This window comes from Canis lupus, unplaced genomic scaffold (genome assembly GCF_011100685.1).
Source record: "Canis lupus familiaris isolate Mischka breed German Shepherd unplaced genomic scaffold, alternate assembly UU_Cfam_GSD_1.0 chrUn_S1622H1813, whole genome shotgun sequence".
Taxonomy (NCBI): Eukaryota; Metazoa; Chordata; class Mammalia; order Carnivora; family Canidae; genus Canis; species Canis lupus.
In genome coordinates this window covers 21,116-93,204 of record NW_023330464.1, presented here as the reverse complement: position 1 = coordinate 93,204, position 72,089 = coordinate 21,116, and the positions used below count along the sequence as shown (strand labels likewise).

The 72,089-nt window shown below is 44.6% G+C and overlaps 3 gene segments (V, D, J or C); all 3 read left to right on the top strand.

Annotated features, from left to right (window-relative positions):
* The first annotated feature begins 2,515 nt into the window (after window positions 1–2,515).
* LOC119878437 lies at window positions 2,516–3,053 on the top strand. The segment is given in 2 exon segments: window positions 2,516–2,617; window positions 2,719–3,053. Coding segments are annotated over 2 exon segments (381 nt in total).
* A 23,136-nt stretch (window positions 3,054–26,189) lies between these two features.
* On the top strand, window positions 26,190–26,819 carry LOC119869101. The segment is given in 2 exon segments: window positions 26,190–26,321; window positions 26,434–26,819. Coding segments are annotated over 2 exon segments (417 nt in total).
* Window positions 26,820–60,248: 33,429 nt separating this feature from the next.
* Window positions 60,249–60,609, top strand: LOC119869103. The segment is given in 2 exons: window positions 60,249–60,408; window positions 60,508–60,609.
* Window positions 60,610–72,089: the final 11,480 nt, after the last annotated feature.

Sequence of the window (72,089 nt, the reverse complement as noted above, 5' to 3'; positions counted from 1 at the left end):
AGAAGCAGGCTCCATGCACCGGGAGCCCGATGTGGGATTCGATCCCGGGTCTCCAGGATCGCGCCCTGGGCCAAAGGCAGGCGCCAAACCGCTGCGCCACCCAGGGATCCCTGTTTTATAAGTTGTTTGTTTTTAACTCTTTGAGGAACCTCCACACAATTTTCCAGAGTGGCTGCACCAGTTCACATTCCCACCAACAGTGTAACAACATTTGTTGTTTCCAACATTTGTGGTTTCCTGTCTTGTTAATGTTTCCCATTCTGACTGGTGTGAGGTGGTATCTCATTGTGGTTTTGATTTGTATTTCCCTGATGGCAAGTGATGCAGAGCATTTTCTCATGTGCATGTTGGCCATGTCTATGTCTTCCTCTGTGAGATTTCTCTTCATGTCTTTTGCCCATTTCATGATTGGATTGTTTGTTTCTTTGGTGTTGAGTTTAAGAAGTTCTTTATAGATCTTGGAAACTAGCCCTTTATCTGATACGTCATTTGCAAAAAACTTCTCCCATTCTGTAGGTTGTCTTTGAGTTTTGTTGACTGTATCCTTTGCTGTGCAAAAGCTTCTTATCTTGATGAAGTCCCAATAGTTCATTTTTGCTTTTGTTTCTTTTGCCTTCGTGGATGTATCTTGCAAGAAGTTACTGTGGCTGAGTTCAAAAAGGGTGTTTCCTGCGTTCTCTTCTAGGACTTTGATGGAATCTTGGGGACAGGGTTTCTGCCTGCATCTTCCAACTTTGGGAGGGGCTCCTGGGCCCTGGGATCTCCACACCCAGTTTCCAAACCTTGTGCTCACCAGCGGCTCCAGACCTTCCCAGTAGGAAAGGATTCCTCTGACCTGGGTAGCCTTAGGGATGCCTGAGACAGGTTGTAGTGGTGGCTCAGGGCTCCCTTCAAGGTGAGGGAGGCTGGCTGATTACTGTGACTCCCCAGTTAATTCAAGATGAACTATATTTCATGCCCTGTGGGAGAGAACAGTGATGTGACAGGATGCACCACAGGGGACACTGTGATCTCTAGAGCACCCCGTTCAGCCTGCATCAGTATGTCCTCTCAGAGGTACCAGACTGCCCAGAGGAAGCTCCTGCCTGACTCATGTAGAATCACACAGGACCAACAGGGGGCCCTGCTCTATCACCTTCCTGCCTAAGAAGACTCCTGGGGACTTGGGTGATTCTGTATCCAGTCTATCAATCCCTCCATTCTGCTGTGGCTACAGATCACCCCCCCCCCAGATCTGCCCCACAGGAAGGTCAAAAGGACCCTGGGGAAGGCCTGGAGCAATGTGTCCAGGTGGCCACCGTCAGGGTCCCTTGCTCGAACTATGACTTTCAGTTGTGCTCTTGATGAAGTAGGCAGTAAGTGCCTGAGTACTTTGTCTGCTATCATTTCAGTTCTTATTTCTTATTGGACTTTCTCATTTATGTCACTACTTTATAATTATCTATGGAAATAGATACTGTTTGTGTTTTTAGCTTTCCCCATTCCTTCTTTTTTCTTTGTATGAATATCATTCCTCATCTCAAAATTTGATAGATGTGAAATTACCTACTGTTTTTTAAAGTGTCAGGGATGTCTTAGTTTAACTGGAAGAACATGAATATGATTGTTTTTCTCTGATATGAGTTTAGGATCTCAAACATGAAGAGAAAGGAAAAAAGAACATGCATGGTTTATCAAACCAACAATTTACAAGTAGTTGCAAAATGAATGGCAGGCGTTTTGGTATCTAACACTTGGGCAAACATGAGCCCTGAGCCTCATCTTCCCCTGTTCCTGGAGACTCCTTTTGCTCTGCAAGTCCTCCTTCTCCAGGTTCCTTCCCCAGCCTTCCAGGACCTTCTGATCCTCAGCAGAACACAATGGGAAATTGAGTTCAAAATGGTCCATGAGACTCACTAGTTCGCAGAGTGTTGGGTTGATTTCTGATAAAGAGACATCCTTGGTCAGCTCGCCCTGGACTACTGCATACATGGTCCCTGATTAACGAAGAGGAGAGCACCATCGTTACATCTGTCACATGGACTCTGAGATTCCCAGTGTCCTCATGGCTGGAGGAGTGACTGCTAAGATCTCCAAAGAGACAAGGAGCAATGTCCCTGGGGAGGGAAGAAAATGTCCCAGAGAGGGATTAGAGTTGAGGTGATTTACGTCTGCCTGTCGTCTGTCTGCCTGTCGCCGAAACACAACGTGTCAGCAGAGTTGAGGTGATTTAGAGGCTGGTCCAGGAGTTGGAGAATGTATCCATCTCCTCATACAGCTGTCAGGATTCTCAGCGAGGAACTTTGGGATGGACATCACCAGAGTCATAGGTCATTGATTTGGAGAAAGATGCCTTCCTGCCAGTCTGTGTCCCAGGTCACCCTGCAGACATTTGTGTGTGTGAAGTCCCAGCATGGGTCCCTTTCAAGATCTCCCAGGTGACTTTTAGGTGACTGTGGGGCAGGAAGAGAGGAAGCTGATTTGCATAAAACACTTGCTTATTCTCATAGGTCTGGAGTCATGAAAAGGTCCTGGAACACCCTTCGCCAGCCAAAGAGCCTGTGGAGCCCACCTCTAGTGAGGATCCCAACCATGGCCTGGACGGTGTTTCTTCTCGGGCTCCTTACTTATGGCTCAGGTCACGGAAATGGACTCTGCATCTGTTCGGGGCACAGAGAAGCAGGGATTCATGTGATCCTTGTCTCCCAAAATAGCACCTTTCTCTCTTTTTGGTTTTAGGAGCTGATTCTCAGATTGTGGTGACCCAGGAATCATCACTGTCAGTGTCTCCAGGAGGGACACTCACACTCACTTGTGGCCTCAGCTCTGGGTCAGTCACTACAAGTAACTACCCCAGCTGGTACCAGCAGACCCCAGGCCAGGCTCCTAGCACAGTTATCTACAACACAAACAGCCGCCCCTCTGGTGTCCCTGATCGCTTCTCTGGATCCGTCTCTGGGAACAAAGCCGTCCTCATCATCACAGGAGCCCAGCCTGAGGACGAGGCTGACGACTACTCTGTTGCAGAACATGTCAGTGGGAGCAGCTTCACTTACCCACAACATCTCAGATAAGGAGGAAGTGAGACAAAAACCCCTGGGTCCTTTTATCTGGTCCTCTTCATTGAGAAGCTTCTGTGGAGCTTACAGTCAGGTGTATGACAGTGATGCTAAGCACAGTGACAGAGACAGATGAGGGGGTGGGCCACAGTCCTGGGGCCATAGCTCCCAAGCAGGGACACAGGCCCTAAGGTAGTGAATCCCTTTACTGGTGACCTCAGTAGAGCATAATCCTCGGGGATGCTGGCCTGAAATGGTGCCTCCCTGTAACTCTTTCCTTTCTTAAAGGCAATATCCATGGACCCTCTAAACTGTTAGATAAAATGTTTATTAATACTAAAATCTTAACACCACTAATACTTTCTTGCTCATAAAATGTGTAGAATAGATGAAATCCATACAGACGATAGCACACACCAGCATACTATGTTTTAGGAAATATTACACTTATATTTATATTTTCTTTTTTCTAAGATTTTAGTTTTCAGGAACCTCTACATCCAGCATCGGGCTCAGTCCTACAACCAAGATCAAGAATCCCACCCTCCAGTGAATGAGCTAGCAAGGAGCCCTTATAGATGCATATTAATTTTTTCAAAAATTTTTATGTATTCATTCATGAGTGCTACACAGAGAGAGGCAGAGACATAGGCAGAGGGTGAAGCAAACCCCCTGTAGGGAGCCTGATGTGGGACTCCATCTTGGGACTCTAGGATCATGCCCTGAGCCAAAGGCAGACGGCAAACTATGAACCACCTAGGCATCCCTAAATGTGTACTTTCAACACAGAAAATATTTTATGTATTTATCTGAAAGAGAGAGATGGCATGAGATAAGGGGGAGCTGAGGGAGAGGGACAAAGGATTCCTTGCCCAGCATGTAGCCCTATGCTGGAATGGATATCAGGACCCCAGCATCATGTCTTGAGCTGAAAGCAGGTTATTAACCACCTGAGCCACCCAGGCATAATAATTTTTTTTAAAAAATTATTTCTTTAAACAAAATTTGTCAACATATAACACCAGTGCCCATCCCATCAATGCCCTCCTTAGTGCCTCTCACCCAGTCACCCTGTCCCCTACTCTCCTCCCCTTCTGAAACCCTTTCTTTGTTTCCCAGAGTCAGGACTCTCTTATGGTTTGTCTTCCTCCCAAACTTCCCACCACCCAGTTTTGCTCCTTTCCCTTATAGTCCTTTTCACTCTTTCTTATATTCCACATATGAGTGTAACCATTTGATGATAGTCTTTCTCCAATTGACTTATTTCACTCAACAAAATACCTTCCAGTTCCATCAGGTCAACAGAAATTGTAGGTAATTCATCCTTTATGATGGCAGAGTAATATTGCATTGTATATATCCCCTTTGTCCATTCATCTGTCAAAGGATATGGTGGCTCCTTCCACAGTTTGGCTATTGTGGACATTGCTGCTATGAACACTGGGGTGCAGGCGTCCCATCATTCCACTACATCTGGATCTCTGGGGCAAATACCCAGTAGTGTAATTACTGGGACTAGGGTAGCTCTGTTTTTACCTTCTTGAGAATCCTCTGGACTGTTTCCCAGAGTGGCTGTAACAGCTTGAATTCCCACCAACAGTGCAAGAGAGTTCTCCTTTCTCCAATTCTTTCCAACATTTATTGCTTCCTGTCTTGTTAATGTTAGCCATTCTCACTGGTGTAAAGTGGTATCTCATTGTGATTTGGATTTGTGTTTCCTTGACGACAAGTGACTTGCAGCATTTTCTCATGTTCTTTTTGTGCCACATGCAGGTCTTTGGAAAAAAGTTTGTTTATGGCTTCTGTCCATTTCATGATGGATTATTTTTTCTTCGGTGTTGACTTTAAGTTCTTTAAAGATCTTGGATATTAGCCCTTTATCTTATATGTCATTGGCAAATATCTTTCCACATTCTGTAGGCTGTCTTTTAGTTTTGTTGACTGTTAATGTTGCTGCACTGAAGCTTTTTATCTTGATGAAGTCCCAATAATTCATTTTTTATTTTGTTTCCCTTGCTTTCTTATATGTATCTTGCAAGAAGTTGCTGTGGCCGCGTTCAGAAAGGGTGTTGCCTGTGCTCGCCTCTAGGATTTTGATGGAATCTTGTCTCACTTTTAGATCTTTCATCCATTTTGAGTTTATCTTTGTGTGTGGTGCAAGAGAGTGGTCTAGTTTCATTCTTCTGCATGTGGATGTCCAATTTTCCCAGCACCATTTATTGAAGAGACTGTTTTTGTTCCAGTGAATAGTCTTTCCTGCTTTGTCAAATATTAGTTGACCATAGAGTTGAGGGGCCATTTCTGGATTCTCTATTCTTTTCCATTGATCTATGTGTCTGTTTTTGTGCCAGTACAAAACTGTCTTGATGACCACAGCCTTGAATTACCACCTGAAATCTGGCATTGTGATGCCCCCAGCTATGGTTTTCTTTTTTAAAATTCCCCTGGCTATTTGGGGTCTTTTCTGATTCCACAAAAATCTTAAGATTTTTTTTTCCAACTCTCTGAAGAGAATGACTCCTTAATTTCTCTTTCTACAGTCTCATTGTTAGTGTATAGAAATGCCACTGATTTCTGGGCATTGATTTTGTATCCTGCCACCTTGCCAAATTGCTGTATGAGTTTCACAACCTTGGGGTGGAATCATTTGGGTTTATACGTACAGTATTATGTCATCTGCAAAGAGGGAGTGCTTGACATAGTCTTTGTCAATTTGAGTGCGTTTTATTTCTTTTTGTTGCCTGATTGCTGAGGCTAGGACTTCTAGTACTATCTTACAGAACAGTGGTGAGAGCGGACATCCCTGTCTTGTTCCTGACCTTAGGGGAAATGCTCTCAGTATTTCCCCATTGAGAATGATATTTGCTGTGGGCTTTTCGTAGATGGCTTTCAAGATGTTGGGGAATGTTCCCTCCATCCCTACACTATGAAGAGTTTGGATCAGGAATGGATGCTGTATTTTGTCAAATGCTTTCTCTGCATCTAATGAGAGGATCATATGATACTTGTTTTTTCTCTTGTTGATGTGATGTATCACGTTTATTGTTGTATGATTGTTGAACCAACCTTGAATTCCCCGATTAAATCCCACTTGGTCATGGTGAATAATCTTAATGTACTATTGGATCCTATTGGCTAATATCTTGTTGAGAATTTTTGCATCTGTGTTCATCAGGGATATTGATGTATACTTCTCCTTTTTAGTGGGGTTTGTTTGGTTTTGGGATTAAGGTGATGCTGGCCTAATAGAATGAGTTTGGCAGTATCCCATCCCTCTCTATTCTTTGGAACATTTTTAGTAGAAACGGCATTATTTCTTCTTTAAACGTTTGATAGATTCCCTTGGGTAGCCATCTGGCTCTGGACTCTTGTGTCTTGGAAGGTTTTTGATGACTGCTTCAATTCCCCTCCTGGATATTGGCCTGTTCAGGTTTTCTGTTTCTTCCTATTATAGTTGTGAATTTTTATAGTAAAATATTTGCATTTTTCCAGAAATGTGTCCATTTCTTCTAGATTGCCTAATTTATTGGTGTATAGCTTCTCATAATATGTTTTCAAAATCATTTGTATTTCCTTGTGTTGGTTGTGATCTCTCATTTTTCATTTATGATTTTATTAATTCGAGTCATTTCTCTCTTCTTTTAAATAAGGATGTCTAGTGGTTTATGTTTCTTATTACTTCTTTCAAAGAACCAACACCTTGTTTTGTTGATCTCTTCTACAGTTCTTCTGGGTCTACTTCATTGAGTTTTGCTTTCTTCTGCTTGGTGTATGTTTTATTTGCTGTTCTTCTCCAGTTTCTTTAGGTGTGAGGTTATCTTGTGTATTAGGGTTTTTTCAGAAATTTTGAGGGATGTTTCTATTGCAATGTATTTCCCTCTTAGGGAAATAGGGAAAAACTGCTATGCCATTTCCCAAAGATTTAGAATGGTTGTATCTTTATTTTAGTTAGTTTCTCTTTGGAAGCTCCCTGTATCTTATGTCTTTTGAGGAAAAGTTCCTAATAACATTGTGTAATTTTTCTAAGGAAATTGGTTTATTTAAGCATTTTTGGACTTTTTTCTTCTTCTTAATAAAGTGTACCTGTTATTTATTATTAACCCATAATTATCATTCTTTATTTTTGTCCACATTTCATTACTTATTTCCATATTTGCATATGATACATTTTCATTTAAAAGTTTTCAAGAGGTTTATCTTATTCTGAAATTGAAAAACCTGACTATGAAGCAGTATTTTGATTTAAATACAGGTCATGATTGTGTGGACACCAGGAAGCTCTGGGCCATTGCGACTGGCAAGTTAGAAGGACTGATGCCCACTTTCTTGACACATGAGAAGGGCCTGAACCTGCTTCAGTGGGACTTGGAGCAGGACTCCACCCATTTGAGGCTCTCCTCTGCTGTGACTCTGTAACCCCCTGGTGAAACTGGATGGTGGCATTTCTCAACCCTCATGGAAACCTACATCATCTCTTCCTTCTTCCTGTGACTAAAGGCATCACCAGTCCAGAATCATGTAGGGAACAGTCATGGGGAATGTGACCCCATATGTCATGAGTGACTCCATTCCCAAGAGCAAAAGGAAAGAAGGAGTAAGACTCTGTCCGCAGATCTCATCGTTGTGCCCAGGAGGCTGCACTGTCATTTCCTTCATGGTTCAATCCCCCATTGTGACCTACAATGCACATGAGAACACCGTCTGCTACCCCAGTGTAGCTCAGAGAGCAGATCCTGCCTTCACTTACAGGACGTGGTGCTCACCATGCCACCCCTCCACGGTGTGGGATTCCAGAATACCCACCTGTTTCTAGTCTGCACACATGAGCTCCAGGAACTACAAAGTCAGCATGATTAAGGTCCTTGTTCAGGTGACCAAATGTCAGAGAGGGCAACTGAGGATAGGACCCTTGTGATGGGAAGAATAACTGGGGGGTGTCCTGAGAGGAGTGTGGGGGAGTTCCCTCAAACTGGAAGATTAAGGTGAGTGGCAGATGACAAGTTGTTAACTTCACAGGGGCTTCTCTGACCTGACAGGAGCCTAAGCTTTGAAAGGATCAATCTTCTCCCAGGTTTTTTGTATCTATCTATCTTCCTCATGCCCTCATCCATTCACTCTAACACATTCCACAGGTTCCTCAGATAGCTCTCCTTTGGAGGGGCAGGGGCCCTATGCTGGAGAACCCGCAATGATCTAGGCAGAGGAGGTCCATTTCCTTTGCCTTAGATAGTCCTCTCTCACCCTGCACTTTTTCTTAACTTTCTCTCCTCTCCTGGACATCTTGTAACTTTTGACTTCCTATCCCTCTGTTATTGATTTTGTTCTTCAAATATGAATCATCTCCATTTTCAGAGTACATGGTTAAAATCTCCCCTTCATCTGGGATTCCTTGAAAAACGCCTCTCTCATTCTTCAACAGGCCCAGAGAGGGCCTTTCCCTGAACCAAAATTTTCTATGACAGAGTTTCATAATTCTGTCTCTGATTTCTTCTTCTTACACTTGCCTTTGTCTAAGACCAGAAGCAGAGACGGGCAAATATGTGGAGTAGATGTATGGGGATAGGCCCCTACCTTATATAGAGAAGATGCATCTTTGCAAGGGAACATTAATTTTGTTGAAGGTCCATGAATCTTTCCTAGAATCCTCATTCAGATCCTTCCTCACTTGGAGAGTTCAGAGGTGGGGCAGACCCACACATCTCAGGGGAGGACTGCTGGTCTTTGACAACCTCCTCCCCTAAGGACTCACTTAGATGGTCCCCGTCCTCCTCAACACAAATTACCCTTATTTTCAAAATCTGACCTTTTTGTTATTCATATGTCATATCCCATCTATATCTATGTATTTTAGATATTTATATACATTTCAGATATTACAGCGTATTTTAAATTTATGTACTTTATGAATATCTGGGTCTTAGAGATTCAATACTGAATAACTTCTATAACTTCTTTATTTGTAACTGAAGAAGTCTCAGTAGTGGAACATATGAATCAATTAAACAAGGTACCATTATATGGGAAATAATTTATTACCAGAAACTTATAGTTACTCACTGCATGATTCCAGCATGAATAGACAATAAGGATGTCTAATTGGAATGAAATATACTTTTTAAAAAATCAACCTTCAAATAATCCAGCAGTTGTAGGTGTGTGTCAAAACTTGAGGGTTATTCCCTAGATATCATTGTTCTCAGAGAAGGGGAATTACGGTCCAGTGGGGAGATGGGGGAAATGTTAGAGCTTTGAGGAGGGAGTGGAAGCTGGGGAACCAGCAGAGAATGGCTCCTTGTAGGGAGGAGGGTGTCCTCTACCAGGGGCCACATCCTGAGGAAGCAAAGAGCTGGAAGCATAACTCTCCTCTCCCTCCTGCCAAAATCACTGTGTCAGGAACAAAGAGGGAAGCTCCTTCCTCACCCCATCTCTTACTCCTTTGACTGCATCAACTGGAGAATTCTTGGTCCTTGTGAAATACATGTTTCACAAATTATTACATAGGTTCTAGAAAACATAAATCAGATGTATGTCAAACTGGAAAAGAAGAAAAAGCTTTAGAGTTTTCTATTTTCCCCATAAGGGGTCGAGGCAACAGCCATTTTATTTAGTCATCTACTTTTTCCTGTGCATACAATCATGTTAGATTGCTTATTTTAAGGTCACAGTTGCAGAGCTTCCTGTTTCATTACTTGTTCCTACTCTTCCAAAATAGGGAACAAACTCTATCATCAATCCTCAATGAGATCTATCTAGTATCTCCCACAGGAGTTCAAGTGGTAATGCCCTATCCCAACCAGGTAGTGTTGTCTATATTCAAAATGAGGAAGCCCAAAAAAGATACTAATAAACAATTCTATTTAGGATAGCATCAAAAAGAATAAAACATTTAGGAGGTAATATAACGAGTAGGAAAAAAATGTAAACTGAAAACTACAAAAGATTGCCAAAAATTAAGCAGATTTCAGTAAGTGAGAAGACACGGTGGCAATGGATTGGATGACTTAATATAGTGAAGCTTCAACCACCGTCATCCAAATACATCTACACACTTGGTGTCATCCTGCCATTTGGACACTCTCCTGGTTCAATCCTTCACTGTCTACTGTTCATCCCCTCTGGCTCCCTATTAGGCAAGATGTTAGACAATAGCTGTTTATTGGACTCAGATCTTAGACACACAACTCCAGTTTCTTCCATGGAACTCTGAACAATATTTCTAGGTTAGAGTCCAATGTAATTAGAGTGCAGGACCATGATGGTGTCAGTGCAGGGGAGGTTGAAGAACACCTCAGAAGTGAGGAGAGGTTCATTTATAGTAAGGTTCACTTAATAGGAATCATCATGCTGAGTAAATAACAGAATGAGCCTAGAAATACAAAGTATATCAGAGGGACAAGCAAATTAGAATTTCTGGCTAACATTCAAGGGAAAAATTGATCTCAGACAAATCAGTGGAGTGGAAGACACATTTCCCCTGATGGCATTATATTGTCATAGCAAATATAGGCTGAAAAGCCTTAGCAGTGAGGGATGCAGACTTGACAGGAAATCTACATGGTAACAAGAAAACAACAACAACGTTCAAATGAAAGAAGAATTCACATAGAATTATTACAAGGTGTGAGCCACCTTGGTACCCTGAGAACCTTATGACCTTTACTTCTTTCAAGAGGATGATAGAGTGGTATGGACCTGAGGCACCTGGAAGAAGCAAACTCAATGACAGGTAATTCTGAAATATCTGGTAATATGAGCACAATTCAATTTATCATGTATTTAACTGTCTGGAGACCATTAGTTTTTTTAAAATAAGTGTCAGGGCCAAAGTTGACAAGGGCAACTCCTCATTCTCCTTTCCTGGGCAGTGACATAAAATGATCCAATTACGCAGTCTGGACACCATTCCAGGAGTGTTGGGTGGAGTCAGAGGAGATGGTGGGCTAAGCATGTTAGCACAACAGGGGGCTCTGTCGCATGGGTCCTGTGAGACCAGACTTCTGGGCCAGGTGTCTAAGAAAATACACAAATTCCTGCAAACTGAGCAGGCAGTGTCCTCAGTGAAGTTTTGTGCTGTACAGGAGTCCCTGGAGTCTCATGAGTTCTCAGTTCTGACTCAATTTCTCCAGGCACATTTCATCCTCAATCCCCATGGAGTCATTTTCAGAGCTGATGTTCAGGCAGAGGGGACAATCCCATACCTGGTCAAATTTGCATTTTAAAAAATCATCAGTATTGCTACCTGTGTCTAAGGTGAGAGACCTTTGATGAGGGGAAAATGGGAATGCCACCAGTGAGTCCTCAGGGATCAGAGTGGTGGGGCTTCTCTGTCCTGTCCTGATTCTTCCCTTTACCTCCTCCCTCATCAACAAGGGGTTCCTTTCAGTGATGAGGGAAAAGATGCATAGGGCGGTCATTTGTAGTCCATTGCTCTCATTATTTGCACAGGATGGTCATCTCCCCAGTCATCCAGTTGCCTTATGGTTCAAGCTCTTCTTCAGGGGGCTAAACTGGAATATGCTATGCTGTCGTCTGTGGTAACAGATAATTTTTTCTCTTAGAAAAAAAATTCATATTTGCATCTAATTTCTAATCTCTCTATATATACATAATATATACTTGAAATATATTGCATAAATATGTAAGCATTAAACATATGATAAATATATAATGTATTATATTTCAAGACTATTATTCGAATGAGAGAGAGAGAATGTGTGGGGAAGGGCAGAGGGGAGGAGTGAGAAATTTTAGCAATTCCATTGTAGAGGTGACAAGCAGATGTGGGGAATTGAGACCAGGCGAACCTCCTGAGTTCTGTCCTCAATCCATTGGGCCTGAACAAAATGGCTTGTTGTTTGGAAGCTCATTTGTAGCATGTATGGATTCAGACTGTGTGTTCTCTAGGCCTTGAGATGGGATCTTCATAAGGACTTTTACTACCATCCCTGGTGTCACCCCATACCATAGTTATTTCCTCTTCACCAAGTCATTAGAAACGCTGGCACATTTGGCCAACCTCTTAGGCAAAGATTATAGCAGCAGAACAAAGACACTTGGGGTTTCAGAAATACGGAAGCCGATGGAGAGCAGCTGGTGCCCTGACTGGTATGGTTCCACTTCTAGTATGATCTGGATGACTGGAAAATGTGATGTGAAATGTCTCTTAGAGAAGATGTGTCCCATTTCCCCTGAAAAATGACAAAAATAAAACCTAACAGACAAAATCAATAAACCAGAGACAGAATGTATTTCAGATAAATTGCCAAACTTCTGGAGAGTTGAGCAGTCATAAATATACAGATACAAATATATATAAGAAGGAAAGAAAGAAAGGATATAAAGACAGAGAAAGAGGGATCCCTGGGTGGCGCAGCGGTTTGGCGCCTGCCTTTGGCCCAGGGCGCGATCCTGGTGACCCGGGATCGAATCCCACATCGGGCTCCTGGTGTGTGGAGCCTGCTTCTCCCTCTGCCTGTGTCTCTGCCTCTCTCTCTTTCTCTCTGTGTGACTATCATAAATAAATAAAAATTAAAAAAAAAAGACAGAGAAAGAAAGAAAAAGGAAGATAGAAAAAAGAAGGAAGGAAGGAAGGAAAAACGCTATACAATGTATTTCTCAAACAAAGCACAAGAAAAAAGTGGCTAAAAAGTAAGTTAAAGACATTACCAGATATTTCACAGAAGGAGATAGGGAGATTTCATATAAACATGTGATATTCTATTCCATACTATATATCATTAGGGAAAAGCAAAAGCAAATATGAATGAGCTACCATTGCACAATTATCAGAATGGCCAAAATCCAGTAGACTGACATAAGATAGATTATGAACAGAAAAAGAATCATTTAAAATAGCACCAAATGGGGCATCTCTGGTGGTTCAGCCGTTTAGCAGTGCCTTCAGTCCCGGGTGTGATCCTGGCGACCAAGGATGGAGTCCCGTGTCAGGCACCCTGCATGGAGCCTGCTTCTCCCTCATCCTGTGTCTCTGCCTCTCTCTCTTTCTCTGTCCCTCTCTCTGTGTGTCTCTCATGAATAAAAATAAAATCTTCAAAAAAATAAATAAAATAAATAAATAAAATAAAATAGCACCGAATATGTATTGTCGCCACCCATACTCTCAATGATATGTCATGTTAGTATGACACATCTTCCCAATGATGCACTAAGAACATCAATTCACTTCTGTGCTATTTCTCCCCAAATCCATAAAATTAATGTAATCATGAGAAAAAAATCAGATAAACCCATGTTCTGGGACATTCTACAATATACCACACCAGCTGTCTCCAAATTCACAAAATCAAGAACAGAGAAAGCCTGAAACTCATACATTGGAGGATTTTAGTATGTCCTTATGAATAAATGCAATGTTATCACTTGGATTGATTTTAGGCAAAGCAGTGTTAAAATAAGTAAATAAATAAATAAATAAACAAACAAACAAATTTAGAAATCCAGATTGAGTCTGCAATTTTTTCAGGATTATCACACCACTGGTAAATACTTATTTTTATAAACATATCATAACAACACAAAATGTTACCATTAGAAAAAGCTGGGTGAAACATAGAGATCTCTACCCCATATTTGTATTTATTTCCATAAATGTAAACTTATTACAGAATAAAATTTCTATACACAAACAAATAAAAGAAAAAAGGAATAAAAATTTCTTCTCTCCACTCCTCTGCATTTAAGAACTGAAAGACAGATATTTGTGCTCTACTGGTTTCCAGCCGGCCTGTGAAACTTTTCACATTGAGTTCTTGGTTATGGAATGTATTTGTTTTTCTTCACACTGTAAAGAGTAATGTAAAAATAACAATCAGGTTCTTTGTCTTTTATTTACACAGCTTGAGAGTCAAGACAAATCTCCTCCCTTCCAGCAGTTCAGCAGGTTCCCCACCATTCTAGCCCTGGAAGAAAGAATTCAGAATGGGCACCATGAGATTCCCCAGCACTGGACAGCAGGAAGTGCTCCCATTCATGCAGGTCTTCTCTCTTACAACTGAAATGTCCTGACACACTACAACAAACAAGTATAGGAAGACTTTTGAAGGTAAAAAGAGGAAGAAGGAAGACTTCAAACAAATTGAGGAAAATGCCAAAGTGCGTACCCTGGTTCCTTTTCTTGTGTTAGGTCCCCTACATGTAAGACAAGATCCTGTAGGTTCCTCCAACCAAGAAACATTCAAAGACTGAGATTCAGAAAATCAAACCAGAAAACACTAAATCTCAAAAAAAAGAAAAGAAAAGAAAGAAAACACTAAATCTCCAAAAGCAGCAACTCCTTTGGTCAGAGGATATGTAGATAAGTTGGCCTGAGTGGAGGAAATATTTGGACAAACCTGCCCATGACTTGCACACACTAATGAATCCCCAAAGGGTATCCTCATGCAGGGTTCAATTATTGCTCAGCAGAGACATGGTGTCCATATCCTCCTGGCAGAAGCAGGCAGTGTCCCAATACCCATCCGCCATGGTGTCAGGTACTGAGGAGATAGCTGAGCCTCCATCGCATGGGAACATCATCAATTCTGGGCAAGGCAGGCCTAGTGGACTAGTTTGCACCCCAGGTTTTCTCACCCATGATTTTGGCAGATACTGGGGAGATCATATGAACTCCCTCGCTCAGCAGGGAGAATGAATGCAGCGGTACATGGCAAAGCTGGTTTGTTGCCATAACCCATTGCTAGTGGCGGTCTGAACACTGGGTAACTGAGCCTGGGCTCTCCCTGGGCCTCAAAACACTGAAGTATGATGCAGGAGACAAGGGAGCTGGACCTGCATTTGATCCTCCACTCCCTGGTGTCAGTGAGGGCAAGGAATGCAGTGGGGAGCAGAGGATCCATTCCCTGAAGGAAAGCAGCTCCATTCAGTCCTGTGCATCCCACCATGGTGTTGACAGGGCCCAGGAACGAGCTTGTCCCTCACCCCCACCTGATAAGAGCTGGGAAGTGGCAATCACTGCCCCACCTTCTCCAGCAGAGAGTAAGCAGCAGAGTGGTAAACATTTTCATTTGAGCCACCTGGAAGCTGACATGAACACCCTTCCCCTTGCTGCTGCACCTCAGCGGGAGGATCGCTTGTTTGAAGAAAAATAACTGAGGATCAAGCATATCATTATATAATAGCCATAATACCCAGGATCCAATAAAAAAGTATGACATGTCAAGTACCAGGAAGATAAAATCCTGAATAAGAAAGGAGAATCTACTGACACCAACACTGAGATCACTCACATGCTGTAATTATTGGACAGGTAGTTTTAGGCAACTCTCATAAAACCCATGTGGTATAAAATTACAAGCACTCTACAACAAATGGAAAAAATAGAAATGCAGAAATTAAAGAGAAACCATCAAAACAAACCAAATGGAAATTTTAGAACTGAAAAAGATAACAGAAGTCATTGACAGAAAGGAAACTCTCCAGAGGGACTGAAGAGTAGGTAACACTTCTTTTTTTTAACACTTCTTATTTGTTTGTTTTCTTGCTTATTTGTTGAAACTAATAATGGGTTCCATTTCTCCTGCACAGTTCCCTCCTCCTTGACTGATCTGCTGAGGCTGTCACCAGGGGGCTCTGTGCACCTGCTCAGAGCTGGCCAGGCCTGACCCACTGAAAAGGTTCCACCTGCCTGGGCCCTGCACTGGTGCTCACTGCCAGAGGGAGAGATGACAACAGCTGTCTCCTCCCAGGGGACAAACCCATAGCTCTCACCCACCCCAGAAATCGACCTTGGATGGAAGCCACTAGCTGAGCTAAGGGTCCAGAATCAGATAGAATTGTGGGCTCCTATTTACACAACAAACCCCCAAGCGCACCCTTCATCCCTGGAGCTGAGGAGGAGATAAACAAAACATCCCAAAAGAAATAAAAGTTAAACTGAGATATGACTTCACACCAGTCATAACAGCTAATAGACACAACATAGGAAACAGCAGGTGTGGGCAATGATGTGGAGAAAGGGGAAACGTCTTGCACTATTGATGGGTGTGCAAATTTATGTAGATCCTTTGGAACACAATTTGAAGGATATTCAAAGTGTTAAAAATAGAAATACTCTGTGATTCAGCAATTACCGTCCTGGTATTTACCCAAAGAATACAAAAATAATAGCTCAAAGGGATATATGCTCCCTGATGTTCATAGTGGCATTTTGAGCAATACCAGAGTGAGCCCCACTGATAAATGGTTAAAGAAGTTATATATATACATATATATGATGGGATATTACTGAACCATAAAAAGAATCACATTTTATCATTTGCAAAGATGTGGATGGAGCTAGGGAGTATAATGCTAAGTGAAGTAAGTCAATCAGAGAAAGACAAATACTATATAATTTCACTCATGAAGAATTTAAGAAATGAAACAATGCATCATAGGGGAAAAGGAGAGGAAAACAAGAACGAACCCTTAACTCTAGAGAACTAACTAATGCTTACTAAATGGAAGGTGGGTGGAGGGATGGGTTACAAAGGTGGTGCAGGGGTTTAGGAGTGCACTTGTGATGAGCACAGACTCATTTATTTAAGTCTTGAACTACTAAATTGTACTCCTATTACACATTGTGTTAATAATTGAAATGTAAAGAAAAACTTGAATAAAAAAGAGACATCCCAGAGACCAGAGCCAGTTTTAAGGCCAGGGAATCTGTGGAAATTCCACAGCATGATCTTGACTCCTCTCCTTCTTCTCCCCTTCCTCAGCCACTTCCCATGTTCATGGGGATCTCAGAGGCATCCTTAGGAGGGATCCATCCGCCTTTCTTCTTCATTCCTAACATGTGCCTATTTTCATTTCAGGGACCAATTCTTAGATCGTGGTGACTCAGGAGATTTCATGGCAGTGTCCCCAGGAGGGACAGTCGCTTTCAGGAATGCCTCCAGCACAGGACTCTATCCATACTGGATCTAGGAAAAGATTGGCCAAGTCTGGAGCATTTATTTATAATAAAAACAATAAATAGTGATTTCTCAGGCTCCCTTCTTGGGAACAAATCTGACTTGACCAACTACTAGTGCCCAGCCTGAGGACAAGGATGAGTACCCCTGGGGGCTACATTTTAGTGGTGCTGGGCCCAGTGAGAAACCAAGATGAGGAAGGGGCACATACACTTTGTTTCATCAAGTGTGGATACAAATATCATGTGATTACTGACATCTCATGGCCAAATACATGAGCCCAGAGCACTATAAATGCAGACTGGTCATGGGGAGATTGGCCTTGGGAAGGGTCTGGACTGATTTCCATCCCTGGGTGAATGCTAACATTGAAAAGTATATGAGTGACTCAGGAGGCATTAGTTCACAAAAACCCAAAATCAGATATTTCGTATTACAAAATGTCTGTTGGATCAGGACTATAGATTGAGGCTAAATACATTTCCTTTACAGAAAAAAATGAAAAATCGAGAAGCGTTCATTTAGTATTTTCTTGATGCTTACTTTATTCGGTTGCATTTCAGGGCAATGAAACTGTGTTGCATACTAAAAAAAAATAATAGCAATTTTTTTTAAAGGGAGGCCTGCTTAGTTCAGGGGTTGAACTCCTGCCTTCAGCCCTGGCCTTGATCCTGGAGTACTGGATTTGAGTCCCATTTTGGGCTCCATGCATGGAGCCTGTTACTCCCTCTGCCTGTGTCCCTGACTCTCTGTGTGTGTGTCTTTCTTGAATGAAGAAACAAAAACTTTAAAATAAATAAATAAATAAATAAATAAATATATATATATATATATATATATATATATATATATATATATATATAAATAAATAAAATAGTGATACTTATAAACCTTTTGGGAAAGGATTCTTCTTTCCTAACATTCTCATTTAAATTCTATCCTACCAAAGAACATATGTTGAAATTGTAGAGCTCAGGACTTAGAATGTGACATTATATGGAAAACGGGTACTGCAGATTTAATTAGTACAGATGCAGTGATTAAGGGGATGGGGTGGCCTCCTAATTCTTTTTTTTTTTAAATTTATGATAGGCACACAGTGAGAGAGAGAGAGGCAGAGACACAGGCAGAGGGAGAAGCAGGCTCCATGCACTGGGAGCCCGACATGGGATTCGATCCCGGGTCGCCAGGATCGCGCCCTGGGCCAAAGGCAGGCGCTAAACCGCTGCGCCACCCAGGGATCCCAATGGCCTCCTATTCAATTGATTCCTGTGCTTGTAGCATGACAGTCAGATGGAGACAAGCAGGGATCCGTGGGAAGGTGGAGACGAAGAATGTGGTTCTGCAGCTGCAGAGAGGGAACCCTAAAATTTGTCCTCAAATTTCTTACAGTTATGGAGAGGCAAGAAGGACTCCTCTGCAGGTTTCAGACAGATCATGGCCACTCCCTACAAAGCGGGGAGGTTTGTATGAAAAGCAGAAATGCATAGACATGGCCAACAAGCACATGAGGAAATGCTCCACGTCACTTGCCATCAGGGAAATGCAAATCAAAAATAATAGTGAAAGGGAATAGAAGGGAAGGGAGAAGAAATGGGTAGGAAATATCAGAAAGGGAGACAGAACATAAAGACTCCTAACTCTGGGAAATGAACTAGGGGTGGTGGAAGGGGAGGAGAGTGGGGGGTGGGGGTGAATGGGTGATGGGCCCTGAGGGGGGCACTTGAAGGGATGAGCACTGGATGTTACTCTGTATGTTGGCAAATTGAACACCAATAAAAAAATAAATTTATTATAAAAAAAACACAATGAGATACCACCTCACACCAGTGAGAATGAGGAAAACTAACAAGACAGGAAACAACAAATGTTGGAGAGGATGTGGAGAAATGGGAACCCTCTTGCACTGTTGGTGGGAATGTGAACTGGTGCAGCCACTCTGGAAAACTGTGTGGAGATTCCTCAAAGAGTTAAAAATAGATCTGCTCTATGACCCAGCAATTGCACTGCAGGGGATTTACCCCAAAGATACAGATGCAGTGAAACGCGGAGACAACTGTACCCCGATAATTATAGCAGCAATGTCCACAGTAGCCAAACTGTGGAAGGAGCCTTGGTGTCCATCGACAGATGAATGGATAAAGAAGATGTGGTCTATGTATACAATGGAATATTCCTCAGCCATTAGAAACGACAGATACCGACCATTTGCTTCAACGTGGATGGAACTGGAAGGTATTATGCTGAGTGAAATAAGTCAATCAGAGAAGGACAAACATTAAATGGTCTCATTCATTTGGGGAATATAAATAATAGTGTAAGGTAATAAAGGAAAAGGAGAGAAAATGTGTGAAAATATCAGTGAGGGTGACACGACATGAGAGACACCCAACTCTGGGAAATGAAGAAGAGGTAGTGGAAGGGAGGTGGGCAGGGGGTGTGGGTGAATGGGTGATGGGCACTGAGGGGGGCATTTGGTGGGATGAGCACTGGGTGTTATGCTATATGTTGGCAAATTGAACTCCAATTAAAAATTTAAAAATTTTCAAAAATATAGTAATAGATGCTTTTGAACACTAACTTTCATAAATATATCTCGGAATACTTGTTAAATATTGATCTATGAATGTGTGCTGTGCACCTACCAGCCCTTTAAACCAGCTCCACTGTCCTCTGATCAGTGATGCTTGACATGACACACCCTTAACTTTCACCTTTTGTCGTAACTTCTCTGGTGACACATTAATTGGCTATTTGTGCACATGGTTGTTCTTTAGATAGGGAAGCATCACTTCACAGAATGAGACCAGAGTAATCGTGTGCTGTGTATACAAATCATGGTATCTAAAGATAAGACATGGGGGTGTGGACAGGGCCCTGGTGAGCTGGTGAAAGCCCCTGGGCTCCCAGGGCTTTGATCCCAGATGGGGTGGATGCGTGACCAACAGGGGGAGCTGTGGACCTGTAGGTGTGGACCTTACATAACTGTTCAGGGAGGAACCTTCACTCAAGGAAGCCTGGGTCTGTGTGCTGAGCCCTCTGCTCACTGATGGGGACTCAAGAGCTGCGTCCTCTCAGGCCTGGAAGAGTCCCCTGAGCAGGGACTGCGTGTGGTCTCAGCAGGTTCTTCCTCCAGGGCTCTCCCCAGGGGGGAAGCCAACTCCCAACCTCCACAATGGGGTGTGAGCTGAGCTCCAGCACCAGGGCTCAGGGAGGGGCTGGGAAATCACTAGATGGACTTCATTTGCATGGACACCCTCTGGTAGAAAATAATGGGGGTAAAAGGAGGCATCTGCAGAAGCCCACCTGGTGTGGGGACCGTCACCATGTCCTGGACTCCTGTCTCCTGATGTACTTCTCTCACTGCACAGGTACAGACAGGCCTCACATACCAGGTCCCAGTTCTTAGGCTCCATCAGCCCCTCTGGCTTAGCTACTGGGAAGTTTTCTCTGGTCTTTGCTCCATTACCCATCAGTGTCTGTGTTTGCAGGTCCCTGTCCCAACCTTTGCGGACCCAGCGCACTCCCTCTGCATCTCCTGGAACAACAGTTAGACTCATCTGCACCCAGAGCAGTGGCCCCAGTGTTGGCAGCTACTACAAACACTGGTTCCAGCAGAAGCCACGGAGCCCTCCCCGGTACTTCCTGTACTACTTCTCAGACTCAGATGAGCACCAGGGCTCTGGGGACCGCAGCCACTTCTCCTGATCCAAGGATGACTCAGGAAAGGCAGGGCTCCCTCATCTCTGGGCTACAGCCTGAGGACTAGACTGACCTTCACTGTCTAATCAGAAACAATAATGCTTCTCACAGTGACAGTGGCAAATCAGGACATGGGACAAAATCTTTCATCTCTTCAGATTCTTCTACCATGAAAATTTATACTTGTAAAATAAGTTGTATATATATACTGCGTACTTACAAGTGCCACCTCGTTCATAATGGGTTTATTCTCAATTATCTCATCAGTGTCTCTATGTCCTTAGAAAAAACATAAAACAAAAATAAAACAAAACACTTATATGTTGTAATATTCATGTTACCTGGGTTTCCAAATGTCATAAAACCGGATTCTCTGCTGGTAAGTGTTTTTCTCCTGAAATGAGGACAAAGAGCCTTTCTTTGACTTTATCCCCCTCAGAGGTCTTAGACTATCTAAGCAGAGAGTGCCGTCCTCCCCAGCATGGATTCAGCACCTCCAGGGCTCAGAGCAGAGCCTTCCCTTCCCTCCCAGGCTCCAGTGCTCAGAAGTGGTCAAGGTTCACTGTGTCTTAGGCCTGAGCACTAGGATCTGGGATGTTGTGTGAGGACACAGGCCCTGGGAAATTCCATTCTCAGAGCTGGATGGGATCATTTGCTCAGCACCTGAGGCTTCCATTGTGCAATTGAAGAGAAGGGTTCAGTCAAAGAGGGAATTTGGGACCATGAACCATTTTATGGAATATGAGATTTGGGGGATGTTGCACCATTACTGGGAAAATGCTCAGCGTGCATCAGTGAATTTGGGTGATGTGGGTGCGTGAATGAGCATCTGCTATAGCTGCCAACAGGTTAATGAAGACTCCTGTGAGTGGGTGTCCTAAGCCCAAAAGTACTGACTCTGTCTCCCTCTTTCCTTAGTCCCATTGTAGCTTTTCCATAACCCAGGGATGTGAGGGCTGTGGACGTCAAGATTAAGAACTCTCCCATGTGTACATGTGTCCCTCCCTTAGGGAACCTCTTGATGAGCCCATATCCACGGTCCCCTTGTCTTGCACAAGAACAGTAGAAACACAGGGGTTACCTTGGCATAGGTAACACAGATCCCAGGCAGAGATCCTACATTGTGCCAGAACAGCATTGAATGACCAGCCAGGGGTGCAAGTCTGATTTTCCAGGTATGGGTGTGTTGACAAAAACACCTTCGACCACGTTGGGCTGCTGCCTGAGGAGAGATTGGTCATCATTGCTGTTGAGCAGCATACTACCATTATCACACAGAGAACTTCTGTTTCCTGGGGACGTGTGTTAACATCTATCCTCCACGTCTTATTCCATCACTACCCTGTCCCTGCCTGTGACCAACAGAGACTCAGAATCGGGCTACAAATAAATGCTTTGTATCTTGCAAGAAAGAGAATGATTGATAGTTCAGACTTTTTTAAGTGTAAAATGTTAATGAAAATACCTCCTTTTGAACATATTCATCTCCCAATGAAAAAATAGTTATGTGGATTTCAGAACCGATATGACCCCACTGTTGCTGGGCTACAATGAGAAGAAGGCCAGTTGTGTGACGCAGAAGAACCATGTGGCCTCTGCCCAGGCCCTGCCTATCCCCTGGTGCATTCCTAAGAATTTAGTGGAATTCCCTGAGTCCTGGAATCTTGGTGATACTGATTTTCTCTCTTTCTTTTTTTTTATTTTTTTTTTATTTTTTTTTTTTTATTTTTTTTTAATTTATTTTTTATTGGTGTTCAATTTACTAACATACAGAATAACACCCAGTGCCCGTCACCCATTCACTCCCACCCCCCGCCCTCCTCCCCTTCTACCACCCCTAGTTCGTTTCCCAGAGTTAGCAGTCTTTACGTTCTGTCTCCCTTTCTGATATTCCCCACATATTTCTTCTCCCTTCCCTTCTATTCCCTTTCACTATTATTTATATTCCCCAAATGAATGAGAACATATAATGTTTGTCCTTCTCCGACTGACTTACTTCACTCAGCATAATACCCTCCAGTTCCATCCACGTTGAAGCAAATGGTGGGTATTTGTCATTTCTAATAGCTGAGTAATATTCCATTGTATACATAAACCACATCTTCTTTTCATATTGGAGCTTTGCAAGCTCCAGAATTCATGGGTGCTGGGTCATGTTTTCCCAGTGAGCAGATGCAAAAAGACCCCTTACAAAAATGTACACAGAGAACTACTGCACATGTGTAAAGATTTCCCACATGATGTTTCACTGGAGGATTACACACTGAAGCAGTGAGGTAGCACCAGACTCCCATCAGCATGACGAAAATTCAATGCAACATCAACATCAGATGGTGCCCACGATGTGGGGCAGCAGGAACTCTCCTTCACTGCTGGGGGCAGATACCAAATGCCCCAGCCACTTTGGAACATGCCTGGGCAGTTTCTTGCAGAGCTAAACAAAATCTTAGAGATATAATACACAATCCATGCTCTTAAGTAATTCTATAAATGAATTACTTGTGTTCACCCAAAATATGTCCCTAAATATTTATTCCTATTTTATTGATGATTGCCAAGCCCAGAAAACAACAAATATGTCCTGCAAATGGTGAATGGGTAAAGATATTCTAGTATGTCCATACGTGGAATGTGATTCAACAATTCAAAGACATAAATTTTCAGGGCAGAGGAAGACATTGGGGAGATTTCCATGTATATTTCTAAATAAAAGAAGCCAATCTGAAGAGACTAGATCAGTGAGCATGGAGGAATGGGGGACAGGACCCCTGGACACCAGATCAGCCCAAGGTCCACATGTCTCTTGCAACCACCAGAGAGCAGTGGTGCTCCCTTGTACATCCCCTGGGAGTGTTTGTCTCTGGGCATTTTGCAGGTGCTCCTGTGTCACTCCTGGGTGAAGCCCTACCCCCGACTCCTATATTCTCTTATGCTAAGCTGGAGCCCTGACTAAAGTCAAAGGAGGAGCTTGTATAACCTTAGGAAAGAGGAAAGTTTGCATGAGAAACCTCCCCCAAAATGTGAGTATCAGGAGAGCACAGAGAATGGGTTGGTAGGCCCAGGCTTGGACGGGAGGCTCAGGATCAAGGTCTGTGTGTCTCTGCCCTGTTCCTCACACTCCCCCCTCACTACATAGGTAATTTCCAGATACCCTGGGCGACAATATAAAACCATCTGGAGATCCACTGGGTCAAATAACAAAGTCTCCGTTTCTAGGATTTTGCTCTAAGTCCTTCTTATGGGATTCACTGGATCGAGGATAGATGAGATAAACAGACAGATTTATGTCACCCAGCAAAACCTGGACTTTGGATTGTTACAAGGTCTCCTCTCAAGTGATTCCTCTCCACCAGAAACAAATCCCCCTCCAGGAAACGATCTTTCAGACACATGCCTTTTATTTCTGGAATCAGCTCCAGGGAGAACCATCCATCAGAAGTAACAAGTAGAAAAGGGGGCAAAGTGTCCTCCTCTCTCTCTTCTCCGTACAATATCCTTGGCTCTGCACTTTCTGGATTTCTCTGTGCTTCCAGAATTCAGACTAAGCCTGTGCTCACCCACCTTCCTCAAGGTCACAATCTCCGGAATGCAGATTCCCAGTCACTAGGAAACACCAGCAACATCCTGTATAACTGGGGTCCTGTCAGCGGGGCAGCCAGGACGTGCCCTGAAAGCCTGATCTCCTGGGACAAGGCTGATTCTCAGGAATCCCAAAGGCATCTCTTTCCCTATGGGCAGATCATCCCTGACCATCCCTGGGCTCCAGGGAGCACCTGAGGCTGATCAGTACATTGATTCTGGGAGCCCAGCGTCAGTACTATTCTCATGGTTCTCAAAGGTCATGGTGACGTGGAACACACCCTCCCAGTACTCTCAGGGCTGGACTGTCACACCCTGATTCACCCCCCTGACACCTCCAAAGAGGCTGGACCTCTGTGGAGAAAACTTCTTTCCCAACTCTGGACCACATGGTCTCATCTCCATGTGTCCACCACTCACATATGGGACCTTTGACAGAAACTTCAGGTGCAGCTGGCCTTGGGTATTAGAAATCCCTTGTTGTAGTCACGGGTGACTGAATGAGCAAGAAATCTGTCCAGAACATGCTGGGTACCAGGCAGAGGGACTACAGCTGTGTCCACCCCAGAGTCAAGTCTGACCTCAGATTGCTCTGCCCTGGAAACTCTGTGTGTGTTTGGTGATTCCATGGCTGACAGGGCTCTGAACTTTGTAGGCATAAGCTATCCTTGAGTTTCATTAGCCATCACTTTGGACTTTCCTGCTTATAGAATAAAACCCACAATACTAAACTTGTGACCAAAAACAGAAAGTCGATTTCATAAAGTTTGTAGACTCCGTTTCAACCAAGAACAGAAGGCCGTTTTACAGTTGCTTTTGCATCCAATTCCTTAGCCAGAGTTTCTATCCATATTCCCTCTCACTATGCACAGATCTGGGACAGGTGTATAGTGTTTCCACCTGCAGCCTCACAATGACTTTGTCACTGAGTTTAAATAAAGCTTACTGAGAGGAATGTTGTGTAAATAGGACACATCCATTTTAAATGCACAGTTGACTAAGTGGTGACTCACACATCACTCTGTCCCTTGGTCTCTGTCAGAGCAACTTCAGCAGTCACTCCTGTCTTACAAGAACTTCCAGCATCTTTGCCCCCTGTGCTCTGATGTCAGCGACACTCACAACCTCATGAGGCTGGGGTCCTGCAGTCTTGTGACCATGTGCTAGGAAGAGAGTCCCTAGGAGGGAGTCCCTGCCCACAGTGTGTGGGAAACTATTGTGACAACCGAGTGTAAGTAGGGACAGGTGACAAAGATTCTCAGAATATTATCTACTAGGAATGAATTCAAGGGCTTCTACCCAAAACGTGGACAGCTTTCTCTCTACCTCTTCATTGATGTACAAACCTCTGAGGAAGGAATCCTGTAGAACTCAGGGAGGAGTCACACAACAGGAGAGAACACAGCATCTCACTCTGAAGGTTCCAAATGTCTATAGAGACCCGTCACTGCTCTGGACTTGATCCTGATCCAAGAAGAGTTTGTATAGAGACACCACCTCAATTATGAGTGAAAACACCCAAGAAACTATGGACACATTTACCCATGAGAAGTCTAAGTAAAGCAGAAAGTTTGTCCTCTGGAAATGGGAGGTTACAAAGAGGAGTCCTGACCTGGCCCTAATGCAGTGGACAGAGCAGTGGGGAGGCACCCATTGTTTTAGATGGGCTCTGATCACCAAGTCACACAACAGTGTATCTGGGATTGGACACCAGGGGGTGATGGGGTCCATTTCTGAAGACTCAGGGGTGATAATAGCTGGGACCTGCCACCAGGCACTGCCTGTACCCTCTGCTCAGGGCTCACAGATGGGACCTCCCTTCCTCAGGTATCTACACAGCCCCTTCCCTCCCCTGCCCACACCCTTCACATCTCCAGGCAGAAGGACTTGACCCAGGGCCACTGTGGGACAAGACAACTGGGGTCTCATTTGCATGGGAGGGCCCCGCCCTCTCTCAGAGGATGAAGAGGGGAAGCGAGAGATGAGGGGAGGCTCTGCTCAGCTGTGGGACCACAGAAAGCAGGATCAGTGAAGACCTCCACCATGGCCTGGTCCCCTTTCCTCCTCACCCTCCTCGCTCACTTCACAGGTGAATGGATGTGGAGACCGTGAAGGGGGCCTGGGAGAATGTGTGCTGTCCTGCATCCTTCTCTTTTCTCTAGACCCCAGCATCACCCTCTCTGTGTCTCTCTCCCTTGCAGGGTCTTGGGCCCAGTCTGCGCTGACTCAAACGGCCTCCATGTCTGGGTCTCTGGGCCAGAGGGTCACCGTCTCCTGCACTGGAAGCAGTTCCAACGTTGGTTATAGAAGTTATGTGGGCTGGTACCAGCAGCTCCCAGGAACAGGCCCCAGAACCATCATCTATAATACCAATACTCGACCCTCTGGGGTTCCTGATCGATTCTCTGGCTCCATATCAGGCAGCACAGCCACCCTGACTATTGCTGGACTCCAGGCTGAGGACGAGGCTGATTATTACTGCTCATCCTATGACAGCAGTCTCAAAGCTCCCACGGTGCTCCAGGCCTATGGGGAAGTGAGACAAAAACCTACTTATCCGTCTGCAAAGTGAGTGAGCGCCCCAGCAGCTGCCTGCTTAGGCTTCCCCTGGGTTTCTGCTTATTCTTCAGTTGACGCTCAGGTCCACGTGCATCTTGGGGTGCCTCCTGGGAATGGAGTCTCCTTCATCGTCTCTAACCTCAGAGTCACTCAGATTAGCCCCATCTGTACACAACAAGTATTAAACAATACCAAAAATTTTGTCCTCATGAGATGGGACAGTTTCTTCTAGGCTAGTGAACATTCACTTATCATCTACTGCTGTTTCAGTAAATGAAACACTAATAAGTCACGAAGCTATCATGGTCCTTCAGCCCTGTCCCTGCTGCTGATGCACGTGTCAGCGCTCTGTGCAGCTGGAATCATTATTCCCTTAGCTTCAACCAGATGACTAGTTCTCATTATTTGATGTTGTATTGAACACATAAATCAATGCCATAGTGAAAATTATATAAAGTAAAGAAATCTTTCTAGAGAAAAATCCTGATGTGCTTGTTTATGGAAATTCTTTTTCATATTCACCTCAGGTGAAAGCAATAAAAATCTGTACACTAATTTTTAGACCAGCTTTTTATAAAATGATCAGACTTGAGGTAAGAAATACATCCTCCATCATTATGAATATTTATAAAGGGTTATATTAATCAACATTTAAAGGAAATAAGTTTTGAAGTTCAAAAATATGCATGAGTATTAACTGCACATTTGTTTATTTTTTTTATTCATGAGAGATAGAGAGAGAGAGAGAGACAGACAGAGAGAAATGCAGAGACACAGGCAGAGGGAGAAGCAGGCTCTGTGCAGGGAGCTCAACATGGGACTCGATCTTGGAACTCCAGGATCATGCCCTGGGCTGAAGGCAGATGCTAAACCGCTGAGCTACCTGGGGATCCCCTAACGGCACATTTCATAGGGAAGAAGAACATATAACAGGCTACATTCCACAGAACTGGAATTTCATCGTATTTTGGAAGAGGTGGGAATCTAGAGGTGGTAAAGAGGCCAGGGATTGACGGCAGCAGAGAAAGGAGGATGGGGAGTGTGTGAGGTAACTGTATTCCTGGTGATGTCACTCTCCTCCACGGCCCTGTGACAGCGGCTGCACCACACTGCTGTGCTGTCACAGCTCAGTAAACTGTACCCCAGAGCAACAGCACCTTCGTGCAGGCAGAGAGTGTCATCTAGGTTTCTGGGGGCTGTGATGGGGCACAGGGTGACATCATCCCATCTACTGCTCCAAGGAGGTGTGACCCTGTGTCTCTGAATGGGGAGGTCAGGAAGGAGGGGACCTGAGGAAGATCAAACAGACAGTTTGAAAAGAGAGCAAAGATACTGCACATGAGCCCCATAGTCCAGATGACAGTGTGTGACCCCTGGGCTGAGGGTCAGTCATTGTGATGTGTTGGAGACTTTCCTGGGATCGAACCACGACCTCCATGGTCACAGATGGTGGGAGCCAGCGTTGTCCCTTCAGGAACAGAAGGTCCTGTGTTGTGAGGGTCTCAGCCTCTCCAAAACCAACATCAAGGTCGCACCTGCCCTTGTGGTTCTGGTGACTATTGCAGGAGGTCCTTCAGCTACAACACAGGAAACTTGTAAAAGTAAGGGTCGACTAATTATAAACCTGCAAATTACAGAACACACTTGGGGCAACAAACAGAGGTCATCATAGAGACAGAGCGAGTCTGTGGCCTCCCCACCAGGAGTGTGGACAGAGGCTCAGCTGACAGAGGAAGGGGCTGGGGTCAGAGACAGAGACAGAGAGAGACGGAGAGAGACCAGGCTTTGGTGACAGACACCGGAGGCCATGGGGGCAGCATCGTTGATGTCTTGGTCCATCAGCTTCCTGCCCTGGGGACGGATGGGCTGGCCTCACTCTAATTCTAGAGAAGAAGAGGGGCAGTGGAGACACATGGAGACACTACCTAGGGAGGAGCCGTAGTAGGGGTTTCTGAACCATTTGGGGCCATGAGGTGCAGCCTTAGGAAGGCTGGGTGTGAACTACGTGTGGCCTGTCCTCCATGCCCAATGGGTAGGGGACCCACAGCACTGGAGTCCATAGAGCTCTGCTCTGGGGTCCTGTCAACTCATCTCATTTAGAGCAAACAGGGCTGGGGCAGCAGGAGACTGGGTGTCTGTCCCTGGGGCCCATGGCATGCTTGCAGCTGGGAAGGCAGCCCCTGCATGTGTCTGGGTCCAGGGCCCACCCGCTGTCAGCCCAAGGCTCCCAGACCTTAGAGGAGTCCACCGAGGCCCTTCAATGACATCAGGAGGAGGAAGTGAGAGTGGGGAGAAGTGACCAGAATGCAGTGCTCCTCCCCCAGGGGGATGAAGGGATGAGAGAGACCGCCAACTCTGCCTCCCTGTGGCTGGGGTCCTGGGGGTGTGCAGGTGGGTGCAAAGGTTGGGGTTCGTCTCCATCCCCACTTCTTCATGACACCTGATGTCCAGGCACTGCAGCCTGACCTTGGACATTCAGCTCGTGCTCCTCCGTGACTCCTCCTCCCCCCTGGGGTTTGAAGGTCTGCAAACATCCCTCCCAAAACACACTCACTGTCCTCAATCCTCCCTGAACATTCCCTTGAGGGAGATGAAGAGGCGCAGTTCTCACCTCATCGGAGACACGGCTCACCCCTGAGGACTTGCAGCAGACAGGAGGACTCACTACCCCACATGCTCCAGGGATGCTTCAGGGAAAACTCCAGGAGCCAGCCTGGTTTAAGGGATCAGGCCTGCAGGACTCCTGTCCCCTATATTGCACTGGGGAAGGACATCCAGGGACCCGGCTCAGGTTCCTGCCCCCCTACACGACCACACCCACCCCGAGGTCTGCTCACCAGGCCTGCTCACCCTGTCTATGTCTCTCCTTGTAGGGTCCTGGGCCCAGTCTGTGCTGACTCAGCCACTGTTAGGGCCTGGGTTCCTGGCCAGAGGGTCACCCTCTCCTGCCCTGGAAGAGTCTCAGTTTTGGTGATTATGGTGTGAAACGGTACAGGAAGCTTGCATGGACAGACCCCAGACTCCTCATCTATGGCAATAGCAATTGATTCTCGGGTCCCCAGTCTATTTTCTGGCTCTGGTTTTGGCATCACTGGCTCCTTGACCACCTCCGGGCTCCAGACTGAAAAATAGGCTGATTTCTAGTGCTTCTCCAGTGATCCAGGCCTTTTGGGCTGTTAGAGAAAAACCTGTTATTCTCAAGCACTGGAGCTCCTTATGCTGCCCAGACTTCCTGGCCAGTCAGCTGTTTCCTTTCTCTTTGGCTGAAATCCAGATCTGAGGCTCACTGCAGAGAATTTTGCATACAGTTCTGTCCCCATTGGCTTAAAATCTATCTCCCAACCCTGTCCTTGGCAGCAACATACGGGGAATTTTATCAGAATGAATTGAAATTCCTGGTGCCAGGGACTGTCTAGACAGTGGGCAGAGTCCAGGTTGTAAAGGAAGAACCACGGGCACAGAATTAAGCTGCATCTGAGTCAAGACATGTCAGGAATGTCTAATATGTGTCCTGAGACCGAAAGCTCCCATGAATAGGCCCCCAAATTCTTATCTACTATGATAGACCCTTGGAGCACCTGGTCAACAGCAACTCTGGTCCTCTGGCCATCTGTGGGCTGAGGACAGAGGATGAAGGGCCCCCCACTATAGCTACTGTGCCAGCATCTCAGGGCTCATGCAGATCCCCTGGCTTGTCAGAACTGAGATCAGAACCCTTTTCTCATTTGTCAGAATGGGTCTCCAGGTGTTGCTGAGGCTCAGCCTGTGGCTTCTGCTTCTGATGCTCTTGCTACTGCCACCATCGGCCCACGTCTCTCCAAGGACACCACGTGGGAATGAGGGCTCCTCCTTCCCTCCCTTCCCCCAGAACTCGTAGCAGCCCCTTCCTAGAAAAGGGGTCTCAGAAGACACAGAAGGGCTATGTCTCCCATCTTGTTGGGACACAGAATCTCTTTGACCTCAATTCAGAGATAAGGGAGTGGTAAGCCCACTGTGTTCATCTCTCACCTGACATCTGAGGAATCTGGGGTTCCTATTCTTGGTCATTTACCTATTTGTTCAAGTTTCAATGCTATGCTATCCTCCCATTAGTCTTCAGGGGAATGCCTATTTTTTTGTATTTCTGCTTCTTATGCTCCTGTTGCTGATGCCATGGACCAAGGTCCATCCAGGGGAACCACATGCATATGAGGTTCCTCCTGTCCCTTCTGTCTCAAAGCTACTCAGAGCAGCCCATTTGTAGACAAAGAGGCTTCATGAAAACAAAAATTTCTTGTCTTCATCAGCTGGGGACCAATTACTTCTATGCCAATTTATATTCATTCTTTTCTTTGTGATTTGAATTAAATGAAATAAATTATTTTGCACTTGAAAATATCATGGGACCTCAGTGGTACCCATGAAGTGCTTGAAGACTAAGTCAGCCCTTATTTTAATCTGATATTATTATCTACATGAGTATAACTGGCACCAGTTTCTAATCTTGGCGTGTTTTCTAAATAGATGCCAGTGTAAAATTAAATAAATACATCCAAAACATTTGCCATAGGGAAACCTCCATGTGAATAATTACAGCAGATTCATTCGCAATCACTAAAAACTGCAAGTGCCTAGAGATCCACATGTGGATATTAATTCCAAGTTTATATCTTATTACCCAAAGCTGGGACTAAGATGTTACCCAGGAAGAGGCCCACGTATAAAACATGATATGTTGATAGTAGGATCACAGAGTAATCAAATTTTAGAAGCGGCAAATCTTTCAAGAGAAGGCAGACATCTGCCGTCCCTGGGGTCTACGGAGGAAAAGGGGTTGAACGTGTGGACAGTCATCTTCTTATGGCAGGCCCGTCAGACCACTACATTTATCCTTCTGCGATTTTTTAATTTTCAAGCATAAGCACAGATGCTGAGTCTTCTTTTGTAAGAATGGTGTCACCCACAGTGACAATGATATTTTAGCGGAATTCATATGTTTTCCCCTCCCTCTGAGTCCCAGGCCAGTTCATAACATCCCCTCACCTACCACAGCTGACTTTCCTGACTGGTATTTTTCCAAACCAAATCCATGGGTCTCCCTGCATTGGAAACTGAGACTAGCAGCTCTGAAGAGGGCAGGACTGTGTGCAGAAAGCAGCCCTGGGCTCTGGCTAAAAGGCAGGAGCCCTTCCAGGTCGAGTGGACACATTTCCTGCCATCAGGGGGCAGTGTGGGTTTGGGAGGCTCAAGGTCCTGAGGGATGCTGGTAATGTCCCCACAGGCCTGTGAGGGTCAGGACCCTGCTCAGATCTGTCAGGTGTGTGATCTGATGACATCTGTGATCAGTTATGTCTGCTGCCCTGGCTGGAGCACAGGGACAGTGTGTAGGAACCACTGCCCTGACTGCAGGGTGTCCACAGTCACACCTGCCACCTGTGGGGTTCCACATCAGGGCCTGTCTTGAGAGGCACAGAGAAGGGGGTCTCCTGTGACCAGAAGTGTGTCCTCTCCCTGAGGAGGGCAACTCTCCACATGAATAGCTAGTTGTATGGAGTGAGTCTTGGGAAGAACTGAGCCTTCATGGGGCAGAACTGGGTCTTCTGTTTCCCTTCTCACCCCAGAGCCAAGGATGGGGACTGGACCAAGGGAGGCACATCGTAGGTGTCTGTTGAGTCCAAGCTGAAGGACTCTTTCATGGAAGATGAGATCTGGGACGGGGTGTTGGGCAGACTCCGCGGTAGTGGATTCAGGGGCTTCATTCCATGGTGGGACAGAGGGGCAGGAGTCCTGGGGGGACATCTGAGAAATCAGAAGTGGGGCCTGAGGACTTTCAAGCACTTGCAGGTGAGCTCCATAAACAGGCTTTGGTGCAGGCACCTGGGGAGGCCGTGTCTGCGTGTGAGAGATAAAGTCCATGTGCAGCCATGAGGGAGAAACACAGGCTGCGAATCTGAGGACTGATTTCTCAGTCTGCACCTCCACTCTTGTTATTTTTTTAAAGATTTATTCATTTATTTATCATAGACAGAGAGAGAGAGAGAGGCAGAGACACAGGAGGAGGGAGAAGCAAGCTCCATGCCGGGAGCCTGATGTGGGATTCGATCCCTCCAAAGGCAGGCTCTAAACTGCTGAGCCACCCAGGGATCCCTTCCACTCTTGTTAAATACCAACCTTGGAGGAAGCAGATGGGTAAGAAGGTGCCAGCCGATCTCAACACTGTGCGAAGGGTATAAGACCTGGGATCCAAGGCTCGGGTGGGGCCTGAAGGACCAAGAGCTGATATCTCCACCATGGACTGGATCCTGTCTCCCTCCTCCATGTAGTCACAGGTGAAGTGAGGAGAGTGGTCACTGCCTCCCAAGAACCAGCATCTTCCAGTCCTTACCCCTGTACCATCCCTTCTAGCAGTTTATCACCTGCCTCTTAACTGGAGCCCTAATAAGAAATTATTTCCTTTTTTTAAAAATTATTTCCTTTTAAGATATTGTTTATTTATTTGTGAAAGAGAAGATGAAGAGAAGGGAGGTGGCATAGCAGAATCCTTGCTCAGTGGGGAGCCAAACACAGGACTCCATCCCAGTACATCAGGGTCATGACTTGAGCTGAAAGATGATTAACCAACTGAGCCACCCAGGCACCCCCTAATTATAAATTCCTAAATACAGATTTAAAAATGAGAAAATTGGGGATCCCTGGGTGGCTCAGTAGTTTAGCGCCTGCCTTTGGCCCAGGGCGAGATCATGGATTCCTGGGATCAAGTCCCGCATCAGGCTCCTTACATGGAGCCTGCTTCTCCCTCTGCCTGCGTTTCTGTGTGTGTGTGTGTGTGTGTGTGTGTGTGTTTGCGCGCGTGTGTCTCATGAATAAATAAATAACATCTTTAATTAATAAATTAAAAATAAATAAATAAAATGAGAATTTGGTGGACAGGACACAGGACGAACTCTGCATTGCCAGTTGCTGGGGAATATTGTAAAAATTTGTAATCACAGACTGATCCAGAAGCTGGACTCAGGCACTCTGAGGTTATTCAACTCTGTCCTTGTCTGTGGATGGTGGGTTCTGCTTGACTTAGCTGCTCCCAGAGTGTGCTCCAAGAATGTATCCTTGACATAGTGATGTGGCGTTGATGTGCTGCACACAGGCCTCAAAATAGTAAAGGCCTCTTCATAAACATAAGACTTAGTGGATGTGTGTGAGGATATTTGTCTTGCTGCTGACCAACACAAACCTTGTATGCAGTCCTCCTTTGCTTATTAGTCATCTACTGACCTGGAGTAGCCTTCCTCTTTCTCCTGTCTCTGTTCCCTGTGAGGACAGGAGCCCATTTCTGCTCATACCTGGGAAGCTCCCTAGAGCGTTGGAAACCCACACCAGGTGAGCAGGGCTGGACACCTGCACTCAGGCACCTGGAATGGAGCAGGAACGTGTGAAAGCCGAGGGCAAGCTGCAGAGAGAGCATGAAGGAGGTCATTGTTGATGTTCTGTAGGAGGTGAGGGGTTCTAAGCAGTCAGAGAGCTCCAGATACCCAGGATGATCACTGGTCGGGTAATACCAACCACGTGGAGACGTTTCTCTGTGACTGTCTTTGCTGTGTGTCCCACATTTGAATTTTTTCCTTCTGTGTATATGTGTTATTACTGTATCCACAAAGCTCAAAACCTAGCCTGACACCAAGGACGAATTCAACACCAGTTTCTTGAATGAATGTGTGAATTCACCGGAATAGGATTCCCATGAAAAGGAATAGATCACTTGATGGGATGAGCACTGGGTGTTATACTATATGTTGGCAAATTGAACTTCAATTTAAAAAAAAAGAGGAATAGATCTAAGGCAAAGACAGTGACTTCTGCTTGTGGAACATTTCATATTTGGAGGGCTGAATTGATCAAAGAGGAGTTGGGAACTAAGCACTTGATATTAGGACCGAACAAGAGAAAAACACAGACTTCATTCTTGGTGAAGGTGATAGTCCCATGGACTGGATTCAGTGGGTTCCTGCAGGGAAGAAGAAAGGACATGATTAGCCTCCAGTTACTGGTTGAAGAAACCAGAGGGAGCAGCTGGATCATAGAACATTTTCTGAGCACAGAAGACAATATCCTTGAGCAAATGAACTACAACATACAGGTCAGGTGTATGACCATCTGCTAACAATTCACCAAACCAAGTACCAAGAAAATTGTCATTTGCCTACATAAGCATGGACTTGGTAAAAACACACCATAGGATCAAGAAATTGTAATATTTACCTCCTCATCCAAAATTCCTTGGAAAGCCCCCATGGTGGCAAATCTATCGAATAATGTTGGTGCAGGAGTTCAGTGTTCACAGAAAAGAAGTTTCTTCACATGGGGGAGGCAAAGATAGAGGCCCAGATATAAATGTCTGAGAATTGATCCCTCTACTTCTCTCTATTTTTTGACAGTGTGGAATGCTGTAGACGTAGAATCTGCAAAATGACATACATCATGCTTCTGTCATGGTAGCTATTAGATCAGTCTTTCTTTAAGATTTTATTTATTCATGAGAGACACAGTGAGAGGGACAGAGACATAGGGAGAGAGAGAAGCAGGCTCCCTGTGGGGAGGCCCATGTTGGACTCGATCCCAGGACCCCAGGATCACCCCCTGAGCCAAAGACAGACGCTCAACTGCTGAACTACCCAGGCGTCCCAGGCAATCTTTCTCTTATGACAACATGAAGTAGTGCAACACAACACAATTTATGGCACAGTAGGTAAAAACTCTTATCTGGAAGCAAAACTGATGGAAAACTAACAATGAACGTTTAACCAAAATCACAGACCAATGAAGTGGTTGAAAGTGTGTAGGGTCTTCTCTAGGGTGAAAATAGTTGCCATTGATGTACATTCCTGAAACTCCTGAGATTGGAACACCTCTCGAGAGTGAGATACAAAAGAATCAGGTACAATATACTGGAATCGCCGTCTCTAGAAATCAGATGAGAGATGTGAGAACAGACAGGGACCTGGCAAGTTGTAGAAACCAGCTGGACTGGGGTCTTCGGGCCAGGGTGAGTGTGTGCTCTGCAACCAGCAGGGGGCGCGGTGGGACTGCCCTGTGGTCCCTACTCCACTGCTTACTGAGGACCATTGACACTAAGGAGCCTGGTCCTGGGGGCTGGGCCGTGTGCTCCCTGCTGGGGACTCAGGCCTGGCAGAGATTTCTGAGGGATGTCCAGTGTATAATCCTCTACAATGCACACGACCGCTTCTACCCAGAGATTGGGAAGAGTGCTCCCTGGTCCTCAGTGCTGAGGGAACTTCTGGGAGAGGAGAACTCTCCAAACAGAGAGGAATCAGGTAAGAGGAAAGAAATCAGCCTCCTGCACAGAACTGGCCATCTGTCAATGTGGACTCATCCCTGCTCTGGACGTGATCCTCATCTATGTGGTTCTACAAGAGACATCACCTCAGTCCTGTCCCATGAACAGCCCAGGGATCTGTGGACAGACTCACTATGTGGAGCATGAATAGAGTAAAAATGTGTCCTGTGGGGATGGGAGGCCACATAAGAAGATACCAGGCCTGGCCGTAAGGAAGATGACATGGACAGTGTAGTGAGGAGGCAGGAGTTCTGTCTAATGGACTTGTGTCACCATGTCGTATAATACTGCGCCTAGGCCTGGACCCAGGGAGCACCTTTCACATGTTTTGAGGGATAGTTGATCAGAGCAGAAAACTTGCTACCCGCTACTGCCTGTGTCAGGGCTCTTAGCCGGGACCTCTGCAACCCTGTCCCATGCAGCTCCTCCCAGCCCTACCCCCTTAGGATCCTCAGACAGGGATCCCTGGGTGGCGCAGCGGTTTGGCGCCTGCCTTTGGCCTAGGGCGCGATCCTGGAGACCCGGGATCGAATCCCACGTCGGGCTCCCGGTGCATGGAGCCTGCTTCTCCCTCTGCCTATGTCTCTGCCTCTCTCTCTCTCTCTCTCTCTCTGTGACTATCATAAATAAATAAGAATTAAAAAAATAAAATCTTTAAAAAAAAAGGATCCTCAGACAGAGGGGCTAGTGTCTTATTTGCATGGAAGGCCCCTCCCTCTCTCAGAGGATGAATAGGACAAGGGAGAGATTAGAGGAGGTCTGCTCAGCTGTGGGTCCCCAGAAGGCAGGATCAATTTGTGATGTCCTCTGACATGGCCTGGTACCCTCTCCTCCTTACCCTCCTCACTCACTGCACAGGTGACTGGATATGGGGAAAGGGGAAGGGATCCTGGGAGGGCACATGGGCTCTGATTTTTCCCCTTTTCTGTAGAAAAGAGCATCACCCTCTCTGACTCTCCACCTTGCAGCGTCCTGGGCCCAATCTGTGCTGATCCAGCCGGCCTCAGTGTCGGGATCCCTGGGCCAGAGAGTCACCATCTCCTGCTCTGGAAGGACAAACAACATCGGTAGGTTTGGTGCGAGCTGGTACCAACAGCTCCCAGGAAAGGCCCCTAAACTCCTCGTGGACAGTGATGGGGATTGACCGTCAGGGGTCCCTGACCGGTTTTCCGGCTCCAGGTCTGGCAGCTCAGCCACCCTGACCATCACTGGGGTCCAGGCTGAGGATGAGGCTGATTATTACTGCCAGTCCTTTGATCCCACGCTTGGTGCTCACACAGTGCTCCGGGCCTGGGGGGAAGTGAGGCACAAACTTGACATCCCTACTGTGATGGGGCTGACGGTGCAATCCTGAAAGTTTGGCCAAGTCAGTGCTTCTTTGTTTGTTTGATATAAACAGGCGTCTGAGACTCCCCTCAAGGAATTTATCTATAATTCTTTCCACACTCTCTTAAACTTCTCCTTGAAGCCTGTCCTTGAGATAAAGATATTGTGATTTTCTTACATTGAACACAGATTCTTGGGTGCCAAGGTCAGCTGCCCTGAGGACAGAGTCCTTGACAGGTCAAGGCAGAATCAGAGACCCTGAATTCAGCTCTGTCTGAGTCAGAACACATCAGGAGTGTCCAATATGTGTCCTGCTACCAACAGATCCATGAATGGGCAGCCAAATCCTCATGTATTATGATGGCTAGACCCTCTGTGGACCCTGGTCCATTTTCTGGCTCCATGTCTGGCAGCTCTGGCTCTCTGGCCGTTGCTGGGCTGAGCCAGGAGAATGAGGTCATGCTTCACTGCCCCTCCTGTGACAGCATTTCAAGGCTCACATAGAATATCAGGTCTTTGAGAACGGAGACCACTACCCCTTTGTCATCTGTTGGGAGGGGGAAGCCCCAGCAGCTGCTCAGGCTCAGTGTGTGGCTCCTGTGTCTGCTATTCCTGTTGCCAACATGGGTCCAGGTCCATGCAGGGCCACCACCTGGGTCTCAGTGCTACTCCTTCCCTTGTGACCCCAAAGACACTCACTGTAGCATCTTCCTAGAAAAAGGGCCTCAAAGAAAAAAAAAAGGCCTCAAAGGACACAGAAACGTCATCTCCCCCATCAGGTTGTGATACAGGGTCTCTTTCTACTGAAATACATGGACTGGGGGTGGCAGGACCAGGGTGCTCACCTCCCACCTGACCTCTGAGGAATCCAGGATCTCCATCCTTGGTCATTTAGCTATTTCTGGAAATTTCCAGAACCGTGGAATCCTCTGATTCATCTTCAATATGAATGCCTGTTCTTTTTGCTCATTGGGTGATTACTTCTGTCACTGATGCACCAATTCCAGAGTATCTATATCTGAATCATAGATTTGGATCTTCTGACATAACTCCCTTTCCTTTCCCATCAATGCTGAAGTCTAACCAGGAATTTTTCCTTGTTCACTTGCATTGTCTGATAATTGAAGAAAGATGATGAGTTTATTTATTTATTTATTTATTATTTAAAGATTTTATTGATTTATTCATGAGAGACACAGAAAGAGATAGAAGCAGAGACAAAGGCAGAGGGAGAAGCAGGTTCCATGCATGGAGCTCAATGTGGGACTCTATCCCGGGATTTCAGGATCATGCCCTGGGCCCAAGGCAGGTGCTAAACTGCCGAGACACCCAGGGTTCCCCAATATGTTGAGTTTAATGGTATTTAGGTCACATTTGCACATTCCTGAAATGGTAGAAATGTCTTCCCACCACCCCCCCATTAGCTACTTTCCTCGGTGTGAGACTGAGTTCTATGTCTGTGTAAGAAAGCGAGTCGTCATTGTAAAATTTCTCTGTTTCTATTCATGTGGTTTTTATGAGGACTTTGCTTTCACATTAGTCAAAATTTCTTTCAAGGTCTAGTGAGATCATGTAATTTTACTCTGTTTATTATTATGACTGTTCTAAGAGCAGTTATCTTTATGAAAACCCACTCTATATAATAATCCACAATGGTTATAGGGTCTTAATATATTAGTCTGATAACACAATCTCACTGCTCATAATTTATTTAGAACATTTGAATCAGTATTTCTTTTTTTCAGTTCACAATATTCCGCAATCTTTCTTTTTCTGTATTTTATGTGTCATTTGTATGTATCCCTATTGTCTTTATTTCCATAAGTTTAAAATTTCCATTGTTTTCAAAGTTTAAAATATATATATGTGTGTGTATATGTGTGTGTATATATATATACATATATATATGACTTATTTATTTTTAAAGAGACAGGGAAAGGGAGAGAATGAATTGGGGAGCGGCAGGGGGAGAGGGAGTGAGGGAATCTCTAGCAGACTCCCCCCCTGAGTGCTGAATCTAACATGGTGGGACTCGATCCCATGACACTGAGGTCATGACCTGAGATAAAATCAAGAATCACACACTCAAGATCTTTCCTGGCTGGAACCATGGAGGGTGCAGAACAGAAGAAAAAGAGGGTTCCTCCTCTGCCAGAAACACTTAAGAAAAAGCGAAGGAATTTTGCAGAGTTGAAGATCAAGTGTCTGAGAAAAAAGTTTGCCTCAAAGATGCTTTGAAAGGCAAGGAGGAAGCTTATCTATGAAAAGGCTAAACATTACCGCAAGGACTCCAGGCAGATGTACAGAACTGAGATTCGAATGGCGAGGATGGTGAGAAAACCTGGCACCTGCTCTTCTTTTTAATAAAGTGTACCTGTTATTTATTATTAACCCAAATTTTTCATTCTTTATTTTTGTCCACATTTCATTACTTATTTCCATATTTGAGTATCATACATTTTCATTTAAAAGTTTTCAAGAAGTTATCTTATTCTGTCACTGAAAAACCTGACTGTGAAGCACCTTTTTGATAAATACAGGTCACGATTGTTGGGACACCAGGGGGCTCTGGGCAGCTGACAAGAAAGAAGGACTGATGCTAAACTTCTCCACATGTGAGAGGGGCCTGAGCCTGCTCCAGTGGGACTGGGACCAATGACTCCACCCATTTGAGGCTCTCTTGTGCTGTGACTCTATAACCCTCTGGTTATAGAAACTAGATGGTGGCTTTCCCTCAACCCATATGGAAACTTACATCATCTCTTCCTTCTTCCTGTGACAAAGCCATTACCAGTCCAGAATGATGTACAGAAGAGTCATGGGGAATAAGACCCCATATGTCATGAGTGACTCCACTCCCAAGAGCAAAAGGAAAGAAGGAGCAAGACTGTCCCCAGGTGTCATGGTGGTGCCCAAGATGCTGTGCTGTCATATTTCTTTCATTGTTCATTGCCTAATTGCGACCTAAAATGCACATGAGAACACCACCTGCTACCGCATTGTAGCTCAGAGAGCAGATCCTGCCCTTACAGGAGTAGTGCCCACCATGCCTCCCGCCCCCCCACCATGTGGGATTCCAGAACTCCCACCTGTTTCTACTCTGCACACATGAGCACCAAGAGTACAAAATCAGCATGATTAAGGTCCCTGTACAAGTGACCAAATATCAGAGAGGACAACTGAGGACAGGACCCTTGTGATGGGAAGAAGAACTGGGGCCTCCTGAGAGAAGTGAGGAGGAGCTCCCTCAAATTGGAAGACTACGGTGATTTGCAGATGACAAGTTGTTAAGTTCACAGTTGATTCTCTGACCTGACAGTAGCCTGAGTTGTGAAAGGATCAATCTTCTCCCAGGTTCTCTGTATCCATCCAGCTTCCTCATGCCCTTAGCCATTCACTCCATCACATTCTGCAGGTTTCTCAGACAGCTCTCCTGTGGGGGGGGCGGGGACTCTGTGCCCGGGAACCTGCAATAATCCAGGCATAGGAGGTCCATTCCCTTTGCCTTCAACGGTCCTCCCTCACCCTGCACTTTTTGCTTAATCTCCTCTCCTCTCTTGGGCATCTTCAAACTTATGAGCTCCTGTCCCTCTGTTATTGACTTGGTTCCTCAAACACTAATCACCTCCATTTTCAGAGGACAGGGTGGAGATCTCCCCTTCATCTAGGATTCCATGAAGAACTCCTCTCTTACTCCTTAACAGGCCCAAAGAGATCCTTCCCCTGCACCACGTTTTTTCTTTTTTTTTAATTTATTTTTTATTGGTGTTCAATTTACTAACGTTTTTCTATGACAGAATTTCATAATTCTGTCTCCAACCTCTCCTTCTTATGCTTGCCTTTGTCTAAGACCAGAAGCAGAGATGGACAAACATGTGGAGTCGATGTATGGGAATAGGCCACTACCTCATATGGATAAGATGCATCTTCTCAAGGGAACCTTAGTTTTGTTGAAGGTCCATATACATTCCCCAGAATCCTCATTCAAATCCTTCCTCACTTGGAGAGTTCAGAGGCGGGACAGACCCACACATCTCAGGGGAGGACTGCTGGTCTTTGACAACCTCCTTCCCTAAGGACTCACTTAGATGGTCCCCATCCTCCTCAACATGAATTACCCTTATTTTCACAATCTGACCTTTTGTTATTCAAATATCATATCCCACCAATACCTATGTGGTTTAGATATTTATATACAGTACGGATACTACCACATATTTGAAAATTATGTACTTTATGAATATATGGCTCTTGCTTTAGAGACACAATACTGAATAATTTCTGTAACTTCTTGATTTGTAATGGAAAAAGTTTCAGCAGAGGAACATATGAATCAATAAAATAAGGTATAATTATCTGGGATATAATTTATAACCAGAAACTTGTCGGTTACTAACTGCACGATTCCAGCGTAAATAGAAAAAAAGATGCTTCACTGGAGTCAAATATGCTTTCTTCCCCTCCACCTTCAAATAATCCAACAGTCCTAGGTGTGTGTCAAATCCTGAGGGGTATTCCATAGATATTATTGTTCTCAGAGAAGGGGAATCATGGTCCATTGAGGAAATGGGGGAGATGTTAGAGGCTGGAGGAGGAAGTTGGAGCTGGGGAGCCAGCAGAGAAAGGCTGCTTGTAGCGAGGTTGGTGTCCTCTCCGAGGGACCAGATCTTGAGGAACCAAAGTGCTAGAAGCATATCTCTCCTCTCCGTCCTGCCAAAATCACTAGATGAGGAACAAAGAGTGAAGCTCCTTCCTCACCCGACCTATTTCTCCTTCATCTGCATCAGAGAACTATTGGTCCTTGTGAAACACATGTTTCACAAATGATTACATAGGTTCTGGAAAACATATATCAGGTGTTTCTCAACCTGGAAAAGAAGTGCTTTAGAGTTTTCTATTTTCCCTGTAAGAGGTGGAGGCAGCACCCATTCTATTTTGTTATCTACTTTCTCCTGTGCATACCATCAATCATGTGAGATTGCTTATTTTAAGGTCACAGATGCAAAGCTTCCTACGCATATTCTTTCCTGTTTCACTTCTTGTTCCCACTCTTCCAAAATAGGGAACAAATTCTATCATCAACCCTCAATGGGACCTATCTAACATCTTCTACAGGAGTTCAAGTGGTAATGCCCAATAACAATCAGGTAGTTCTGTCTATATCAAAAATGAAGAAGCCCAAAAAACATACTAGTAAACTATTCTATTTAGGATAACATCAAAAAGAATAAAACATTTAGGAGGGAATATAACTAGTAGGAAAAATAAAACGTGTGAACTGAAAACTACAAAGATTGCCAAAAAATAAACAGTTTTAAATAAGTTTGAGAACACGGTGGGAATGGATTGGATGACTTAAATATAGTGAAGCTACAACCATCACCATCCAAATACATCTCCAAACTCGGTGCCATCCTGCCATTTGGTCACTGCCCCCGGTTTAACTCCTCAATGTCTACTGTTCATCCCCTCTTGATAGGAATCATCATGCTGAGTAAGTAATAGAATGAGCCTTAAAAATACTAAGTATATCAGACAAACAAACAAATTAGAATTTCTGGCTAACATTCAAGGGAAAATTTGAACTCACACAAGTCAGTAGGAGTGGAAGACACATTTCCCCTGATGTCATTATAATGTAATAGCAAATGTAGGCTGAAAAGCCTTATCACTGAGAACTATGCCCTGACAGGAAAATATATAGGCAACAACAACAACAAAACAACAGCAACGTTCAAGCGAAAGAAGAATTCACATAGAATTATTACAAGGTGTGAACCACCTTGGTACCCTGAGAATCTCATGACCCTTACTTGTTTCAGGATGATGATAGACTGATAAGGACCTCAGGCACCTGGAAGAAGCAAACTCAATGTCAGATAATTTTGAAATATCTGGTAATATGAGCACCATGCAATACATCAGGTATTTAATATCTGGAGGCCATTAGTGATTTGAGAAAAAATCTCAGGGCCAAAGGCGACAAGGGGCACCTCCTGATTCTCCTGTCCTGGGCAGTGACGTTAAAATGTCACTTGCATAAAATGTCAGTTGCATAGTCTGCACACCATTCCAGGAGTGTTGAGTGGTGTCAAAAGGATGGTGGGCTAAGCATGTTAGCGCAGCAGGGGGCGCTGTCGCATGGGTCCTGGGAGAACAGACTTCTGGGCCAGACATCTAAGAAAATACATAAATTCTTGCAAAGGGGCAGGCACTGTCCTCAGTGACGTGTGATTGTGCTGCACAGATGTCCCTGGAGTCTCATGATTTCTCAGTTCTGACTCATTTTCTCCTGTCACATTTCATCCTCAATCCCCATGGAGTCCTTTTCAGAGATGATGTTCAGGCAGGGGGAGATATCCTATAACTGGGCAAACTTGCACATTAAAAAAAATTACTAGTATTGCTACCTGGGTCTAGGAGGAGAAACCCTTGAGGAGGGGAGGATAGGAATGTCAACAGTGAGTCCTCAGGGAGCAGAGTGCTGGGGCTTCTCTGCCTTGTCCTGATTCTTCCCTTTACCTCCTCCCTCATCAACAGGAGTTCCTTTCAGTGATGAGGGAAAAGATGCAGAGGGGGGTCATTTGTATTTCCTTGCTCCCATTATTTGCACAGGATGGTCATCACACCAGTCTTCCTGTTGCATCGTAGATTCAAGCTCTTCTTCAGGGGGCTAAATTGGAATATGCTATACTGTCATCCGTGGTAACTGATTTTCACTTAGAGAAAAATATATTCATACTTGCATCTAATTTGTAATCAATATATATACATATTATATATTTGAAATTATTTTTCAAAAAGTATATAAGCATTAAACACATATATTAAGGGATGGCTGGCTCAGCAGTTAACGGTCTGCCATCGGCTCCAGGTGAGATCCTGGAGTCCTGGGATCGAGTCCCACATTAGGCTGTATGGAGCTGCTTCTGTCTCTTTTTATGTCTCTGCATCCCTCTCTCTATTTCTCTCATGAATAAATGAATAAAACCTTAAAAAATAAACACATATGTTAAATATATAATAAATTATTTTAAAGACTATTATTAGTGCAGAAGAGAGAGAATTTGTGGGGAAGGGCAGAGGCAGAGGAGAGTGAAATGTTAGCAGATTTCAAGCTGAACAGGTGGCTGAGAAAAGTTCAGGTGAGCTGAACAGGGCTAGATTTCAGGTCCCTGAGATCACGACCAGAGCCAAAACCAAGAGTGGGATGATTAACCAACTGAGCCACCAGGGCACCCAAAAGGAAATGCATTTTACTTGCCTCTTTATTATCTAATGCCTATGATGATTATCAAAAGAAAAATGTGAGTCAATGCTTGTTAGCAAAAAAAGACAATCAGATACAGGGGGACTCACACAACAGCAACAATGAAGAACCCAGTAACACACAAGGTAATGAGGGAAACCTATGCAGAAGTGTAATGACCTGTGGACTTATGGGATTCTCTGGGGATCTGTAACCTTTAACACTGAATTTAGATGGCCCTATATTGATAATCACCCCACCGATGGTGGAGAACAACTAAGTGCCAGGTTATGCTGAAATCGCTGTACAGGTGACAAGTAGTTGTGGGAAATTGAGATCGAACCTTCTTAGTTCTGTCCTCAATCCATTGGGCCTGAACAAAATGGCTTGTTGTTTGGAAGCTAGTTTGCAACATGTATGGAATCAGGCTGTGTGGTCTCCAGGCCTCCAGATGGGATCGTCATAAGGACTTTTACTACCAACCCTGGTGTCACTCCAGAGCAGAGTTATTTCTTCTTCACCAAGCCATTAGAAACACTGGCATATTTGGCTAACTTCATAGGCAAATATTATAGCAGCAGAACACAGACAGTTGGGATTTCAGAAACACCGGAACGAGTGGAGAGCAGCTGGTGCCATGACTGGTATGGAACAACATCTAGTATGACCTGCCTGACTGGAAAATGTGATGTTAAATGTCTCTAAGAGAAGATGTGTCCCATTTCCCTTTAATAGTGACAAAAATAAAACCTAACAGGGAAGATCAATAAACCAGAAACAGAATGCATTTCAGATAAATTGCCAAACTTCTGGAGAGTTGAGCAGTCATAAATACACAAATACAAATCTATATAAGAAGGAAAGAAATAAAGGAAAGAGAGAGAGAAAAAAAAGGAAGAAAAGGGAAGGAAGAAAGACGCTATACGATGAACTTCTCAAACAAAGCACTAGAAAAAAAAACTCAATAAAAAGTAAGTTAGAGACATTACCAGATATTTCACAGAAGGAGATAGGCAGATGGGATATAAACCTGTGATATTCTGTTCCAATAAATATATCTTTAGGGATAAGCAAATGCAAACATGAATGAGCTACCATTGCACACATATCAGAATGGCCAAAATCCAATAAACTGGCATCAGATAGATTATGTACAGAAAAAGAATCATTTAAAATAGCACCAAGGGGCACCGTCCCCCACCCGTATGCACAATGATATGTCATGTTAATATGACTCATCTTCCCAATGATGCACTAAGAATATCAATTCACTTCTGTGCTATTCTTCCTCCAAATTCATAACTTTAGTGTAATCATGAGAAAACATTAGATAGTGGCAGCCCCAGTGGCTCAGCGGTTTAGCACCTGCTTTCAGCCCAGAGCCTGATCTGGAGTCCCAGGATCGAGTTCTGGGATCGAGTCCCACATCGGGGTCCCTGCATGGAGCCTGCTTCACCCTCTGCTTGTGTCTCTGTGTCTCTCTCTCTCTTTGTGTCTCTCATGAATAAATAAGTAAAACATTGAAAAAGAAAAGAAAACATCAGATAAACCCATATTATGGGACATTTTACAAAATACCACACCAGCTGTCTCCAAATAACCAAAATCAAGAACAGTGAAAGACTGAAAACTCATACATTGCAGGATTTTGGTATGTCCTGATGAATAGATGCAATGTTGTTAGTTGGATTGATTGCAGGCAAAACAGTGTTAAAATAAGTATGTAAGTAAATAAATAAATACAAAAACTTTGAAATCTAGATAAAGTCTGCAATTTTGCAAGATGATCAGAACACTGGCAAGTACTTGTTTTTATAAATGATTCATAACAACACAAAAGGTTACCATTTGGAAAAGCTGGGTGAAACGAAGAGATCTCTATCCCATATTTGCAATTTTCCTGTAAATATAAAATTATTACAGAACAAAATTTCTACACAAAATGCATAAGGCAAAGTAATAAAAATGTCTTCCCTCACTCTTCTACACTTAAGAACAGAAAGCCAGACATTTGTGCTATACTGGTTTCCAGCCAGCCTTTAAAACTTCTCACATTGAATTCTTGGTTATGCAATGTATTGACTATTTATTACCCTGTAAAGAGTAATATAAAAATAATAATCATGTTCTTTGTCTTTTATTTACACAGCTTGAGAGTCAAAATAAATCATCTGCATAGCAGCTCAGCAGGATCCCAACCATCCTAGCCCTGGAAGAAAGCATTCAGAGCAGGCAACATGAGGATCCTAGTTCTGGACAGTAAGAAGTGCTCCCACTCATGCAGGTCCTCTCTCTTACAACTGAAATGTCCTGACACACGACAACAAACAAGTATGGAAGTCTTTTGAAGGTAGAAAAAGGAAGAATGAAGACTTCAAACAAATTGAGGAAAACACAACAGTACGTACCCTGGTTCCTTTTCTTGTATTAGGTCCCCCACATGAGAGATAAGATCCTGAAGATTCATCCAAGGAAGAAACATTCAAAGGCTGAGATCCAGAAAATCAAACCAGAAAACACTAAATGTCCAAAAGCACCAACTCCTATGCAGAGGATATGGAGATAAGTTGGCCTGAGTGGAGGAAATATTTGGACAAACCTGCCCACCACTTGCACACACTAATGAATCCGCAAACTGTGCCCTCATGTAGGGTTCACATTATTGCTCAACAGAGACATGGTGTCCATATCCTCCTGGCAGAAGCAGGCAGTGTCCCAATACACACCCGCCATGGTGTCAGCTACTCAGGAGATAGCTGAGTCTCCATCACATGGGAACATCAACAATTCTGGGCAAGGCAGGCCTAGTGGACTAGTTTGCACTCCAGTTTTTCCCACCTGTGATTTTGGCAGTCCTGGGTAGCTCATCTGAGCCCCATTGCTCAGCAGAGAGAATGAATGCAGTGGTACAAGGCAAAGCTGGTTTGTTGTCATATACCCAATGTTGGTGACTGTCTGAACCCTGGGGAACTGAGACTGGGCTCTCCCTTGCATGAAAATACTGAATTTTGATGCAGGAGGCAAGGGAGCTGGCACTGCATTTGACCCTCCGCTCCCTGGTGTCAGTGAGGACAAGGAATGCAGTGGGGAGCAGAAGATCCACTCTCTGAAGGAAAGCAGCTCCATTCAGTCCTGTGCATCCCACCAGGTGTTGACAGGGCTCAGCAAAGAGCTTGTCCTACACCCCCACCTGATGGGAGCTGGGAGGTGGCAATCACTGCCCCACCTTCTCCAGCAGTTAGTAAGTAGCAGAATGGTAAGCATTTTCACTTGAGCCACCTGGAAGCTGACATGAACACCCTTGCCCTGCTGTTGTACCTCAGCAGGAGGATCATTTGTTTGAAGAAAAATAACTGAGGACCAAGTATCTCATTATATAATGGCCATAATATCCAGGATCCAATAAAAAATTATGACATGTCAAGAACCGGGAAAATAAAATTCTGAATGAGAAAGGAAAATTGATTGCCACCAACACTGAGATCACTCAGATGCTGTAATTATTGGACAGGTAGTTTTAGGCAACTGTCATAAAATCCATGTAGTGTAAAATTACAAACACTCTTCAAACCAATGGAAAAAATACAAATGCAGAAATTAAAGAGAAATCATCAATACAAACCAAATGGAAGTTTTAGAACTGAAAAAGATAACAGAAGTCATCGAAAAAAAGGAAACTCTCAAGAGTAGGTAACACTTCTTATTTGTTTGTTTTCTGGCTTATTTGTTGAAATAAAAAATGGGCTCCATTCCCTCTGCACAGTTCCCACCATCTTGACTGATCTCCTGAGGCTGTCAACAGGGGGCGCTGTGCACCTGCTCAGAGCTGGCCAGGTCTGAAACCCACTGAAATGGTTCCGCCTGCCTGGGCCCTGCATTGGTGCTCACTGCCAGAGGGTGAGATGACAGCAGCTGTTTCCTCCCAGGGGACAAACCCATAGCTTTCACCCACCCCAGAAATCCTCCCTGGATGGAAGCTACTAGCTGGGCTGAGGATCCAGAATCAGACGGCGCTGTGGGCTCCAATTTGCCCAATATAACAGCAAGCATGCCCTTCATCCCTGGAGCTGAGAAGGAGATAAAGGAATCATCCCAAATACAAATCAAAAGGAAACTGAGATATGACCTCACACCAGTCGTAACAGCTATCAGAAACAACAGGAAACAGCAGGTGTGGGTAAAGATGCAGAGAAAGGGGAACCCTCTTGCACTGTTGATGGATGTGAAAACTTGTGTAGCTCCTTTGGAAAACAGTTTTGAGGCCACTCAAAACGTTAAAAATAGAAATACTCTGATTCAGCAATTACCCTTCTAGGTATTTACCCAAAGAATACAAAAATGCTAATTTAAAGGGATACATGCACCCTGAGGTTCATAGTAGCATTTCCAACAATACCCAAATTATAGTGAGCCCAACTGATAAATGAAAAGGAATATATAGAGATGATGGACTATAATATATATATTATATTATAGTCCATCATCTCTATACATGATGGACTATTACTCAGCCATAAAAAAAGAATGAAATATTATCATTTACAAAGACGCGTTGGAGCTAAAGAGTATAATATTAAGTGAAATAAGTCAATAGAGAAAGACAAATATATAATTTCTCTCATGTAGAATTTAAGAAATGAAACAAAATATCATAGGGGAAAAAGTGAGGAAAACAAGAAACAAACCTTTAAATCTAGAGAACTGACTAATGCTTACCAAATGGAAGGTGGGTGGAGGGATGGGTTACAAAGGTGGTCGGGCTTCACGAGTGCACTTGTGATGAGCACGGGCTCATTTATTTAAGTCTTGAATTACGAAGTTGTACTCCTATTACACATTGTGTTCGATATTTGGAACATAAAGAAAAACTTAAACAAAAAAGAGACATCCAAGAGACCACGGGCCAGTTTTAAGGCCAGGGAATCTGTGGAAATTCCATACCATGATCTTGACTCCTTTCCTTCTCCTCCCCCTCCTCAGCCACTTCCCCAATTCATGGAGATTTGAGAGGGATCCTTAGGAGGGATCCATCTGCCTTTCTTCTCCATTCCTAAAGGGGTCTATTTTCATTTCAGGGACCAATTCTCAGGTCATGGTGACTCAGGAGCCTTTATGGCCATGTCCCCAGGAGGAACAGTCACTTTCAACAATGCCTCCAGCACAGGACACTATCCATACTGGATCCAGGAAAAGATTGGCCAAGTCTAGGCCATATATTTATAATAAAAACAACAAATACTGATTTCTCAGACTCCCTTCTTGGGAGCAAACCTGACGTGACCATCTCCTAGTGCCCAGCCTGAGGCCGAGACTGAGTACCGCTGGGGCTGCACTACAGTGGTGTTGGGTCCAGTGAGAGACCCAGATGAGGAAGGGACACATACACTTTGTTTCATCCAGTGTGGATACAAATATCATGTGATTACTGACATCTCATGGCCAAACACCTGAACCCAGAGCACTATAAATGCAGACTGGCCATGGGGAGATGGGCATTGGGAAGCGTCTGGATTGATTTCCATCCCTGTGTAAGTCCTAACCTTGAATAAATGTATGAGTGACTCAGGAGGCATTAGTTCACAAAAAGACAAATTCAGGTATTTTGTATTACAAAATGTCTGTAGGATCAGGACTATAGATTGAGGCTAAATACATTTCCTCTAAAAAAAAAAGGAACATTAAAAGCCTTCCTTTACATATAAAAAATTAAAAATGGAAAAACCTTCATTTTGTATTTTCTTTTCTTTTTTTAATTTATTTTTTATTGGTGTTCAATTTACTAACATACAGAATAACCCCCAGTGCCCGTCACCCATTCACTCCCACCCCCCGCCCTCCTCCCCTTCTACCACCCCTAGTTCGTTTCCCAGAGTTAGCAGTCTTTACGTTCTGTCTCCCTTTCTGATATTTCCCACACATTTCTTCCCCCTTCCCTTATATTCCCTTTCACTATTATTTATATTACCCAAATGAATGAGAACATACAATGTTTGTCCTTCTCCGACTGACTTACTTCACTCAGCATACTACCCTCCAGTTCCATCCACGTTGAAGCAAATGGTGGGTATTTGTCATTTCTAATAGCTGAGTAATATTCCATTGTATACATAAACCACATCTTCTTTATCCATTCATCTTTCGTTGGACACCGAGGCTCTTTCCACAGTTTGGCTATCGTGGACATTGCTGCTATAAACATCGGGGTGCAGGTGTCCCGGCGTTTCATTGCATTTGTATCTTTGGGGTAAATCCCCAACAGTGCAATTGCTGGGTCGTAGGGCAGGTATATGTTTAACTGTTTGAGGAACCTCCACACAGTTTTCCAGAGTGACCGCACCAGTTCACATTCCCACCAACAGTGTAAGAGGGTTCCCTTTTCTCCGCATCCTCTCCAACATTTGTTGTTTCCTGCCTTGTTAATTTTCCCCATTCTCACTGGTGTGAGGTGGTATCTCATTGTGGTTTTGATTTGTATTTCCCTGATGGCAAGTGATGCAGAGCATTTTCTCATATGCATGTTGGCCATGTCTATGTCTTTCTCTGTGAGATTTCTTTTCATGTCTTTTGCCCATTTCATAATTGGATTGTTTGTTTCTTTGGGGTTGAGTTTAATAAGTTCTTTATAGATCTTGGAAACTAGCCCTTTATCTGATATGTCATTTGCAAATATCTTCTCCCATTCTGTAGGTTGTCTTTGAGTTTTGTTGACTGTATCCTTTGCTGTGCAAAAGCTTCTTATCTTGATGAAGTCCCAATAGTTCATTTTTGCTTTTGTTTCTTTTGCCTTCGTGGATGTATCTTGCAAGAAGTTACTATGGCCGAGTTCAAAAAGGGTGTTGCCTGTGTTCTTCTCTAGGATTTTGATGGAATCTTGTCTCACATTTAGATCTTTCATCCATTTTGAGTTTATCTTTGTGTATGGTGCAAGAGAGTGGTCTAGTTTCATTCTTCTGCATGTGGATGTCCAATTTTCCCAGCACCATTTATTGAATAGACTGTCTTTCTTCCAATGGATAGTCTTTCCTCCTTTATCGAATATTAGTTGCCCATAAAGTTCATGGTCCACTTCTGGATTCTCTATTCTGTTCCACTGATCTATGTGTCTGTTTTTGTGCCAGTACCACACTGTCTTAATGACCACAGCTTTGTAGTACAACCTGAAATCTGGCATTGTGATGCCCCCAGCTATGGTTTTCTTTTTTAAAATTCCCCTGGCTGGGAACCCGGGTGGCGCAGCCATTTGGCGCCAGACTTTGGCCCAGGGCGTGATCCTGGAGACCCGGGATCGAATCCCACATCGGGCTCCCGGTTCATGGAGCCTGTTTCTCCCTCTGCCTGTGTCTCTGCCTCTCTGTCTCTCTCTGTGTGACTATCATGAATAAATAAATAAAATTAAAAAAAAAATTCCCCTGGCTATTCGGGGTCTTTTCTGTTTCCACACAAATCTTAAAATAATTTGTTCTAACTCTCTGAAGAAAGTCCATGGTATTTTGATAGGGATTGCATTAAACGTGTATATTGCCCTGGGTAACATTTACATTTTCACAAAGTTAATTCTGCCAATCCATGAGCATGGAATATTTTTCCATCTCTTTGTGTCTTCCTAAATTTCTTTCAGAAGTGTTCTATAGTTTTGAGGGTATAGATCCTTTACATCTTTGGTTAGGTTTATTCCTAGTTATCTTATGCTTTTGGGTGCAATTGTAAATGGGATTGACTCCTTAATTTCTCTTTCTTCAGTCTCATTGTTAGTGTATAGAAATGCCACTGACTTCTGGGCATTGATTTTGTATCCTACCACGCTACCAAATTGCTGTATGAGTTCCAGCAATCTTGGGGTGGAGACTTTTGGGTTTTCTATGTAGAGTATCATGTCATCGGTGAAGAGGGAGAGTTTGACTTCTTCTTTGCCAATTTGAATGCCTTTAATGTCTTTTTGTTGTCTGATTGCTGAGGCTAGGACTTCCAGTACTATGTTGAACAGCAGTGGTGAGAGTGGACATCCCTGTCTTGTTCCTGATCTTAGGGGAAAGTCTCCCAGTGCTTCCCCATTGAGAATGATATTTGCTGTGGGCTTTTCATAGATGGCTTTTAAGATGTCGAGGAATGTTCCCTCTATCCCTACACTCTGGAGTTTTGATCAGGAATGGATGCTGTATTTTGTCAAATGCTTTCTCTGCATCCAATGAGAGGATCATATGGTTCTTGGTTTTTCTCTTGCTGATATGATGAATCACATTGATTGTTTTACGGGTGTTGAACCAGCCTTGTGTCCCAGGGATAAATCCTACTTGGTCATGGTGAATAATTTTCTTAAGGTACTGTTGGATCCTATTGGCCAGTATCTTGTTGAGAATTTTTGCATCCATGTTCATCAGGGATATTGGTCTGTAATTCTCCTTTTTGGTGGGGTCTTTGTCTGGTTTGGGAATTAAGGTGATGCTGGCCTCATAGAACGAATTTGGAAGTACTCCATCTCTTTCTATCTTTCCAAACAGCTTTAGGAGAATAGGTATGGTTTCTTCTTTAAACGTTTGATAAAATTCCCCTGGGAAGCCATTTGGCCCTGGACTCTTGTGTCTTGGGAGGTTTTTGATGACTGCTTCAATTTCCTCCCTGGTTATTGGCCTGTTCAGGTTTTCTATTTCTTCCTGTTCCAGTTTTGGTAGTTTGTAGCTTTCCAGGAATGCGTCCATTTTTTCTAGATTGCCTAATTTATTGGCGTATAGCTGTTCATAATATGTTTTTAAAATCGTTTGTATTTCCTTGGTGTTGGTAGTGATCTCTCTTTTCTCATTCATGATTTTATTAATTTGAGTCTTCTCTCTCTTCTTTTTAATAAGGCTGGCTAATGGTTTATCTATCTTATTAATTCTTTCAAAGAACCAACTCCTGGTTCTGTTGATCTGTTCCACAGTTCTTCTGGTCTCGATTTCATTGAGTTCTGCTCGAATCTTTATTAACTCCCTTCTTCTCTTGGGTGTAGGATCTATTTGCTGTTTTTTCTCTAGCTCCTTTATGTGTAAGGTTAGCTTTTGTATTTGAGTTCTTTCCAGTTTTTGAATGGATGCTTGTATTGCGATGTATTTCCCCCTTAGGACTGCTTTTGCTGCATCCCAAAGATTTTGAACGGTTGTATCTTCATTCTCATTAGTTTCCATGAATCTTTTTAATTCTTCCTTAATTTCCTGGTTGACCCTTTTATCTTTTAGCAGGATGGTCCTTAACCTCCACGTGTTTGAGGTCCTTCCAAACTTCTTGTTGTGATTTAGTTCTCATTTCAAGGCATTATGGTCTGAGAATATGCAGGGGACGATCCCAATCTTTTGGTATCGGTTCAGACCCGATTTGTGACCCAATATGTGGTCTATTCTGGAGAAAGTCCCATGTGCGCTTGAGAAGAATGTGTATTCAGTTGAGTTTGGATGTAAAGTTCTGTAGATATCTGTGAAATCCATCTGGTCCAGTGTATCATTTAAAGCTCTCGTTTCTTTGGAGATGTTGTGCTTAGAAGACCTATCGAGTATAGAAAGAGCTAGATTGAAGTCACCAAGTATAAGTGTATTATTATCTAAGTATTTCCTCACTTTGGTTAATAATTGATTGATATATTTGGCAGCTCCCACATTCGGGGCATATATATTGAGGATTGTTAAGTCCTCTTGTTGAATAGATCCTTTAAGTATGATATAGTGTCCCTCTTCATCTCTCACTACAGTCTTCGGGGTAAATTTTAGTTTATCTGATATAAGGATGGCTACCCCTGCTTTCTTTTGAGGACCATTCGAATGGTAAATGGTTCTCCAACCTTTTATTTTCAGGCTGTAGGTGTCCTTCTGTCTAAAATGAGTCTCTTGTAGACAGCAAATAGATGGGTCCTGCTTTTTTATCCAGTCTGAAACCCTGCGCCTTTTGATGGGGTCATTAAGCCCGTTCACATTCAGAGTTACTATTGACAGATATGAGTTTAGTGTCATCATGATATCTACTCAGTCCTTGGTTTTGTGGACTGTTCCACTGAACTTCTTCTTAAAGGGGAATTTTACGAGTCCCCCTTAAAATTTCTTGCAGAGCTGGTTTGGAGGTCACATATTCTTTTAGTTGCTGCCTGTCTTGGAAGCTCTTTATCTCTCCTTCCATTTTGAATGAGAGCCTTGCTGGATAAAGGATTCTTGGTTGCATGTTCTTCTCATTTAGGACCCTGAATATATCCTGCCAGCCCTTTCTGGCCTGCCAGATCTCTGTGGAGAGGTCTGCTGTTACCCTAATACTCCTCCCCATAAAAGTCAGGGATTTCTTGTCTCTTGCTGCTTTAAGGATCTTCTCTTTATCTTTGGAATTTGCAAGCTTCACTATTAAATGTCTAGGTGTTGAACGGTTTTTATTGATTTTAGGGGGCCATCTCTCTATTTCCTGGATCTGAATGCCTGTTTCCCTTCCCAGATTAGGAATTTTTCAGCTAGATTTTGTTCAAATACATATTCTGGCCCTCTGGCCCTTTCAGCGCCCTCGGGAACCCCAATTAAACGTAGGTTTTTCTTTCTCAGGCTGTCATTTATTTCCCTTAATCTATCTTCATGGTCTTTTAATTGTTTGTCTCTTTTTTCCTCAGTTTCCCTCTTTGCCATCAACTTGTCTTCTATGTCACTCACTCGTTCTTCCACCTCGTTAACCCTCGTCGTTAGGACTTCTAGTTTGGATTGCATCTCATTCAATTGATTTTTAATTTCTGCCTGATTAGCTCTAAATTCTGCAGTCATGAAGTATCTTGAGTCCTTTATGCTTTTTTCTAGAGCCACCAGTAGCTGTATAATAGTGCTTCTGAATTGGCTTTCTGACATTGAATTGTAATCCAGATTTTGTAACTCTGTGGGAGAGAGGACTGTTTCTGATTCTTTCTTTTGAGGTGAGGTTTTCCTTCTAGTCATTTTGCTCAGTGCAGAGTGGCCAAAAGCAAGTTGTATTGGGAAAAAGAGAAAAAGAGAGGAGAGAAAGAAGGAAGAAAAGAGAAAGAGAAAAAAAAGGGAAGAAAAAAACGAAAAAAAGAAGAGAAAGAGTAAGAAAAAGAAAGGAGAAAAAAAGGGGGTGGGGGAAGGAAACAAATCAAAAAGCAAAACAAAACAAAACAAACAAAACAAAAAACAAACAAACAAAAACCAACAAAAAGAAGAACCACGGGGGAGTATCTTCTGATTCTGTGTACTTTAAGTCCCTTGGCTTCTCCTGGAAGTTGTCAGTCTAGCTGGTGTTCTGGGGGAGGGGCCTGTTGTGCTGATTTTCACGTGTTAGCACTTGGGGGAGCTGCTGTGTCCCTGCCTGGTGCAGGGCTCAGTGGGGGTTGTTTACCCCGTGAGGCCCCTGGAGGAACAATCCCAGTGGCGGGACCAGCTCTGGAAACCTGGATTCAGCTCCAGCAGGAACTCCGTCTGCAGGGCCTGGAGGCTCCGGGGCGGGGCTGCTGATCTGCTCTGCTCCGGGCAGGAGCGTCCTCGCTGTCCTGGGCCCTCCTGGCCTCTGCCTGTCCCGGGGGAGGCCGGATCCTGGTCTGTGTCCCGGCGCCCTGTGCTCCGGAGCCTGCGCTGTTGGATTCATGCTCCTGCCCCGCAGCCCCCTCCGTGGAGCTGCCTCCTGAGCCCCTCCGAGCTGCTCCCGGGGCCGCGCAGCCCCCTCCGTGGAGCCGCCGCCCTAGCCCCTCTGAGCTGCTCCCGGTCGCTCTGGGTCCCGCCGTGCACGCTGCAGCCCTTAGGGAGCTCGGCGCACTCTCCTGGGCGCGCAGTTGCTGTTACTGTCCCGGGGAGCTCGAGGGCATCTCCGCCCTCCTGGGGTCCTGCTCCAACTCCCTGCGAGCCCCTTTCCACCCGGGAAGGTCGGTGCAGCTCCTGCTCCTCCAGGTCCGGGCTCTCCTGTCCTGGGGACACTCGCCCCGGCCTCAGCCCGGCTCCTCGCGGGGCCCCTCCCCTCGGAGGCCTTTGTTTCTTTATTTCTTTTTCCCCGTCTTCCTACCTTGATAGATTCGCGAACTCTTCTCACTGTAGCATTCCAGCTGGTCTCTCTTTAAATCTCAGGCCGAATTGATAGATTTTCAGGATAATTTGAAGGTTTTCTAGGTAATTTGGTGGAGACAGGTGATTTGGGGACCCTACTCTTCAGCCATCTTGCTCCTCCTCTCCCATTCTGTATTTTCTTAATGTTCACTTTATTGGGTTGTATTTCAGTGCAATGCAACCACATTGCATATTTAAAAATAGTAATAATAAAAAAATAAAAATAGTAATAATAATCTTAAAGAAAAAGAAAAGGGGGAAAGCGTGCTTGGCTTAGCAGTTGAACTCCTGAGTTCGGACCTGGGCTTGATCCTGGATTCCTGGGATGGAGTCCCATGTCAGGCTCTCTGCATGGAGCCTGTTTTTCCCTGTGCCCCTGCCTCTCTCTGTGTGTCTCCCTTGAATGAATAAATATAAACTTATAAACTTATAAATAAATAAATAAACAAATAAATAAATAAACAAACCATAGTGATTATTATAAGCCTTTTTGGAAAAGATTCTTCTTTCTTAATATCCTCATTTAAATTCTATCCTACCCAAGAATATGTGTTGTAATTGTAGACCTCAGGACTTAAGAATGTGACCTTATATGGAAAAGGGTGCTGCAGATGTAATTAGTACAGATGTGGCGATGAAGGGAGTGGGGTGACCTCCTAATTCAATTGATTCCTGTGCTTGTAACATGACAGTCAGATGGAGACAAGGAGGGATCCGTGGGAGGGTGGAGACAGAGATTGTGGTTCTGCAGCTGCAGACAGGGAACCCCAAAAATTGTCCTCAAATTTCTTACAGTTATGGAGAGGCAAGAAGGACTCCTCTACAGGTTCCAATCAGATCATGGCCCCTCTCAACAGACTGTGGAGGTGTGTATGAATGGCAGAAATGCCTTTTTATTGTTTTAAGTCACTGATTTTGTGTTGCTTTATTATGGCAGCCCTAGAAATATAATATAATCTAAAAATCAATTTATAGATCTAGGAAATGTCACTAATAAGTGGATTACAACTAAACAATGAAGTTATTTCCCAATTATAAAATTGGAAGATATTAAGTTTGACTATCCGCTGAAATTGTCTGCTGAAAAGGGAAATCTCATACTGTGATGATGAGAGTATGAATTAGTAAATCAATTTTGGAACATAAATTTTAAATACTTTTTAAATATTAAATATATATATATGACCTGCATCAGTGTTACAAATTTTTGAAATCAATTCTAATGAAAATTAACTAGCTAATACACTCCAAGGTAAATATACAGGTACATCTAGTTAAGACATGTTAAAATAACAAATAAATGAAACTAACTTGAATATTTCTCTGTGGAAAAGTCGTGAAATTATGGTAAATTTACCTATGAATAAATGATGAACTATGAATCAAAATGAGAGCATTCTAATGCTTGTCAAGAATCCGACTGCTTGTCAAAAATCAGTGATTAGGGGATCCCTAGGTGGCACAGCAAGTTAGTACCTGCCTTCAGCCCAGGACTTGATCCTGGAGTCCAGGGATCCAGTCCCACATCAGGCCCCCTGCTGGAGCCTGCTTCTCCCGTTGCCTGTGTGTCTACCTCTCTCTCTGTTTCTTTCTCATGAATAAATAAATGAAATCTTTAAAAAATATTTTTAAAAATTCGGTGATTATGTTTTTTGAGGAGCAATGGAACTACAGAAAAAAACAAGATTATGTTATGTAATATATATGTGTTGTGTATGTGGGTGTATGGGTGGGATTGTGTGTATATAAAATACTAGAGCAAATCTAAGACAGTTTATCAGTTATCCCTTCAGGAAGTAAGTGGCAGCAAAACTGAGGGTGCATTGGTATCATATTAATTCATGAAAAAGATTTTATTAATTTATTTGGGATAATGAGCGAGTGAGAGAGGAGGAGCAGGGATAGGATCAGAGGGAGAGGGAGAAGCAGACTCCCTACTGAGCAAGGAGCCCAAAGCAGGGCTCTATCCTGGATTTCTGGGATCATGATCTGAGCTGAAGGCAGACACTTAACCTACTGAGCCAACCAGGCTCTGCATATCAATTTTATAGACCATTTAGAGCAAGGTTATTTAGTATCAACCTTTGTACTGAGCAAAATTGCACAAGTAGACCAAAAACATCTTAAATGTATCAACAAGTCCTTACAAAATAATTGTTGTAAGGGTAATATCCAAGAATAAATGAGAAGCCACAGAAGTAACCAAGGACCAAGGACATGTCATCCCTGAATGCATGATACTCTCATTACAAGGACCGAGATAAAAGCCAAGACATGCACATGAGGGCTGGTGAACCTAACAGGATATCCTGCCAACAACAACAAAAACCAAGTAAGTCAGCTTATAAGGGTACCCCAAGTAGAAATATTACCCAGGTTGAACCAATGGGCTTCTCTAGAGACTTTAAATCTTGAGCTCCTTTCAAGTGCATTAAATCCCAATAATGATGCCATGGACAAGGTCTGTGCAAACTCCAGTGTCAGGAAATCATGAAACATACTGAGACAGAAATATTCCAGTTAGCTGTCTAAATGACGGCATTGATGCCCAGAAAAATGAATGGCTCAATCCCACGGAGCTGACCTGCTCATTCTACTGTCCTGGGTGGTGACATCAGAGGTCCAACTGCAAAGGTCAGAGGCCATTTCAGGGGGGCTGGGAAGGTTGATACAGGCCGGGGGACATGGTGTTCGAGGCCAGCAGGGGGCGCAAGTGGGCTGCTCTTGGGAGTCAGGGTCTGGGTCAGGAAGACCAGGAACATCTATCATTAGCCCCTGCACCCTAGAGCAAGCAGGGTCCTCCCTATGGGTGACTTTCCTGCACCTACGGCCTTGGAGCCACAAGCGCTCTCTGAGTCACAGAGGCCTCGTAATTCGTCCTCTACTACATCATGGAGTAACCTGTCCACATATAAATTTAATGGAATGATAGGTGGACAGGACAATCATACAATACAATCATCAGCAGAACACAAAGGGAATGTAGTTCAACATGCTCCATGAGCATCACCTGTTCACACAATGTCATGTTCATTTCTGATAAAGAGACATCCCTGTTCAGCTCCCTGGGGACTAATGCAACAAGGTTCATGGTTACCTGAGAGGAGACCACTGCCCCTACCTCTGTCACAGGGGCTCTGAGATTCCCAGTGTCCTCACAGCTGGAAGAGGCACTGCTAAGACCCTCCAAGACAGAAGAGGGAATGTCACTGGGGAGGGAAGAAAATGTTCCAGGGAAGGGTTAGATTTGAGGTGAAGTAGATATGAGGCCAGGGGGTGAGAACACGTCCATCTCCTCATTCAGCTCTCTGGCTTTCCAGAGAAGAAGCTTGGGACAGAGGTCACTAGAGACAGTATGGTGGTCATTTGCTGAAAGATGTCCTCCTGACACCCAGTGTCTAAGGTCACCGTGCAATCACTTATGCGTGTGAGGTACCAGAGTCTGCTCATTTCAAAGTCTTCCAGAGGACATGCTGGTGACTCTAGGGCAGAGAGAGAGAGGAAGCTGATTTGCATGAAGTGCTTTCTTAACCTCATAGGACAGGAGACATGAAAAGGTCCAGGGACACCCCATTCCATCCCAGGAGCCTGAGGAAGCTACAATCTCTGAGAGTCCTCACCATGGCTTGGACGGTGCTTCTTCTTGTGCTCCTTGCCTATGGCTCAGGTCAGGGAAAAGACTTTGCATCTGTGGGGAGCACATAAAACAGGGACTCATGTGACGCTTGTCTCCCATATCATCACCTTTCTCTCCTTTTGATTTTAGGAGCAGATTCTCAGACTGTGGTAACCCAGGAGCCATCACTCTCAGTGTCTCCAGGAGGGACAGTCACACTCACATGTGGCCTCAGCTCTGGGTCAGTCTCTACAAGTAATTACCCTGGCTGGTACCAGCAGACCCAAGGCCGGGCTCCTCGCACGATTATCTACAACACAAGCAGCCGCCCCTCTGGGGTCCCTAATCGCTTCTCTGGATCCATCTCTGGAAACAAAGCCGCCCTCACCATCACAGGAGCCCAGCCCGAGGATGAGGCTGACTATTACTGTTCCTTGTATACGGGTAGTTACACTGACACAGTGATTTAAATCTATGGGGAAGTGCAGCTAAAACCTCCTCATTGGCTCAGAAAGGCTCAGCTTTAAAGGCAGGAGAGAAAGTGAGATGTGAAAGAGTCAACACCACCATGGGAAGTGAAGTTCCCTGGTCCCATTCTCCTGTTTAGTGGTTCATGGCAATAACCCTATTTATCTCTCCCAGGGTGTGTCCATCTCTCCAATGTGACCTTCCAAGACTGTGCTTTCTTCCTCCCTCTCTGCCTAAAATGTTGAGGAGTGGGGCTTCCCTTCCATTTTATGTGAACCAGTACTGAGACCCAATCTACAGTTTCAATATGGTCTATTAAACATAGAGGCTTGGTAGATCTCATTTTATTCACTAATTTGATGATGAGGACCAAATTAATATTTTCATCATGTGGAGCTTCATAAAGCTGTAGTCCTCCATGTTATACCTCTAAATTTGAAACCACTGTTAGTGATCATAGATGTATATTTAACAAGCATTCCAAGAGAATTTTATGGAAGTTAGTGTTACGAAGCATCGATTATTGTATTAATATGAAAGTAGTTCTGAAAATATCCCCTTAAATGCAGAGAGTAACATCTTCTAACATAATCATTCCCACATCCCACTAACGATACAACCACACTGAAAAACAGATGCAAAATTGCAATTCATTTGTGGTCACAACAGTCTGCATTGGAGCGGTGCATGCTGTGACATGAAGAAGTGAAGGACCATACGTGACCAGTAGATGTGAATGTGTAATTAGGCCTGGAGACTGTACGATTTGAGCATCATGGTTCCTGATGGCCGTGGGCTCTCAGGGAAATATCAAGAGACCTATGATAGTGTAATTATTACCTATTTCATGGCTCCTTCTAAATAATTTTTGCAACACTTTCCATTATACTTGAATGGTTTCTATTTATTTTGCTTCAAAATACATTATATATATTAAATATTAGTAAAATCTCATTTGTCATAAAATTAATATTTTAGTTCTTTTTACATCAACAATGATATTAGAGGCACATGGGTGGCTCAGTTGGTTAAGCATCTGTCTTCATTTTTTTAAAAAGGTTTTATTTATTTATTCATGATAGAGACAGAGAGAGAGAGAGATGCAGAGACGCAGGCAGAGGCAGAAGAAGGTTCCATGCAGGGAGCCTGATGTGGAACTCGATCCCGGGACCCCAGGATCATGTCGTGGGCCAAAGGCAGGCGCTAAACTACTGAGCCACCCAGGGATCCCCAAGCATCTGTCTTTAGCTCAGATCATGATCTTGGTGTTCTGCGATTGAGCCCCACATCGGGCTCCCTGCTCAGCTTTGAGCCTGCTTCTCCCTTGGTCTCAGCCTGCCTCTCCTCCTAATTGTGTGCACTCTCTGAGGTCAGAGATCACTCTGTCAAATACGTAATTAAAATATTTAAAATAAAAATAAAAAATAAACAATGATATTAAACGTCAAGTAAGACTACAGCCAGATAAAGCAGAACCATGGAAATAATTTATGCACTGTAAATTATGTTTAAGGAATGAGGAATTGCTTTGTTTAACTCATGCTGGCCAGCACTTGCACCAAGTTATGTGTTCATATCTGCTGTTGACATCCTCGCCACAAAGATAACTCCAGGTACAAAGGCTTCTCTAGATAATTCCTTCAAACATTTAAGGAAGAAATAATGAGAATACTACAGACAAGCAGGGAGGAATGAACAACTCTGAGTATACATATAAAGCTTATGTTCCTCATTTATTATACCCAGACTCAATTTTCAAAATAAAATATAATCGTTGTTCAGATTCTTCTTCCATGACAATTTAAAATGTGTCAAATAAGTTGTATATATAACGTGTACTAACAATTGACACCGGATTCATCATGAGTCTATTCTCAATTATCTCTTCAGTGTTTCTATGTCCTAAGAAATAGCAAAACAAAATAAAAACAAAAAAAGGTTGTAAGGACTCATGTTCCGTGGCTTTCCAAATGTCATTAAACCAGAGTCTGTGCTGCTAAGTGTTTTTCTCCTGAAATGAGGGCAATGAACCTTTCTTTGACTTTATCCCCCTCAGATCCTGGACCATCTCAGCAGGGGGCCCTCCTCCCCAGCATGGATTCAGCACCTCCTGGGCTCAGAGCAGGGCCCTCCCTTCCCTCCCAGGCTCCAGTGCTCAGGAGTGGCCAAGGTTCTCTGTGTCTTAGGCCTGAGCACTAGGATTTGGGATGTTGTGTGAGGACACAGGCCCTGGGAAATTCCATTCTCAGAGCTGGATGGGATCCTTTTCTCAGCACCTGAGACTTCATTTGTGCAGTTGAAGAGAAGTGTTCCGTCAAAGAGGGAATTTGAGGCCTTTGGCCATGAACCCTTTTATGCGATATGAGATTTGGGGGAAGTTGCACCGTTAATGAGAAGATGCTCAGCATACATCAGTGAATTTGGGTGATGTGGGTGAACAGATGTGATCAGATATCAATAGATGTGAACAGACCCCTTACCACAAATGTACACAGAGAACTATTGCACCTGTGTAAAGATTACATAATATGTCACTGGGGGATTACACACTGAAACAGTGAGGTAGCACCAGACTCCCATCAGCATGGCTAAAATTCAATACCATGTCAACATCAGATGGTGCCCAGGATGAGGGGCAGCAGGAACTCTCCTTCACTGCTGGGGGGAATGCCAAATGCCCTAGACACTTTGGAACATGCCTGGGCAGTTTCTCGCAGAGCTAAATAAAATCTTAATGATACAATACAAAAATCATGCTCCTAGGTAATTCTATAAATGAATTACTTATGTTCACCCAAAATATGTCCCTAAATGTTTATTCCTGTTTTGTTGATGATTGTCAACACTAGAAATCAACAAATATATCCTGCAAATGGTGAATGGGTAAAGAAATTCCAGTATGTCCCTACATGGAATGTGATTCAACAATGCAAAGACATAAATTTTCAGGGCAGAGGAAGACATGGGCGAGAGTTCCATGTATATTTCTCAGTAAAAGAAAGCAATCTGAAGAGACTAAAACAGTGAGCATTGAGAAATGGGGGACAGGAGCCCTGGGCTCCAGCTCAGCCCAAGGTCCACATGTCTCTTGCAACCACCAGAGAGCAGTGGTGCTCCCTTGTACATCCTCTGGGAGTGTCTGTCTCTGGGCCTTTTGCAGGTGCTCCTGTGTCACTCCTGGGTGAAGCCCTACCCCAGACTCTTATATTCTCTTTTGCTCAGCTGGAGCCCGGCTTAAGTCAAAGAAAGAGCTTGCAAAACCTTAGGAAAGAAGAAAGTTTGCATGAGAAACCTCCCCCCAAAACGTGAGTATCAGAGGAGCACAGAAAATGGGTTGTAGGCTCAGGCTTGGATGTGGGGCTCAGGATTCAGAGTTGGGCGGTGTCTACCCTGTTCCTCACGCTCCTCTCTCACTGCATAGGTAATTTCCACATACCCTGGGCAACAAAGCAATACCCCCTGGAGATCCACTGGGTCGAATAACAAAGTCTCCATTACTAGTATTTTGCTCTAAATCCTTCTCATGAAGTCAAACTCTCCCACTTCGCCGATGCCATGATAGTCTACATAGAAAACCCAAAAACCTCCACCCCAAGACTGCTAGAACTCATACAGCAATTTGGAAGCGTCGCAGGATACAAAATCAATGCCCAGAAATCAGTGGCATTTCTGTACACTAACAATGAGACTGAAGAAAGAGAAATTAAGGAGTCAATCTCATTTACAATTGCACCCAAAAGCATAAGATACCTAGGAATAAACCTAACCAAAGAGGTAAAAGATCTATACCCTATTAACTACAGAACACTTCTGAAAGAAATTGAGGAAGAGACAAAGAGATGGAAAAATATTCCATGCTCATGGATTGGCAGAATTAATATTGTGAAAATGTCAATGCTACCCAGGGCAATTTATACATTTAATGCAATCCCTATCAAAATACCATGGACTTTCTTCAGAGAGTTAGAACAAATTATTTTAAGATTTGTGTAGAATCAGAAAAGACCCCGAATAGCCAGGGGAATTTTAAAAAAGAAAACCATAGCTGGGGGCATCACAATGCCAGATTTCAGGTTGTAATACAAAGCTGTGGTCATCAAGACAGTGTGGTACTGGCACAAAAACAGACACATAGATCAATGGAACAGAATAGAGAATCCAGAAGTGGACCGTGAACTTTATGGCCAACTAATATTCGATAAAGGAGGAAAGACTATCCATTGGAAGAAAGACAGTCTCTTCAAGAAATGGTGCTGGGAAAATTGGACATCCACATGCAGAAGAATGAAACTAGACCACTCTCTTGCACCATACACAAAGATAAACTCAAAATGGATGAAAGATCTGTGAGACAAGATTCCATCAAAATCCTAGAGGAGAACACAAGCAACACCCTTTTTGAACTTGGCCACAGTAGCTTCTTGCAAGATACATCCACGAAGGCAAAAGAAACAAAAGCAAAAATGAACTCTTGGGACTTCATCAAGATAAGAAGCTTTTGCACAGCAAAATAAACAGTCAACAAAATTAAAAGACAACCTACAGAATGGGAGAAGATATTTGCAAATGAAGTGTCTAATAACGGGCTAGTTTCCAAGATCTATAAAGAACTTATTAACCTCAACACCAAAGAAACAAACAATCCAATCATGTAATGGGCAAAAGGCATGAAGAGAAATCTCACAGAAGACATAGACATGGCCAACATGCACATGAGAAAGTGCTCTGCATCACTTGCCATCAGGGAACTACAAATCAAAACCACAATGAGATACCACCTCACACCAGTGAGAATGGGGAAAACTAACAAGGCAGGAAACCACAAATGTTGGAGAGGATGTGGAAAAAAGGGAACCCTCTTACACTGTTGGTGGGGATGTGAACTGGTGCAGCCACTCTGGAAAACTGTGTGGAGGTTCCTCAAAGAGTTAAATGTAGACCTGCCCTAAGACCCAGAAATTGCACTGTTGGGGATTTACCCCAGAGATACAGATGCAATGAAACGCTGGGGACCTGCACCCCGATGTTTATAGCAGCAATGTCCACGATAGCCAAACTGTGGAAGGAGCCTTGGTGTCTCTCGAAAGATGAATGGATAAAGACGACATGGTTTATGCATTCAATGGAATATTCCTCAGCCATTAGAAACCACAAATGCCCATCACTTGTTTCAACGTGGATGGAACTGGAGGGTTTTATGCTGAGTGAAGTAAGTCAATTGGAGAAGGACAAACATATGTTCTCATTCATTTGGGGAATATAAATAATAGTGAAAGGGAATATAAGGGAAGGGAGAAGAAATGTGTGGGAAATATCAGAAAGGGAGACCGAACATAAAGACTCCTAACTCTGGGAAATGATCTAGGGGTGGTGGAAGGGGTGGAGGGAGGGGGTTGGGGGTGAATGGGTGACAGGCACTGAGGGGGGCACTTCACGGGATGAGCACTGGGTTTTATTCTGTGTGTTGACAAATTGAACAACAATAAAAAATTTTTATAAAAAATAAATCCTTCTCATGGCATTCACTGGATCAGGGACAGATTAGATAAACAGATAGATTTACATCACCCAATAAGACCTGGACTTCGGATTGTTGCAAGATCTCCTCTCATGTGAGTCCTCACTGCCAGAACCAAATCCACCTCCAGGAAATGATCTTTCAGACATTTGCCTTTTATTTCTAGAACCAGCTCCATGCAGAACCAAACATCAGAAATCCCACATAGAACAGGGGACAAAGTGGCCTCTTCTCTCTCTTCCCTGTACAATATCCTTGGCTCTGCAGTTTCTGGATTTCTGTGTGCTTCCAGAATTCAGATGATGTGAGCCTGTGCTCACCCACCATCCTCAAGGTCACAATCTCTGGGATGCAGAATCCCAGTACCAGGAAACACCAACATCCTGTATGATTCGGGTCCTGTCAGCAGGGCAGCCAGGAGGTGCCCTGAACACCTGCTCTCCTGGGACAAGGCTGATTCTCAGGAATCCCAATGGCATCTCTCTCCCTATGAGCAGATCATCCCCTGACCATCCCTGGGCTCAGTCAGCACCTGTGGCTGATCAGTATATTGATTTTGGGAGTCCAGCATCAGTACTATTCTCACGGTTCTCAGAGTCCATGGTGACGTGGAACACACCCTCCCAGTACTCTCAGGGAGGGTACTGACACTCTGTGAGTCACCCCCCTGACACTTCGAAAGAGGCTGGACCTCTGTGGAGAACCCTTCTTTCCCAACTCAGGACCACATGGTCTCCCTTATCTCCACGTCTCCACCACACACATGTGGGACCTTTGACAAAAACTTTGGGGTGCAGCTGGCCTTGGTATTGGAAATCCCTTCTTTTAGTTATGGGTGGCTGGATGAGCAAGAAATCTGTCCTGAACATGCTGGATACCAGGCAGAGGGACTACAGCTGTGTCCACCCCAGAGTCAAGTCTGACCTCAGATTGCTCTGCCCTGGAAGCTCTGTGTGTGTTTGGTGACCCCATGGCTGACACGGCTCTGAAATTTGTAGGCATAGGCTCTCCTTGAGTTTCCTTAGCCATCACTTTGGACTTCTCTGCTTGTAGAAAAAAACACACAATATTAAACTTATGACCAAAAATGAGAAAGATGATTTTATAAAAATGTTGTAGACTCCTTTTCAAGCAAGAACAGAAGGCCTTCCTTTACAGTTGTTGTTGCATCCAATTGCTTAACCAGACATTTCGTCCATATTCTCTCTGCACTAAGCACAGATCTGGGAAAGGTGCGTAGTGATCCCACCTGCAGCCTCACAATTACTTTGTCACTGAGTTTAAATCAATCTCCCTGAGAAGCATTTTGTGTGAAGGAGCCCACATCCCTTTTAAATGCCCAGTTGACTGAGGGGCGACTCACACATCACTCTGTCCCTTGGTCTCTGTCAGAGCAACTTCAGCAGTCACTCCTGTCTGACAAGAACTTCCAGCATCTTTGCTCCCTGTGCTCTGATGTCAGCAACACTCGCAACCTCATGAGGCTGGGCTCCTGCAGTCTTGTGACCGTGTGCTGGGAAGAGTCCCTAGGAGGGAGTCCCTGCCCACTGTGTGTGGGAATCTATGGTGACAACCAATTGCAAGTATAGACAGATGACAAAGATTCTCAGTATATTATCTACTAGGAATGAATTCATGGGCTTCTACCCAAAACGTGGACAGATTTCTCCCTGTCTCCTCATTGATGTACAAACCTCCGAGGAAGGAATCGTCTAGAACTCAGGGAGGAGTCACATAACAGGAGAGAACACAGCATCTTGCACAGAAGGTTCCAAATGTCCATAGAGACCCGTCACTGCTCTGGACTTGATCCTATCCAAGAGGACTTTCTAAAGAGACACCACCTCAGTCCTGACTCAAGAATTCCCAAGGGGCTATGAACACATTTCCCCATGAGGAGTCTAGGAAAAGCAGAAAGTTTGTCCTCAAGTTATGAGAGGTTACATAAGGGGACTCCTGACCTGGCCCTAAAGCAGTGGACAGAGCAGGAGGGAGGCACCCTTTGTTTCAGATGGGCTCCGATCACCAAGTCACACAATAGTGTATCTGGGATTGGACACCAGGGAGTGATGGCATCCATTTCTGAAGAGTCAAGGATGATTATACCTGGGACCTGCCACCAGGAAATGCCTGTGCCCTCTGCTCAGGGCTCACAGCTGGGACATCCCTACCTCAGGTTTCTACACAGCCCTTCCCCTCCCCTGCCCACAGCCTTCACATCCTTAGGCTGAGGGACCTGACCCATGGCCAGGGAGGGGTCAGAGAGCTGGGGTCTCATTTGCATGGGAGGGCCCCTCCCTCTCTCAGAGGATGAATTGGGGAAGGGAGAGATGAGGGGAGGCTCTGCTCAGTTGTGGGACCATAGTAGGCAGGATCAAGAATGACCTCCACCATGGGCTGGTCCCCTCTCCTCCTCACCCTCCTCGCTCACTGCACAGGTGACTGGATGTGGCAACAGTGGAAGGGGCCCTGGGAGGACGTGTGCCGTCCTGCATCTTTCTCTTGTCTCCAGACCCCAGCATCACCCTCTCTGTGTCTCTCTCCTTTGCAGGGTCCTAGGCCCAGTCTGTGCTGACTCAACCGTCCTCAGTGTCCGGGTCCCTGGGCCAGAGGGTCACTGTCCCCTGCACTGGAAGCAGCTCCAACATTGGTAGATATAGTGTGAGCTGGCTATATCTGCTGGCTCCAGCAGCTCCCGGGAACAGGCCCCAGAACCATCATCTATTATGATTGTAGCCGACCCTCAGGGGTTCCCGATCGATTCTCTGGCTCCAAGTCAGGCAGCACAGCCACCCTGACCATCTCTGGGCTCCAGGCTGAGGACGAGGCTGATTATTACTGCTCATCCTATGACAGCAGTCTCAAAGGTCACATGGTGCTCCAGGCCTGTGGGGGAAGTGAGACAAAAACCCACTTACCCATCTGCAAAGTGAGGGAGCACCCCAGAAGCTGCCTGCTTAGGCTCCCGCTGGGTTTCTGCTTATGCTTGGCCTGATGCTCTGATCCAAGGTCCATCCTCAGAACCAACCTGGGATTGGAGACTCCTTTATCGTCTCTGACCTCAAAGTCACTCAGAGTAGCCACATTTGTACAGAGTCTCAAAGGATACAGATAGTTTTGTCCTCATGAGCTGGGACAGTTTCTTCTAGACCCATAACCATTAACTTATCTTCTGATTTTTCAGTAAATGAAACACTCATAAGTCATGAAGCTGTCATGGTCCATCAGCCCTGTCCCTGCTCTGCTGATGCACATGTCAGCACTCTGTGCAGCTGGGATCATTATCCCCTAACTTCAACCAGATGACTAGTTCTCATTATTTGATGTTTGCATGGGACACATAAATTAATGCCACACTCAAAATTATAAATGGTAAAAAATAGCTTTCTAGAGTAAAAGCCCAATGTGCTTGATTAAGGAAATTTTTTTTCATATTCTCCAGAGAGGAAAGCAATAAAAAATCTGCAGATTGATTTTTTTATACCACCTATAAAATGACCTGAAAGAGGTAAGAAAAACGTCTTCCAACATGATGGATATACATAGAGGGTGATATTAGTCAATATTTAAAGGAAATATCAGAAAGGGAGACAGAACAGGAAGACTCCTAACTCTGGGAAATGAACTAGGGGTGGTGGAAGGGGAGGAGGGCAGGAGGTGGGGGTGAATGGGTGACGGGCACTGAGGGGGGCACTTGACGGGATGAGCACTGGGTGTTATGGTATATGTTGGCAAATCGAACTCCAGTAAGTCTGGGCCCCAAGACCCCCCATCTGCTATCAGCCCCAGACCCCCAGAGTTCAGGAGGGTCCCCCAGGCCTCTGCCCAAGAGGACACCAGGTAGAGGATGGGGTGTGGAGCAGTGACCAGAATTATGTCCTCCTCCTCCCACGGTCTGAATGAATGAGAGCGAGCCCCCAGCTCTGCCTCCCTGTGGCTGGAGTCCTGGGGATGTGCAGGTGGTGGGAGAGGTTGGGGTTTTTCTCCATCCCCACTTCTTCATGATGCCTAATGTCTTGGGCACTGCAGTCTGACCTTGGACATTCAGCTCATGCTCCTCCATGACTCCTCTTCCCCACTGGGGTGTTAAGGTTTGCAAATACCCCCCCCAACATATGCTCACTGTCTTCAACCCTCCATGAACATTCCCATGGGGACACCGAGAGGGGCTGGTCTCACGTCATCGACATCCAGCTCACACCTGGAGACCTAGAACAGTGAGTAGAACTCACAGGCCCACAAGCTGCAGGCACCCTGCAGGGATGGCCCCCAGAGCCAGCCTGGACTGAGGGATGCTGCCTGCAGGTCTCCTGTCCCTGTCCGGTACCCAGAGAGGGGGCCCAGGGCTCTGTCCTAGGCCCCTGTCCCCCTGACATGGCCACACCCACCCCAGGGCCTTACTCTCCAGGCCTGCACACCAGCCTCCTGCTGTGGACCCTGCTCCTGCCACTCAAGGTCAGGGTTCAATAATGCTGAGCCAGGAAATCAGTGTTTGTGCTCCTTTCCCAGATCTTCTACTTCATGCACAGAGAAGCCTCTCCTTACCTGAGGTTCTCCTGCAGTGACTCCAGCACCCTCTCATGGGCTCGTCATAGCAGAGACCTCTGTACTCACCATCCTCTTCCCCCTTCTCACCTCGCCTTCCTCCTGGGAGCACAGTCGCTGACATCCCTGCCTGCTGTGTTCTTGCCTCAGTTGTTCTGCCCCAATCACGTGGTTTCTTCAGTCCTTCCCTGTTCTGTGTCCTCACCCATCTCAGGGTGACATTGTCAGCAGATGATTTTCTCACCTGTGAAATCACCACGTCCCTTCATGATTTGAGCATCTTCATGCCCTGTTCTCATTTTCTCTTCTGTGTGCAGAACACGGTCACTCTTCTCTCAAAACAGACATGAGTACCTTCCCTTGAGGAGTTCCTAAATATCTCAGAGGGTGGGATGATTTCACCCTTTCATATGGTTTATGGTTTATATAAATTCTTATACCCACAGGAGTGCTTCTTTATGGATGACTCTTCCCTCCATGGGGGAGCTCTCAGATCACAGACACTGTGTCCATGTTCTTTACATCAGGCCTCACAGGGTGCTCCACACAGTCCTTCAGGTCACTGATCAGTGCTGGTGACAGAGCTCTGGACATGAGAACCTTGAGAGGGATGTGTAACCCACAGGGCGTACATGCATCCCCTGGGTCCTGCAGGGGGACCTTCAAAGCTGGGAGAGCCCCTGTGGCCTCAGGGTTGGGCAGAGGCTGAGCTGCCTTCTGTGCCCCTGGTGATACCCAGCACCCTGGTGCCCTCAAGGCCTGGCAGAGGCTCCTGGGCAGGGTCTTCTGGGGGTTCCCAATGCTGCACACACCACCCCCTCCTGAGTCCTGGTGTCCTGGGCTTCTCTGTCCTGTCCTTTCCTTCCCTCCTCCCTCATAGACAAGGGGTTCCCTTCAGGGATGAATAGAAAAGATGCAGGGGTGGGGGAAGCATTACACTTCTTGGTTCCCATCATCATTGTGTATTTGGTCATCACCCTGTTCCTTCTGTCACCTTATGGCCTCCAGATTTCCTTTCAGGACTCCTCGGACTAAGCCCTCAGGCTTGTGTTTAATGTAGCATGCACATCCTTCCATTGGGGTAGGGAAGGCTTCCCTCAGTCCTGGTTGTCTGCGAATGTCTCCACACCTTGTACAAATCATATATGGTCTTTAGGTGACATGGAAAAAACAGACCCACCACCAGTCTTCCACCTGTTTT